At 47.2% G+C, this 72,089-nt stretch overlaps 2 protein-coding genes across 2 annotated transcripts in view; one reads left to right on the forward strand and one right to left on the reverse strand.

Moving 5' to 3' along the window:
- The window catches only part of frmpd1a (FERM and PDZ domain containing 1a), a gene marked incomplete at both ends in the record, with an annotated part of 154,508 nt that extends 141,883 nt beyond the window's left edge, over positions 1–12,625 (reverse strand). The window contains one exon of the mRNA XM_084318302.1: positions 12,507–12,625. Within this exon, the coding sequence (XP_084174428.1) occupies positions 12,507–12,625 (119 nt within the window). The remainder of the gene's footprint in view (positions 1–12,506) is intronic.
- Positions 12,626–41,874: 29,249 nt separating this feature from the next.
- On the forward strand, positions 41,875–42,480 carry LOC311231387 (ras-related protein Rab-1B-like; the record flags this gene model as incomplete). The annotated part of the gene is made up of 1 exon (XM_084317956.1): positions 41,875–42,480. The coding sequence occupies one exon, from the start codon at positions 41,875–41,877 to the stop codon at positions 42,478–42,480; it is 606 nt and encodes a 201-aa protein (XP_084174082.1).
- Positions 42,481–72,089: the final 29,609 nt, after the last annotated feature.

Here is a 72,089-nt window from a genome sequence, read left to right on the forward strand (position 1 = left end):
CATACTACCAGGTCATGGTCTGGATGGGAACAGATGATGGTATAGATGCTCTAGACTGGGGCTGGAACCTGCAGGACAATAGATTTGTCCCACTCATGTCAACAATGAATGCTGCTCCAGACAGTCTCTTGAAGGTCATTCATTGTAACTGTACCACTGCCTGCAAGACACTTCGCTGCTCATGCAGAAAATATGGACTACCTTGTACTACCGTCTGTGGACCATGTCAACTTCATGAATGTGACAATCCACATAACAAGTTTCTCCCAGAGGATCCTGAAGATGATGATGAGTAGGCCTAAAGACCACAATAAGTGGGTCATTTATTTTGTGTTCAACACCAAAGCCAGCTTTCTACTGTAGGTTGAATATAATAACCAATTTTAATTTTAGCCAAAATAAGCTACAGGCAGCCATTTTGATGATGCAAATGATGCATTCCTAGCAGATATATTTAGCTAGATATTTTGCTCGTTATTAATGTATAGAGGTGCCAGAATCAGTTTATAAATCCTTTAGAAATGTTTTCCCATTTGAGATACAGGCATTCTAAGCTCCCAGTCGTCATTTTGGACACCATTTTGAAAATTAAGCCTCTTCGGAAGGTGTATTTCCCTAAAACTTTAGTATGTTCCTAAGTATGTCTAGGGGTACTTGGGGTACCAGAATCAAATGACAAAATCATTTATATAATTTTTATATTGACATATATATAGCCATTTTAAGCTTGGCCAGCCGCAATTTTGGACGCCATCTTGAAAATGAAGCCTTTCTGGAAGGTGTATTTTCCTAGACTTTTAGTATGTTAGTGAGCATACCCAGATGTACCAGAATCAGTTGAGAAATCCTTTGCACCATTTTCTTAATTTGAGATATAGCCATTTTAATCGCCCCGGCGCCAGCTGGGACGCCATCTTGGAAATGACGGCTTTCGGAGGGGTCGATTTTGGTCGACTTTTAGTATGTTATTTAGCACGCCCAATACTACCAGAATCCATTGAAAAACCTTTTGTATCAATTTTTTTGGGGTTAAACCATATATTGACTTGCCTATAGGGCATACTGGGACCCAGAGGGTGCAGTACCGGCCAGATCAGGCTAGGTGGCAGTATCGAGAGTGCAGTAAACCCTGTTCCAGACCGTGTGTTACATTTAAATCCCTCCGGGCGCAAAATTTAGACAGAGCCGAGTAAATCGCTTCATCCGACCAGTTCGAAACGCATCTGGCACACTCTATCCAAGTTGTACCAAATTATGTCCGGGACCAGATGGACACCAATACTGGAAATCGCGATCAGACAATTGGAATATTATTTTTGGAATACCCCCGACCAAAGGTAAGGACTATCTGACATCAATTTCAGCTTGATCCAACAATGTTTTCATATCGATCCAGCTGATCAGCGTCTGTAGTGTTCAACACGAATGCAGTTACTGGCCATCAGAGCATAAAAAAACAACCCTCCCCCTTTCATGCATTCATGATGAAACATAATACCTATTACCGTATATACATTTGATTTGGAAATAGTAGCATGTCCAGGCAAGAAACGCCAACACTTATAGTAGAATACACGTAGCGCCCTATAACTCAGCTTTTCAGGAATGATCCCGGATCACTCCTAAACTATACTTATATTCACCACGGGATAACGTGCAAACGTATGCATGAAGAATTATCTCATATTTGCATGTTCGACGGAAGAAAGTCACTGTCAAATGACTATAGTATTGTCTCCATAGCTATAATATAGAATAATAGATATAGCTCTACAAACAAGGTGACGCACCTCTATCTTTAAAGAGTGGCATAGCTAGAATGGGACATGGCTAATCCCTGTCGCTGAATGAGTTAAAGACAGAAGTGAATAAAAAGAAGAAAGTCTAATATGCAAAATATGTCTATAAAAGTATAAACATTATCCCATGAAATATCATCAATCAACATCCTAAAGCGCTCAGTATTTATTTTGTTGAATATTCTGCATTTAAAATATTTGCCCTTCTTGGTAATTCACAGTAGACAATGTTAGCTGAAATATTTGGAAAGTGGTCAGAAATATCTGTTAGAAGCAATCCAATATTTGCCACATTTCCACAGGATATACATATATGGAGTATAGGGTGTAACTGAGGGGTACAATTCCCTGACTGTATTGATAAGTATGGTATCATTAAACCACTACCGCTTTATGTACTTTAATTACTGGCCATACAGTACATGATATCTAAATATAATGAACACTTCCCACAATGAACCGGTTCTACACAAAGTTGTCTTTAAGTATTTATTGCAGCAAAAGGTACATAATACTTCTCTATTATACTTTGAATGCACTTGTAAGGCAAAGGAATGTGCGTAGGCAAATCAACAATGAATGTCCATTCTCTGGTTACGCAGGAGGTAATTATACAACCTGAATCTTAGGGAATTATATCTATGGTACACTAGTAATATATAGCGGGAGATACTGGAAGGGTCCCCCTGGTTGTAAGCCAGCAGGGGTAGAGGATCTGTCGGTAGTAGAGAGTCTGGTCAACGATGACTAAGGAGACTCCAAGTACAGGAGACGGTGCAATAGCCTCTTGATCCACAGACGAATACAGCTGTTCTCCGTAGACTGTAGCTCCACAGTGAAGAAAGCTAGCCGGCCTCAGGCTCTCTGAGGCGCCGACTCGACTTGGCTCCTCGCGGGGTAAATCCAACACGTGTAAGCGTCGGCGATTCTCCGCTCCATAAATCACAGGACCAAAGCAAATATAATCCAGCCGCAAAGGGCTATGTAGTCGTCGGGTAGATTAATCCAGTGTACATGTCCACACGGTTCTCGTCTAGGTCTCCTCGGGTGAAAGCGCCATGAAAGCAGCCCAGCCTGGATAAGAACTCTAGCTAATACGAGGAAGCGTTGGTGATGCTGGTCACTGTAGAACTTTAGCCGCACGATACACTATACACAAATAGACTATTACTGACTTAATAGAAATATGTCGCACTCAACGGTATAGCGCCAAACTCTGACAATTCAGTTATTAATTCGCACGCGGTCTCAATGCTCTATTCTGGGGCCAAACAGGCCATACTTCACCGCACGTTGTATCGTGGGTGAGGCTTCAACTTATTGGGTAACTCTTGACTTCTGACTAAGTAAGACTAAGTGCTTCTGTATTCACCTGCGCCATATTTATATGCACGGTGAACAAACTAGTGCCAGCCTCATTTCTGTCTCGTAGCCCTGGGCAAGGCCGGGCATGTTCAGACATGTCTTGACGGTGACTTTGAACCTGACTCCGGAGGCACGGCTCTGGCGCCTGTGGACCGCTGTCCAATAGGAGAATGAAATATTATGGTCTGGGCTAAAGGGATATTCCGTGTATATGTACAAGGAATATACAAGGGATATCAAACGATATACAAATACTATGCAATATATATCAATAAATAAATATATATATTCGGTTTAATCTGATCCTTTGTAACAGCCGCACCCTAATTAGTCCCACCTAATTAGCTAAGCAGAGACAGATTAACCGCACTGTCCACTACTCAATGTCTGTTGTGAGGGGTCGGTCAGTTCACAAAGTCATGGGGTCATGGTCGTCATCGATAGTATCGGGGAGCCTTGGCAGTTCTATTAGCCTCGCCACGGGTCGGGTGTAGATCCGCCCTTGGACGAGCACTTCGGCTGCTCGGACCTTTCCGTCGGCACCGGTGATCACTTTGCTTACGCGGCCAGCCGGCCACATAGCTCGGGGTAGTGACTGGTCGATAATCATGACGACTGTTCCTTCTGTCAAATTGTCTCTCTCTTTCACCCATTTCTGGCGGGTCTGTAGAGACGGTAGATAGTGGAGTAGGAAGCTGTTCCAAAACTTGTCAGCCAATACTTGACTGTACCTCCACATTCTTCGGCCGTTCGCTTCTTCAGGCCTGTACATTGTCTGTGGTAGCGCGGGGTCCAGCCGCACCATCAAGAGTGTGTTGGGGGTGACTGGGTCGACATCTGCTACATCACTTGAGACGTAACCGAGGGGCTTTGAGTTCAATACTCCCTCGATCTCCGTGAGGACTGTCATTAGGACTTCTTCCGCCACGGTCTGGGCCCCAAGCACGGCGTACAGGGCTGTCTTTATTGAACGTACTTCTCGTTCCCAAGTTCCACCGAAGTGAGGTGCGTTCGGGGGATTAAACTGGAAGTCAATCTGGGATGGAGCGAGGTGGGTCTTAAGTTCTGGGCCCATAGCTTGGAAGCTCTCTCTCAGCTCTCTTTCTCCGCCTTTGAAGTTTGTCCCGTGATCAGACAATAATATAGACGGTTTGCCTTTCCGCGATGTGAATCTTCGGAAGGCCATAAGGAATGAGTCTGTGCTCATGGTTGGAAGGAGTTCTATATGCATCGCTCGGGTGGTCATGCATTTGAATACAATACCCCACCGCTTCTCGGTTCCTCTTCCTTTCTTTATATACAGCGGGCCGAAACAGTCCATACCGGTGGAGTGAAAAGGCTTGTCGCCGAGTCGGAGGCGACAGGGAGGTAGGTCAGCCATCCGGGGTATACTGGGCTGCGCTCGCCACTTACGACAGTCTAGACAGGTTCGCTGGAAGCGCCGCACTGCTTCTCTCCCTTGCAGTATCCAATAACGACGTCTGATCTCCGCGAAGACTCTCTCTGCCCCGGCGTGATGCACATCCTCGTCGTATTTCTTTATGATCAGCTCTGTGACCTTGTGTCGGCTGTTTAAGACAATCGGGTACTTGACGTCATCCGGTAAGTCTGGAGCTCTCCGCAGACGACCACCCACTCTGATGAGACCATGGGCGTCGCTCTCGGGGGCTAGGTGGAGCAGTCTGCTGTCTGATGGGACGGGCTTTGCTCCCTGTAGACAGTCTAGCTCATCGGGGAACGAGTCTCTCTGGGCTCGTTGTAGTAGAAGAAGTTCTGCTTCTTCGTAGTCAGCTGCAGTAATGTCAGTAGTGAGCTGAACCTCTGGGTGGTGCCACAGGAATGTCTTTAGCTGCGCACTCTCTAGGGTGAGGCAATCGTCTATGTCGGGGTCTGTGGAGACGAGTGTGTTCAATCCACAGAACATAGATTTCTTGTTTTCGGCCTCCTCTTTACTCGCTTCCCGTGGGGTGGGTGTAGGCCACTCTTCTTCCGGGAGCTTGAGGAACTCTGGCCCGTCACTGTATAGGTTGTGACGGGTGAGGTCATCCAGGGACATTCCCCGGGTGATGACGTCAGCTGGGTTGTGTTTTGTGTCCACATACCTCCAGCTTGCTACTTCTGTTAAATCTTGAATCTCTGTGACTCTGACTCCCACGAAGACCTTGTATCTGCACGAATCAGACCGGATCCATGTGAGTACTGTCGTGGAGTCTGACCACAAGATTGTTCTTTGCACCGGAATGGTGAGTTCACGTTGGATTAACGTGGCGAGTTGCGCTCCTGCTAGGGCTGCGCAGAGCTCTAGACGCGGGATAGATTGTTGCTTTCGTGGGGCTATTCTAGAGCGAGCCAGGATGAAAGCAGTATGTATTTCTCCTCCCTCCTCTCGGGCACGCAAGTAGGCCACCGAACCGTAGGCTACTTCGGAGGCGTCGCTGAAGACGTGCAGGTCCATCTGGCACGTCTCCGGCCTCACTGTGGGTGGGAAGTAGCTGCGGCGTATGTTGACACCTGGGAGTGAGCTGAGTTCCGTCTCCCACTCTCTCCATGTGGATGCAAGGTGTTCAGGTATGGGGTCGTCCCAGCCCTGGTCCTTGTCCCATAACGCTCTTACAATCATCTTTGCCCTGGTGGTGTAAGGTAGAATACATCCCAACGGGTCATATTGTCTGGCGAGTGTTCTGTATACACTCCGTCTGGTGGTCGGTAGTGCAGTCGACCTTCCCTGCTCCTTGGTCAGGGGTGTGTGTTTATAATGGAGCGAGTCTGTTTTGAAGCGCCAGACTAGTCCTAATGTCATTTCTTGGGCTTCTCCTGGGATGGTCGCCATCCAGGTCTCGCTGCTTGCTGCCTTGTCCTCGGGGGAGAGGCTGCGCAATACTTGCGGGTCGCTGCTGGCCCACTGCCTGAGATCAAAGCCGCCTTTGATCAGGGAGGCGCGGAGCTTGAGTAGAAGGGCCTCGGCTTCTTCTGGCGTCGAGACGCTTTGCAGACAGTTGTCCACGTAGAAACTATTTCCTACACTTTGTCGGACCTCTTCATCAGCTGCTGGGTCCTCTGCGACGTGTTTTTGCAGTGCAAACGTAGCACAGCATGGGCTGCATGTGGTTCCGAAAGGGAGGACTTCCCATTGATAGATGGCTGGTTGCTCATCCCCGATCCTCTCTCTCCATAGGAACCGCAGCAGGGGCTTGTCCTCCTCCACTAGTCTCACCTGCAGGAACATCCCTTTGATGTCGCCGCTGATGGCCACCTTGTCTTGGCGGAAACGTAGTAACACGCCTAGTAGAGAGGGGCCGAGTGTTGGGCCGGGCAAGAGCTCTTTATTCAGATTTTGTGATCCGATCTGGTAGCTGCAGTTGAACACAATACGATCCTTGCCGTTGTGGTGGACTTTGTGGTGCGGCACGTACCATGATTCGGTCGTCTGATCGGCCTCTTTAATGTCAATTTTCTTTATGTGTCCCGCTGTGATTAGCTTGTTAATCTCAGCGCGGTACACCGTCTCTTGAGCGGGGTCTCTGGCTAGGCGCCGCTCTGTGTTCAATAGATACCGCTCCGTCGCTTCTTTTGGGGCATGGAAGGTAGGCATACCCTCTCGCTTCAGGAGTGGAGTTGCGTATCTCATCACTCCGTTGACTTTGACTCTCTTTGTCCCTTGCTCGAGGAGGGCTATAGCGTAAATGTCTTCCTTGGAACGAATGTCTTTCTTTTCGTTCTTAAAGGGCATTGTCTCTAGTGTCCATAGCCTCTCGACATGCTGTAGGAGGGTGGTGTCTTCTTCTGTCACTCTGGAGTGGAGGCAGCTAGTGGCTGCTGTTCGGTTAAGAGACTTAGCGAGGGGGCCTTGTAATGTCCATCCTAGGCGGGTCTCGACTGCTGCAGGACAGCCTCTGGGCCCTGTGTGGACCCGGTCAATCGGGACTATGAGGTCTGCATGGTCGGAGCCTATCAGCAGGGTCGGGGTGGCACCGTCTATGAGCGGTATAGGTAGTTGACGCAGGTGCACATATTTATCCATCAGCTTGGCGATGGGGTAGGTGTACTGCGACAGGCCTATTTCTTGGCTGGTGAAAGCATTAGTAATCCTATACCGTCTCTCTGGCTGCCCGCTTGCTGCGATAGTGAAGGAGACATTCTCGCCCTTTATCGTCTTTAGATCTCTTCTTATTGTCCGAATCGTCATCTGGTTTTCGCTCCCCCGCAGCCCCAGCTGGGCCGCAGCGGACGCGAGGAGAAGGGTCTTCTCTGACCCGTCGTCAAGGACGGCGTAAGTGTCCATGACCTTGTCTTGGTAACTCAGTGTTACGCGGACCACCTTTAAGAGCACCCGGGCGCCCCCGCTGCTGGCGGGGTCAATGTACATAACACTTGCCTTTGTGCTGCTTGAGGGTGCAGGCTTTCTTCTGTTACTGTCGTGTAGGACATCTAGGTGGGCTCCGTCACACCGACTACACCTCTTCTTTAAGCGGCAATCGGCTGCCATGTGACTACGCGCACATCGGTAACAGCGTCGGTTGGACTTTATCCATTGACTCACCTCGTCGGCGGTCATCTTCTTGAACGTGTCACATTGTGACAACCAGTGTTCCTTTTCGCAGTACGGGCACACCATCTTCCACTTCTCTTTCATCGAGGGGGTACTGTGGTTCTTGCTGCTCGGTACTGATTCTGATTGGTGCATGACGGTCACCAATCTTCGGCCATCGTTTGCTCTCCTAGGTCCCTCTCTGGAGCTTGGGGTGCTCCGCATGAACGTATCCAAACGTAGGCTGTTGACTTCTCTCGCCAGGAAGTCGGCTAGGTCTAGGAGGGATGGCTCGGGACCGTTAGGATCACGGTGGTCTCTTTGCCGCCTGAAGCGCTCTTGTCGGGCGGGCGGAAGCTTCTCTAAAATCCTCTCGACATTAGAGTTCGCGTACAGTTCGTGCATACCCTTTTCTCTTTGCGCCCCCAGCATCCCTACCAGGGATTGTACCTTGATAGACAGGTCATCTAGTGAGCGATTGTCTGTGGCTGGGGGTAGGCGGTCAATATGCCTTATCTCTTGTATTACGTAGTCCCATATGCGTCCATATCTTTGGTCGAGTGCTGCTAGAGCCGCTGTGTATGGGGTAGTAGAGGTGGCATAGGCCAGCGCTATATTGTGCGCTCGGGGCACCTTGAGGTGCTTCAGTAGGATAGCATACTTGTACGGTTCATCAGCTACATCGGACATCATTGTCTCTAAGCACATTCGTAGCTCCGTGTACTGTGCTCTGTTCTCGTGGGTGAAGTCCGGAAACGTCGGTGTGCCAATGTATGATGCCATGGATGGCTGGCACATCGGTGAGCGTTGGAAGAGAGGCCTCCTAGGCGAGTCTCCTCTTACGCCTCTTGGTGGGCTGGTACCTGCTGGGTACCATGGCCCGCGTATCCAGGTGCTATTCCTCGGGGCTGGTCGTGCGTCAAGCTCACCCGTGAATTGAGTCGGGGGTCTGTAGCGCAGAGCCGCGGGGGTAGAGCCTGGGCTGTACTGGACCTCCTGGTCCTGTGGAGTACTGTGCTGCTGTCGGGCTTGACTCTCCTCCTCTCCCTCTTCTTCTTCCTCTGGCAGGTCCTCTAGATCCTGTAGTCGTCTATTTAGCCTCTCCGCGGTGTAGACCGTTTCTTCCTTGTAGCTGGGTCTCACTTGGACCGGTCGGGGAAGGGGTTCGGAGGGGTGTATAGGCTCTCTCTGGTGGTCGGGCTCAGGGTCGCTTGATCGGGTAGGGGAGGGTGCCCTTGACCCTTGTCTTGACGAGGCCCTGGAACCCCGTGCGGAGGGAGGGGGTGTTGCCCTGGTGATCAGCTGCTCCATTATCTGCGCTTGTAATCGGTCGCGCTCGGCTTCGCGCTTGGTGAGAGCGAGGTCGCGCTCTGCTTCTCTTTGGGCACCGGCAGCGGCGCGCTGGGCTTCGGCGGCGGCGCGCTGGGCTTCGGCCCGGTCCCTTACCATATTCTCTTCCGTCTGAAGGCGTCTAATCTCTAGACGTATACGATCTTCGTCGCTCCGTTGCTGCGCTTGAAGGCGTTCTCTTTCCATGGAAGAATGTTCGCGCTCACTAAGCGTCTGTGCTTGGAGTCGATCGCGCTCTGTTGAGGCTGCTAGGCTGGCGAGGAATGCCTGTGCCAGCATCTTGTCCGCCTCGCTGGGGGAAGACGCTGGTTGAGGTGATCCGCTCCTGGCAGTACTCGTTGGAGATCTGTTCTCCTGTGGCGAGTCCTGGAGATCCATCTCCGGGGTGCTCTCCTCTTCTTGTAGCGGGTAGAGTTCCATCCCTGGAGAGCTGTCTTTATCCTGGAGCTCTCCGGGGACTACTTCTTCGGTCTTGGCGGGGGGTAAAGTCATGTCGGGTCCCTCCTGGTCCCTACCGTGAGCTTGGTCAGTTACGTTAGAACCCACTAGGGCCTCTATTGGCGGGGTAGCCTGGTCGATAGGGTCGGACATAATTTTACTATCTACTTTTTCCGCGTTTACCGTCTGTAGAAGGCTAGGTAGTATATTGGCAACGTAATCCTCTAAGTACTGAGGTGTCTGCCGTCTACGCTGCGGGCGATCTACTTTAGGAGAACCGTTTTGTGGAGTGTTCATCATAGGCCATGTCAATATTAATACCACTATATTAATATTACACTAGTTACCCTCCGGCTCGAAGGACCAATTGTAACTGAGGGGTACAATTCCCTGACTGTATTGATAAGTATGGTATCATTAAACCACTACCGCTTTATGTACTTTAATTACTGGCCATACAGTACATGATATCTAAATATAATGAACACTTCCCACAATGAACCGGTTCTACACAAAGTTGTCTTTAAGTATTTATTGCAGCAAAAGGTACATAATACTTCTCTATTATACTTTGAATGCACTTGTAAGGCAAAGGAATGTGCGTAGGCAAATCAACAATGAATGTCCATTCTCTGGTTACGCAGGAGGTAATTATACAACCTGAATCTTAGGGAATTATATCTATGGTACACTAGTAATATATAGCGGGAGATACTGGAAGGGTCCCCCTGGTTGTAAGCCAGCAGGGGTAGAGGATCTGTCGGTAGTAGAGAGTCTGGTCAACGATGACTAAGGAGACTCCAAGTACAGGAGACGGTGCAATAGCCTCTTGATCCACAGACGAATACAGCTGTTCTCCGTAGACTGTAGCTCCACAGTGAAGAAAGCTAGCCGGCCTCAGGCTCTCTGAGGCGCCGACTCGACTTGGCTCCTCGCGGGGTAAATCCAACACGTGTAAGCGTCGGCGATTCTCCGCTCCATAAATCACAGGACCAAAGCAAATATAATCCAGCCGCAAAGGGCTATGTAGTCGTCGGGTAGATTAATCCAGTGTACATGTCCACACGGTTCTCGTCTAGGTCTCCTCGGGTGAAAGCGCCATGAAAGCAGCCCAGCCTGGATAAGAACTCTAGCTAATACGAGGAAGCGTTGGTGATGCTGGTCACTGTAGAACTTTAGCCGCACGATACACTATACACAAATAGACTATTACTGACTTAATAGAAATATGTCGCACTCGACGGTATAGCGCCAAACTCTGACAATTCAGTTATTAATTCGCACGCGGTCTCAATGCTCTATTCTGGGGCCAAACAGGCCATACTTCACCACACGTTGTATCGTGGGTGAGGCTTCAACTTATTGGGTAACTCTTGACTTCTGACTAAGTAAGACTAAGTGCTTCTGTATTCACCTGCGCCATATTTATATGCACGGTGAACAAACTAGTGCCAGCCTCATTTCTGTCTCGTAGCCCTGGGCAAGGCCGGGCATGTTCAGACATGTCTTGACGGTGACTTTGAACCTGACTCCGGAGGCACGGCTCTGGCGCCTGTGGACCGCTGTCCAATAGGAGAATGAAATATTATGGTCTGGGCTAAAGGGATATTCCGTGTATATGTACAAGGAATATACAAGGGATATCAAACGATATACAAATACTATGCAATATATATCAATAAATAAATATATATATTCGGTTTAATCTGATCCTTTGTAACATAGGGTATTTAGAAAATCAGCTGTCTGTGTGTATTTGTCCATTTGTGTGTGTGTGTGTGTGTGTGTGTGTGTGTGTGTGTGTGTGTGTGTGTGTGTGTGTGTGTGTGTGTGTGTGTGTGTGTGTGTGTGTGTGTGTGTGTGTGTGTGTGTGTATGTATGAGCGATACAGACAGAGAAATAGAAAAATGCAAAATACAAAACAAAAAAAAGATGCCGATTCAGACCTGGTGAGAGAGTGAGACAGATAGAGAAGGAGAGACAGACCTGGTGAGAGAGTGAGACAGATAGAGAAGGAGAGACAGACCTGGTGAGAGAGCGAGACAGATAGAGAAGGGGAGACAGACCTGGTGAGAGAGCGAGACAGATAGAGAAGGAGAGACAGACCTGGTGAGAGAGTGAGACAGATAGAGAAGGAGAGACAGACCTGGTGAGAGAGTGAGACGGATAGAGAAGGGGAGACAGACCTGGTGAGAGAGTGAGACGGATAGAGAAGGAGAGACAGACCTGGTGAGAGAGTGAGACGGATAGAGAAGTAGAGACAGACCTGGTGAGAGAGTGAGACAGATAGAGAAGGAGAGACAGACCTGGTGAGAGAGTGAGACGGATAGAGAAGGGGAGACATACCTGGTGAGAGAGTGAGCCAGATAGAGAAGGAGAGACAGACCTGGTGAGAGAGTGAGACAGATAGAGAAGGAGAGACAGACCTGGTGAGAGAGTGAGACAGATAGAGAAGGAGAGACAGACCTGGTGAGAGAGCGAGACAGATATAGAAGGGGAGACAGACCTGGTGAGAGAGCGAGACAGATAGAGAAGGAGAGACAGACCTGGTGAGAGAGTGAGACAGATAGAGAAGGAGAGACAGACCTGGTGAGAGAGTGAGACGGATAGAGAAGGGGAGACAGACCTGGTGAGAGAGTGAGACGGATAGAGAAGGAGAGACAGACCTGGTGAGAGAGTGAGACAGATAGAGAAGGAGAGACAGACCTGGTGAGAGAGTGAGACGGATAGAGAAGGGGAGACAGACCTGGTGAGAGAGTGAGACGGATAGAGAAGGAGAGACAGACCTGGTGAGAGAGTGAGACGGATAGAGAAGGGGAGACAGACCTGGTGAGAGAGTGAGACGGATAGAGAAGGAGAGACAGACCTGGTGAGAGAGTGAGACAGATAGAGAAGGGGAGACAGACCTGGTGAGAGAGCGAGACAGATAGAGAAGGAGAGACAGACCTGGTGAGAGAGTGAGACAGATAGAGAAGGAGAGACAGACCTGGTGAGAGAGCGAGACAGATAGAGAAGGGGAGACAGACCTGGTGAGAGAGTGAGACCTGCTGCCTAAGTCTCTAGACCGTCTCAGCCATCGCCCCACCACCTGCTCCACCCGGCTGGTCCTGCGGGACGGGGAGCGGCTTCTGTCCTGCTCCTCCATTTACCTGGCAGGGATCAAAGGTTAAAGGGTCACACAAAGGGCACTGCAGAAGAGGTTAGAAGCCAAGGACCACTGTGGCTACAGAATACAGACGGAAGGATGGAATCTAGTAGTGAGAGTAAGTAGTATATATGTTCTATTATATATGTAGTATATAGTAGAATATGGCACATTGCACGTTTATTTATTTATTTAAATAATTCACACATAGGCTACCATAAGTTCGGCTATAAACACACACAAGCATGAAAACAGGCATGTACACACAATATACCATACCAAATATACCAGTATAGTACCCCCCCCACACACACACACAAACCTTAGCAGTGGAGTTTCTGGATATAAAGGGTGGGCTGAGGTCACCAATGATGTCACTTGCGGCTGCAACCGGTAATGGGCTCTTAGCCAGACTCATGAGACAGTCGTCTGTCTGCATGTGAGGCCCACACTGGCTCCTGATGGCCATAACGTCAATAACAATAGTTCCTAATTTGTGAGTTTTTTTTTCTTTTTTTACATGGGTCCCCATTGGCTTGACTGTGAGGGAGGTGCTCATTATAAATGGGTTCCTGACATGCTATGTGACATGTGGTGGGTTTTTGGAGCTGGACTGTTTCAGCTGATGCCATCTAGCAAACGATACTGCAGCCTCCAGGCCTGGATCAGCAGCACCCTAAAGCAGGCAAGCTTATGAACAAAGAACACTAAAGGTCTGCTGCCTGTAAATATGCATACACAAACACGCAATCTATACGCACACATAATAATAATAATAATAATAATAATAATAATAATAATAATAATAATAATAATAATAATAATAATAATAATAATAATAATAATTCATTATGTAACTGAGGGGTTACAAAACCCTGACTGTATTAAAGATTGTGATAGATTAAACCACTGCTAGTTATGTACTTTAATTACTGGCCAGACAGTACATCAAATATAGATGGTGAACACCCACAAGAACACGGCATTGACACAGAAATAGTATTTGAGGGTAATTTATTATTATTAGGCAACGTTAGGTTACAGAATGAGAATTAGGGTCGCGCTTGTATGGCGAAGAATATACGTAAAGTCAGTCAAGAGCATAAGTCACTAAGAATAGCAGGAATCCTACGATGGGTCTAAGCTGACACCACCTGTTGTATAGTAGCAATTATATAGGGCAACACTGGTACCAACTGGAGACAATGGGTTCCCTCCGGGGTGTAAGGCCTGGAGGGTAGAGGAATGCTCGGATACTCAGTCTGATTCAATGAGGAATAAAGAGACTCCAGGTACAGGAGTCGGCCCTTGTAAACTCCTTTGATCAGCAGCAAAAGCAATAATTGTAATCCAAATGCCAGACAGCATTGATGACAGCTAGCCAGCCCCGTCCACGAGGCAGGCCCGAGTTGTAATCCTCACGAGGTTGAATCCCAAACGATAGTGGAAATCAACGATGCTCTTCTCCGGATACCACGTTCCAAATCAATACAATCCAACCAGTAATGGTTCTGCAATCTTGACGCCAGTGCTCCTGTGCACATACAATAAATGTACTACTATTTACTTCACATTAAACTAGGTCGAACTTGACGTTACTTCATTAAACTCTGACACTTTTACTATTCTATTCGCACATGTTCTAAACGCACGGTTGCTCACTTCAATGTTACTGAACTTGTCACACTGCTGCTTTAGATGAACTGAATGAACTACTGCTGGGCACACCTGCGCCAGCATATATACTTAAGTGGCAATCTAGTTCCAAACCTAACCACTTTGGTCCTGAATCAATACACTGCCAAGGGCATGTTCTGACATGCCTGAAACTCGCCCATTGCACCTGTCTGAGTGCGAGACTGCCTGGAGCCTAGGGCGCTATCCAATAAGGAGAGCGAATATTACTCTGGTGTGAACGCAGGCAAAGGGATATTCCGTGTACATATAAATAATATACAAAGTATATAAAACAATAAATGCAGATTCTCAACTTTAATCTGGCCCTTCACAACAGCCGCCTCCTAATTAGTCCGCACCTAATTAGTTAAGGGAGACAGATTAATAGTCCAGTCAACTGCTCAATGTCTGTTGTGGGGAGTAGGGCAATCTACAAAGTCAGTGGGTCATGATCATCATCAGGGGAGTCAGGGAGCCTCGGCAACTCTATCAGCCTCGCCACGGGTCGGGTGTAGGTCCGCCCCTGGACAATAACTTCTGCCGCTCTGACCTTTCCGTCGGCACCAGTGATCACTTTGCTTACGCGGCCGGCCGGCCACATAGCTCGGGGTAGTGACTGGTCTATGATCATAACGACTGTGTCCACTTTTAGGTGGTCCCTGTCCTTGACCCGCTTCTGACGGGCTGGAAGGGATGGTAGGGAGCTTAGGAGGAAGCGGGCCTGAGACTGGTTGATCTGTGCCTGGCTGTGTCTCCACATCCTCCGTCTGTTCCTCTTGTTCTTCCGGTGCCCCGTCTGAGGAGGGGCCGGGTCCGGCCGCTCCCTCAAGAGGTAGCTTGGGGTGCTGGGTTCGAAGTCAGCTACATCGCTTGGAGCGCAGCTGAGGGGGGTGGAGTTCGGAACTCCCTCTTCTTGGGCCCACGGTTCTCTCACAGGCCTCTCGTCTAATGTCAATAGCCTCTCAACTGGCTGTACGAGAGAGTGGCCTGTGTCGCTCACCTTTGTGTGCAGGCAGCGTGTAGATGTGGGTTGACTGTCAAGTCCGTAGAGGGGGCCCTGGAGCGTCCACCCCAGTCGGGTCTGAACCGCGACTGGGCATCCTTTGGGTCCGATGTGGGCCGCCTCAATTGGGAGAATGAGGTCCGCGTGGTCGGAGCCTATGAGCAGGGTCGGTGTGGCGCCGTCGAGAAGCGGTATAGGTAGTCTGCGTAGGTGCGCGTACTTCACCATCAGCTGTGGGATGGGGTAGTTGTAGCTTGACAGACCTATGTCATGGCCTGTAAATGCCTTAGTAATGCTGTACCGCTTCGTGGGCTGCCCGACCGCTGCTATCGTGAATGAGACGTTCTTGCCCTTTATGGTTTTCAGGTCTCGCTGAATAGTACGGATTGTCATTGTTTCTTTGTTACCCCGCAGGCCCAACTGGGCTGCGGCGGAAGCGAGGAGGAGAGTCTTTTCAGACCCATCATCTAGGACGGCGTAAGTGTCCATGACCTTGTCCTCGTAGCTCAGGAGCACTCTGACCACTTTGATGAGCACTCGGGGGGTCCCGCTATGCTTGGGGTCTATGTGGAGCACTCCTGTTGGTCGGTTGCCTTGTTTGGCTAATCTTCGCTGGTGGGCCCCGCACAGTGATGCGCGGTGAGCGGCGCCCGCCTGGTCCGCCTCATGCCACTGATCAATTTGGACGGGGTTCAGTGTCTTGTATTCGTCGCACTGTGCCAGCCAGTGTCCGCCGTCGCAGTAAGTACAGACGATCTCCCATGCCTCTCTGGCGGGGGAGTTGTAACTCTGCGGTGGTGGCGCCGACTCGGGGTAGTACGGGTGGCACTGTGGGTCCCCGTGTCTGCTGCGACAGTCGGGACACCAGGGGGTGGTTTCAGGACTGGTCTGTGGTGACACCGCCTCGGCCTGATACATCACTGTGACGGGCCTACTTGGTTGTCCTGGCGGACGCTTGTTGCTGTCGTGCAGGACCTCCAGGTGGGCGCCGTCGCACTTGCTGCATCTTTTCTTTAGGCGGCACTCAGCTGCCATATGGCTGCGCGCGCAGCGGAAGCAGCGGCGGTTTACTTTGATCCACTGACTCACCTCGTCAGCGGTCAGCCTCTTGAAGGTGTCACATTGAGACAGCCAATGTTCATTTTCACAGTACTGACAGACAGCCTTCCACTTCTCCTTGACGTGAGTGTTGTGGCTCGTCTGCCGTGGCTCAACCTCGGCTTGGTGCATAACTGTCACGGACCGGCGGTTGTCATTGAACCTCCGCGGTCCATCTCTAGGGCTAGAGTCACTCCACACGAATGTGTCCAGTCGTAGACTGCTGACCTCCCTGGCGAGGAAATCAGCTAGGTCTAGGAGAGATGCTTCTGGGCCGTTGGGGTCACGGTGGTCTCTCTGCCGCCGAAAACGCTCTTGACGGGCTGGAGGGAGCTTCTCCAGTATCCGCTCCACGTTAGAATTTGCATACAGTTCATGTCTCCCCTTCTCCTTTTGGGACCCCAGCATCCCCACGAGGGATTGTACCTTGATAGAGAGATCATCCAGTGCTCTATTGTCTTTGGCTGGGGGGAGGCGGTCGATCTCTCGTATTTCTTGGATCACGTAATCCCATATGCGTCCATAGCGCTGGTCGAGGGCCACCAGAGCCGCGGAGTATGGGGTGCTTGAGTTGGAATATGCCAGCGCTATGTTATGCGCTCTGGGCACCTTGAGATGCTTGAGGAGGATGGCATATTTGTACGACTCGTCGGGGACATCGGACATCATAGTCTCCAAACACATGCGTAATTCCGTGTACTGTGCTCTGTCCTCGCGCGTAAAGTCTGGGAACGTCGGTGTGCCAAGGTAAGATGCCATGGATGGCTGGGACACCGATGAGCGTAGGGGGAGAGGCCTCCTGGGCGAGTCTCCCCGTACGTGGGGTCGTGGGTTAGTACTTGGTGGGTACCAGAGGCCGGGTCCCCAGGTGCTGCTCCTCGGTGCTGACTGTGTATTAAACTCAACCTTGGTTTGGGTCGGGGGTTCGTAACGCAGTGGCTCGGGGCTGAGGTCGGGGCTGTACTGGGCCTCCTGGTCCAAAGTAGGTTGGTCCTGGTGGGCTTGATATCCCTCCTCTTCCTCCGCTAGGTCTTGGAGTCTTCTAGTTAGTCTCTCGGCGACGTAGGCGGGATCTTCCCGGTTGCTGGGTCCCGTATAGACTGGTCGGGGAAGGGGCTCGGCGACGTAGGCAGGTTCTTCCTGCTGGCTGGGTCCCGTGTAGTCTGGTCGGGGAGAGGGCTCGGCGACGTGAACAGGTTCTTCCTGCTGGCTGGGTCCTGTGTAGATGTGTCGGGGAGGGGAAGGTGCCCTCGACCCGTGTCGTGATGATCTCCGGGAGCTCCGCATGGAGGAGTGGGGGGTAGCCCTCTGGATCAATTGTTCTATCATCTGCGCCTGCAGGCGGTCCCGCTCCGCTTCGCGCTGTGCATTGGCGGCGGCGCGCTGTGCATTGGCGCGGTCTCGTTCCGCCTCGCGCTGTGCATTGGTACGGTCTCGCTGAATGGTTTCTTCAGCCTGGAGGCGCCTCTCTTCCAATCTGATGGTCATCGCCGCGTCAGCCTGGAGGCGACTCTCTTCCATTCGGAGGCGTTCTCTTTCTAGTGCAGAATGTTCACGCTCACTCTGTTGTTGCGCTTGGCGGCGCTCTCGTTCCGCTGCAGAGTGTTCGCGCTCACTAAGTGCTTGCGCCTGGAGGCGCTCTCGTTCCACTGCAGAGTGTTCGCGCTCACTAAGGGCTTGTGCTTGGAGTTGGTCGCGCTCACCCTGGAGTCGGTCTCTTTCGGTTGAAGCTGTCAGCGTGGCGATCAAGGCTTGCGCCAGTCTCTGGTCAGCCTCGCTGGGGGATGACACTGTCGGAGGTGATCGGGCGCAGACAGGGCTTGGTGGAGACCTGTTCTCCTGGCGCGCTCCGAGGTCTATCCCCTGAGCGCGGTACTCTTCTCTTGGTTGCGCGCCGAGGTCTGTCTCGGGTACGCGCTCTTGGGTTGGTTGGGCGCCGGGGTCTATCCCTGGAGCGCTTTCTTTATCCTGGAGCGCTCCGGGGTCTATCCCGGTGACGCTGTCGGGAGGTATAGTCACGTCATGTCCTGCTTGGTCCCCCCCGTGAGCTAAGTCAGTTTTGTTTGAACCCTCTGGGGTCTCTACTGGCGGGGCCGCCAAGTCGATAGGAGTGGGCATGCTTAAACTATCCGTTTTATTCGTATTTAACGTCCGTTTAGATAAGCTAGGGGGTAGAACGAAAGCGAATTCCTCCAGATATGGAGGTGGCTGACGTTTGCGCTGCGGGCGTTCTAGCTTGGGGGAGCCGCTTGGGAGTGTTCACCGCTGGCCATGTTAATATTAATATTATATTAAATATCACACTGATACCCTCCGGCTCGAAGGACCAATTGTAACTGAGGGGTTACAAAACCCTGACTGTATTAAAGATTGTGATAGATTAAACCACTGCTAGTTATGTACTTTAATTACTGGCCAGACAGTACATCAAATATAGATGGTGAACACCCACAAGAACACGGCATTGACACAGAAATAGTATTTGAGGGTAATTTATTATTATTAGGCAACGTTAGGTTACAGAATGAGAATTAGGGTCGCGCTTGTATGGCGAAGAATATACGTAAAGTCAGTCAAGAGCATAAGTCACTAAGAATAGCAGGAATCCTACGATGGGTCTAAGCTGACGCCACCTGTTGTATAGTAGCAATTATATAGGGCAACACTGGTACCAACTGGAGACAATGGGTTCCCTCCGGGGTGTAAGGCCTGGAGGGTAGAGGAATGCTCGGATACTCAGTCTGATTCAATGAGGAATAAAGAGACTCCAGGTACAGGAGTCGGTCCTTGTAAACTTCTTTGATCAGCAGCAAAAGCAATAATTGTAATCCAAATGCCAGACAGCATTGATGACAGCTAGCCAGCCCCGTCCACGAGGCAGGCCCGAGTTGTAATCCTCACGAGGTTGAATCCCAAACGATAGTGGAAATCAACGATGCTCTTCTCCGGATACCACGTTCCAAATCAATACAATCCAACCAGTAATGGTTCTGCAATCTTGACGCCGGTGCTCCTGTGCACATACAATAAATGAACTACTATTTACTTCACATTAAACTAGGTCGAACTTGACGTTACTTCATTAAACTCTGACACTTTTACTATTCTATTCGCACATGTTCTAAACGCACGGTTGCTCACTTCAATGTTACCGAACTTGTCACACTGCTGTTTTAGATGAACTGAATGAACTACTGCTGGGCACACCTGCGCCAGCATATATACTTAAGTGGCAATCTAGTTCCAAACCTAACCACTTTGGTCCTGAATCAATACACTGCCAAGGGCATGTTCTGACATGCCTGAAACTCGCCCATTGCACCTGTCTGAGTACGAGACTGCCTGGAGCCTAGGGCGTTATCCAATAAGGAGAGCGAATATTACTCTGGTGTGAACGCAGGCAAAGGGATATTCCGTGTACATATAAATAATATACAAAGTATATAAAACAATAAATGCAGATTCTCAACTTTAATCTGGCCCTTCACAACACATTACATTTATATACACTCAAAGCGCTCCCCACAATGTAGGGTGGAAATGGCCTGATTCACCACCACTGGTAGCACCCAACCTTGGGCTACACAGGCTCAATCATGGCTACCATAAACTGGCACCAGGCACACGTCACACTACACAATGGCTGAACGGCTCAGGAGACAGGGATTGATATTAGCCAATTAAGGGGAAGGGATGATTAGGTGGCCTTGATGTCAGAGACCTGATTGGGAACATACACACTTTACTGGTGCATGGTTCACACGCACAGCACTTTGCACTCACTACATCAATCTGTCTGTCTGTCTGAGTTTAGCACAGTGAAGCCTGTCCTGATCACAGTGTCTGTCTGAGTTTAGCACAGTGAAGCCTGTCCTGATCACAGTCTGTCCTGATCAGTCTGTCTGAGTTTAGCGCACGTGATCTAGCCTACTGCGTGCAAATTGTATGAAGTAGACAACATGGTGTAAAACTGGTGAAATGTTGCAGGCCAAGGTCAGAAGAATCAACAAGCTGCTGGCGACTATCAAAGGACTGGCTGGTCATGGATTATCAAAGGTCATACAATACTGCCCAAGAAAGACCCTGAGAATAACGTTATGAAGCAGAAAGAGGCTGATGGGCTGTTTCAGACAAATGAACAAATGGTATGCACACTTTTTATTGTCATTCTCTGAGTGTTGATGACCAATATGGATGATTGATGATGAGCTAATGGGCGCTTGTGCTGTGTGGTGAAATGAGTTTGGTCAATTATAAGTCCCATTGTTGTGGGCATATAGTGTTTACTATTCCATTGTCATCATGATGCAACAATATCTTCTGTTATCGCTGCACATGTTGTTCATTTTGGAAGCTAGAGTGATTGACCTCACAACCCTGGTCAAACAAATACGGGGTCAGCAGTGTCTTCCAAAGTCTTTGGAGCGTTGGAGCTCAAAGACACCAGAGAAGTGTGAATGCTAGGTGCAAATGTAGCAACACTTCTGCCTTTTATAACGAAAATGTATTAGTGTAAACAAGCCCTTAATCTTGTTAGTTACTATTATCATGGGGGCGGAGTAAGCAGACTTTGGTAACCAGGGTTATCAAGTGGGCACCTCCCTTCACTAGTGTTTTGTCAAGTTAGGCCCACAGCACCATTAATTCATTAACTCATTCTGCGCCACGGGTCGGGGCGCAAGAGGGCACTATTACGCCAGCGCTGTAAGTCAATGGGGCGCTTTGTTCACTTGCGAGTGCTTAAAATATATCTTATATTATATCTATGGGTCTAATACACCCGTCGACTGTCAGTGAGTTGCTTCCAGTCAACATCCACGAAACAGATTGTTTTTTCATCTGTACATTTCCGTTTTATACCGTTTTGAATATGAATATAGTTTGGGTGCTTCTGAGTAATTCCAGGAAAAGACGCGATAATAGCCCTTTAGTGGAATACACTAAACACGTTGTCATTTTTCGCCTGATTATCTAATCTTCCTGAAATCAACGCTAGATCATCATTATTATCCTTCCTCATGCAAGAATGAAAAGAGCCCTGGACCGCGGGGCTCCCCCGCCACCTCCTCCCACCCAACGGCACACAGCCACAGCCACACAGAGACAGCTTCGATCGGGGTAGAAAGAAATATCAGATCAACGCAAGATTGTATATATAGTGTTCTTACCTGGTATCTGATGTAATGCAAAAGAAATTATCCAATTATCTGATCGCCATTCCAAATACTGCTCGTGGAGGTCTGTCCCACATTACCGAGCGTTACACATGAACGGGCGGGTGGGGTTACTGTTCTATGCCATCGTTGCAAAGGCCGGATCGTCCCAGAAAAGAAACTACACCATTTCCAATGGAGTGTAGGCGGCGGTATTTGCCCTTTTACGAGCTCAGACCCATTCCCAATGATAACATCAGGCTGGATGGATGAAAATGAATGGATATAGCTAATAAAAGAAATAACGATTAAAACCAGAGTTTTCTCGTGATTGGCACTGAACGGTTGGCGAGTTAACCCGACTTTTCTCGTGGCTGGCGTAGAATGAGTTAAAAACCATGCATAATGCACCATGCGTTTCCAGCATATTACATCAAAGACATTGAATATAGGGAAGATGATGCATTAAAAACCGTGCCAATGGGATGGAAATGGAACCGTTCCGGTCTCCTAAGCAAGTGCTATCGAAAACACTGTGAGATCGCTAGACATGTCTCAAACAAAACTCTTTGCCTCTGGATCTACAGGTCAGAAAAATGTTCAGTTCAACTTCAGTCCAGAATGTTCAGAACACCTTCCACATGTCATAGAAGGTCCAACATAGAAAAGATTTGCCACATTCGATCAAAACCTCTACATTTCCACTAGTGCCTCCTCTAGTCTACTAAGGTGATGGTGGTGGGCGGGGGATCTTGTATAAACCACATGTAAAACAGAATGTTGGTTGGTCTCCAAGAAATACAATCCATATAGTCTGTTGAGGCTGGTTAATTTCACTTTTGCTTACTGAAAGGTGATTCCTGTTTTGTATGGATAAAACATATGGATAAAACAGGGCAGAAATAAAGATATATATTTTCCAACATGATCTCTCTCTCTCTCTCTCTCTCTCTCTCTCTCTCTCAGAGAGAGGGGCCACAGAGAGTTAGTGATTAGCTGTAACCTAATACCCCCCTCACATCAAAGGCTGAGTAACAAGCCTGGGACAGAGAATGGTAGACTCAATTTGTGGGCATTCATGTATAGCATGACCTAATAACTTAACTATGAATGATAAAGAATGGACGTGTAGCTGGATGGATGGATGAATAGATGTATCTATCCCGAACTATCTGGATATATGGGGGAACAGGTTAGATTGTGACTGTTGCTGGGGGAACAGGTTAGATTGTTACTGTTGTTGGGGGGACAGGTTCGATTGTTACTGTTGTTGGGGGACAGGTTAGATTGTTATTGTTGTTGGGGGACAGGTTAGATTGTTATTGTTGTTGGAGGACAGGTTAGATTGTGACTGTTGTTGGGGGACAGGTTAGATTGTTACTGTTGTTGGGGGACAGGTTAGATTGTTACTGTTGCTGGGGGGACAGGTTAGATTGTTACTGTTGCTGGGGGGACAGGTTAGATTGTTACTGTTGCTGGGGGGACAGGTTAGATTGTGACTGTTGTTGGGGGGACAGGTTATATTGTTACTGTTGTTGGGGGACAGGTTAGATTGTTATTGTTGTTGGGGGACAGGTTAGATTGTGACTGTTGTTGGGGGACAGGTTAGATTGTTATTGTTGTTGGGGGACAGGTTAGATTGTGACTGTTGTTGGGAAACAGGTTAGATTGTGACTGTTGTTGAGAAACAGGTTAGATTGTTATTGTTGTTGGGGGGACAGGTTAGATTGTTACTGTTGTTGGGGGGACAGGTTAGATTGTTACTGTTGTTGGGGGACAGGTTAGATTGTTATTGTTGTTGGGGGACAGGTTAGATTGTGACTGTTGTTGGGGGACAGGTTAGATTGTGACTGTTGTTGGGGGACAGGTTAGATTGTGACTGTTGTTGGGGGACAGGTTAGATTGTTATTGTTGTTGGGGGACAGGTTAGATTGTTACTGTTGTTGGGGGACAGGTTAGATTGTGACTGTTGTTGGGGGACAGGTTAGATTGTGACTGTTGTTGGGGGACAGGTTAGATTGTTACTGTTGTTGGGGGACAGGTTAGATTGTTACTGTTGTTGGGGGACAGGTTAGATTGTTATTGTTGTTGGGGGACAGGTTAGATTGTTACTGTTGTTGGGGGACAGGTTAGATTGTGACTGTTGTTGGGGGACAGGTTAGATTGTGACTGTTGCTGGGGGACAGGTTAGATTGTTACTGTTGCTGGGGGACAGGTTAGATTGTTACTGTTGCTGGGGGACAAGTTAGATTGTTACTGTTGCTGGGGGACAGGTTAGATTGTTACTGTTGTTGGGGGACAGGTTAGATTGTGACTGTTGTTGGGGGGACAGGTTAGATTGTGACTGTTGCTGGGGGGACAGATTAGATTAGACTGTGCCTCAGAGTTAGCCAGGACACTGTAAAAGTAGCTGTTAGTAGTTTAGCTGCTAACTTCTAAATGCTGCCATATGGGCAGCAGCTGTGAAAGATAAGAAGACTTAACCTAAAGAAGAGATGGAGAAAAAGAGGAGCCCTTGTTGAGTATGTCAGAATAAGGTTAATTATGAAATGTTAATACTATTGTTTTCCATTAGTTTGAGCTTCTTGTTATCCACTGACAGTGAATGGATGGTGATTGATGATGAAGGACGATGATGCCAATGATTGAGGTAGGATTAAGTGAAGGCTTGCATGCAGCAGGGTGATGTGGTGGAACCAGATCAATCAATTATGGGTGTGACGTACGTGGGTTGGTCATTATCATTTGTATTTTTATTTTTTTTAACTTACATTTTTATTTGCAGTTTTTAAACATCAAAGACAATACAGTTACAGACAAAATTATAAAGACATAATATCAAAAAAACAAATAAAAGGGGGACAAAAATAAATAAAAAAGAGTGACATGGGTTCATCGATCCATACATTGTTTATTTACATTTCAATTTATTTTCTTGTTTCCTTTTCATTCTTCTGTGATGTTGTTTCCTTTCTTCCTATATTCCTCCCACTTTTCCCATTTTGACAAAAATTTCTCCTCTTGTAGCCTCGGGCATAAAAGAAAATATAGTTTGTTTCCTGTTGGTTGTCAGTTAAGGTAGGTAGGGAATTTATTTTATTAAATTTTTTATTTTATTCTTTCCCACGGCGACTATGGATAGGGAATTTCTTTATTTAATTAAAATGTTCACAACAACATGGATGCATGTACTCTGCCAGCATGTTTAATATCCATAATACTAAAGGTTTGACTAAGATTTCTATGAAACTTTATTGTAAAAAATTCAAATAAAAAAGAGAATTTTTTAAAACTCATAAAATAAATTGGGTCGCACCTAAATCGGCAGGGTCGGTCGGCAACCGGAAACAAATTTTTTTTCTTTTAGGCCTCAACATATGTGTGATTCTCTCCATTTCCTGTATCCCCTCTATTATCTCTATCCATTTTTCCTTCGTCAGTGTTTCTACCCTGTACCACAGTTTAGTCAATACTTTCTTGGCTGCTACTAATAGTATCTTAATCATATATTTGTCTTCTCCCTGAATTTCTTTCTGTGTCAAGTTCCCTAGGTATAGTACTTGAGCTGTCTGGGGTATTTCATATCCTACTATTTCATGTATTATCCCTCCTATCTCCTCCCAGTAGTTTCTTATTTTCTGACATTCCCAGAATATGTGTGTGCAGTTCGCTACTTCTTGCCCACATTTTCTCCAACATGGCTTCTGTGTTGGCATGTAATTGCCCTGTATTTCTGGTGTTATAAAGAATCTAATTATGTTTTCCCACCCAAACTCCCTCCATATCCTTGATCCTGTGGTTGATTGTTGTATCAAGAGCGGGCCCTTTCCCCCCAATAGCACACCGCCTGGCACACTGACCCTGCAGAACAGGCAGTCAGCATGGCCGTAAGCACTCAAAAAGGTTAACCAACGGATGCAGGCAGCGCACCGGGGAAACCAGGCAGCAGGCTGTAACCTGAGCCTGGAGCACTGCGGACGAGACAGGTGCCAAAGGAGTCAGCTGAAAACAGCCCCCCCCGGCGGAAGGGGCGTATGCTGGCGTTGTTGATCACTATGACAAAGCCTCCATTAAAAAAAACCCACCCAGAGGGGTCGAGGCAGAGAAGGCTGACATGATTGGCAGACGTCATGAACGTGCAGGGGCACACTCAACCGGGCAACCCGGGAGTTGACACTGCCGCAACATACCAGGGAATCAACTACCCTCTCGGTACAGACGGTGGTTGTTCCTATAACCCCTCAAGAAAAAACTCCAAAACACACCTGCGGGTATACACTGGCTATACCGCAGTACAAGTGTTTCAGTTTTCAAAAAAGGGTTATTCCAGGCCTACGGGTCGACGAAACATTACTTCGGACCGGGCCCGGCGGCTCGGGAAGCACAGGGTTACCAGAGGAGGTCCAAAGACCACCCCAACAGCCCCCTCTTCGCCACGCGTGAGAGAGGAGCGAAAAGAATGGAGAACCAGCCCTAAGCACACCGCACTTGGTATTCCCAGGCGGTCTCCCAACCAAGTACTAACCAGGACCGAACCTGCTTAGCTTCCGAGATCGGACGAGATCGGGCGTGTACAGGTTGGTATGGCCGTAAGCCATTACGATAGTGCAGAGTACAACATGTACCCAACAAAGGGTCTCCCTGTGTGTGTCCTAACCCTGTGACACCCGGGCCGACCCGGCATTTTTCCCCCCGAAAAAAGCACAAGTCCCTCAGGGTACCAGAACAGCAGATCTGCATCCCCGGCGGACAACGGGTTAACTGACCTGGACCAGCGCGATCAGACCAGTCCCGTGCCCTAACCACGCCGACATGCCCACTCCAGAAGAGGGGGTAGGTATGCGTGTCGATCTAAAACATGAAAAGAGGGCGCCACCCAGACGGTCCCATTTGTACTGCGCTCAGTGGCCCACCCCAAGGGCGTAAGACCCCTCTACCTATGTTCTGATCTATTCCGTTAACATCCCCCAGATATGAACGAGAATTCATCGAGACAACCTAGTAAACTGGCGCTCGGAAGAGACAAAACTCCATCCCAGTTGCCCTATAAAAACGCTGTTTTAATAATAAGCAACCAAGGCGCACTTAGCCCCTGCGTGATTCTTATCAGAAACACCCCGAGCCACCACTATGTATGCGTCGAGACCCAAACACATCAATGGATAGTCTAGCAAGACACCAAACATTGTTCCTCCAAGTCGCCTGGGAGAACGACACAGAGCCGTCGTGCTTCATGTTCCTTCCTCTTTTTATTTAAAAAAGAAAGAAACACAGACTGACATGAATCCCACGTGACGCAGCTGAGGGTAATCTTTTTTTAGATTTTTACATCCCACCACCCTCGCCACAGGGAGGAGACAGAAATCCCCAGAGAGACTTCCCACGCGAGCTGTATAGATTGAAAAGAATATATTGCAACATTGAGCTATGTAACACTTGGGTTAGGGCTCCCCGAGGAGGAGGCACTGAACCAATACACACTCAATAATCGAATTGAATCGAATATACACACAATAGAGCAGAACTCCTTTTTGAAGTTCTACTCACCTTGACAATCTGAGGAGGAGGCTCTGAAACTCTGAGGAGGCTCCCTCACAGGGAAGGAGAGTCCGAACTCACAGAAGGCACTTCTCCCCGAGGAGGAGCTTCGTGAGGAGGAGCTCTGACAACTCCCTGAAACAGATCCATAACATGGACCTGAACAACCCACGGAAGTCTTACCAACAGAGACGCGCTCAGTGACGTACTCTATGGCGGGGGAATTTCCGCGGTGCACACGCCCAATCTTCCAGGGCGTGGGACCAGGAAACCCCCCCCCTCTTACCCTGTAACGTGCCGAACAGCAACGTGACAGGAACCTTGAAGGACAGGAGGTTTTAACCCCTGACCAATCAGAAAAGGGGAGGAAAGGATTACCAGTTCACCCCTTTACGACCCCACACCCATGATACGATGTAATGACAAGTAGAGCATGACACAGTCATAGCCTGCTACATGAAGCATCGAACAGCCTCACATAGCTCATGTGCTAACCTGCTATCTAATTTTACTAAGGAAAAAACACAGAACAGAGAGGGCCCCCTTTAAGAGCCCCGGTACCAGACTTACATATGTGCTTCTGTGGGCCAAACCTAACCCAGTTGTAGATCACAAGACACACACAACCCTTCATCACAACAAAAAATGGCAAAAGTACACTCTTGCTACAGAGGAACGCCGTTTTTCATAACGAGAGAATACAGAATCCTCGATTATGTATTGGCCACAGGCCTTGCTAAGCACACATGATAAGTGACCAAACAATCTTTTCTTTAGGAAAAAATTGTTTCTCAAGCGGAAAGCACAACCCCAGCAATTAAGCAGAGGGTTACATCGTATCCCCACAAACACAGTGACACAATATATTGTAAACAACATGTCTGAGAGGAGGGTGGGGAAGCCCCAGGGAAACTGGGGGGACCACCCCTCCTTCCTTACCCTTGATACGACCAAGTTGAACAGGTAACCCTGTTAATATGTGAACACACTGTTCATTGTCATTACAGGCTGAGAAAAGAATTCATTCCTCAATCACATGTCACTAAGCATAGCTTCATAGGTTAATTAACCCCCTTAGTTGTGAGTTCACGTTACATGAACACACATGTTCTCATCACAACTAACCAGATCATTTTTACACATGTAAATAACAACCCAATTTCTATGGAGAGAGAAGCTATACCAGTGACAAGACAATTCACACACAACGTTTTGGAAAACATTACATTATTACAAAACATTTAGAAGGGAAGGAAAGAAGAAGTGTTTAAAGTCCGGTCGGGACTCCTACCCTGAGCGCAGGCCAAGAGAACTGCTATCTGGCTAACGGGACACCGAAGTTGAACACAGCATCTCCTGTATTGGCGACGAGGGTAACGTCGCTGCGCCACCCAGCCGCTACGTTTCTCCATGTTGACGCAGTCCTCGCTGGCAGGGCTCCCGGTGTAGGTTCGACTAACATCCTCTGTCAAAGATGACGTCGTAGTCAGAGTGTTTTAAGGCATGTTATAGTCACAGTATCGTTTCAACAGTGTAGCTTTAAGCTAACAGCCGTCCGACTGATAGCAACAAGCTAACGTTTACTAGCCTGGTAACACAGCGAGCTAGCGCCGCAGCTAACAGCTGACTGGCTAACACAGTAGGCCACAACTAGCACGCCAGCTAAGCAGCTATCCGACTGATAGCAACAAGCTAACGTTTACTAGCCTGGTAAACACAGCGAGCTAGCGCCGCAGCTAACAGCTGACTGGCTAACACAGTAGGCCACAAACTAGCACGCCAGCTAAGCAGCTATCACCTGAACTGTACACAACGACATAACAAGCCACACTTCAGACAGGCCGCTGTCCAAGTCCCTCCCCTAAGAGGGAAAAGAAAAAGAATGTCAAACACAGTTTTCAACGGTGATCCAGACATACAGCGGGGCCAGCACAATTCCCATTTCGGGCTGCAGCCGACTTTGAGCATGGAACTCCCGATAAAGAAGACCCTATGCCCACATTTCCTCGTTAGGGTGTACTTTCATTTTTATGTGAAAGGTGGGGCCTGCACGGGACAGAGAAGCATCAGCTCGAGAATCCTGGGTTCACCAGGACCTGGTCGCGGCCCACTAGATTGACCATCATGGGCGTCAGACCAAGATCCTCCGACCGCCGTTTAAGCCGAGCAGAGGACCCCAGTCTGGAGTCGGCGTTTCGTAAAAATTGTCAGCTAACCCCCACAGCATCAACAACAACCAGAGCTCGCAAGAAAAACAGTACGTACCCCATCCTGGAAACAACCGCTTCTCATAACAGTCGGTGCTTCCCACAGTCCAGCTGTGTGGCCGGAGGGCAACCCCATCCAGCCGCAGCAAGGAGGACTGTAGCTGGGGAGCATGTCAGCGGCGTGAGCTCCTAATACGAAAAAGCCGTTGAAGGTCAGAATGATCATCATCTTCCAGACACTCCAGTAACGAAGACAATATCGCCGTATTTTCTCGAAATAGTGAGAGAGAAAATAAAGATATGATGTCAACGTATCTTCCCGTTCTTTTGTTTTCCAACTTTCTTCTACTAACAACCTCGTCAAGTGGGGATCTACCGAAGGCACTTCCTTGTGGTGAAAGTGAAGAAGGAGGCGAGTAGGTGACCACACACCTGCTTATGAAGGTAAGCGGATGGGGGTGTGGCCAGACGAATGTTGGGATGTAAAGGTACATGGTGGAATTTTTTATTCAGTGCACGTGCACGAAGTTAAGTACAGTGCAGTATGATGCTGAGCGAAAGCCATAACGAAATAGAACTGAACGAGGTCAGTGGCAGTTTTTTAAGTTTGGTCATTATTATCATGGTGTTATTCACTGTCAAAGATGCAAAGAAAAATCATAATTCATATTCTCCTTTGTTTCATCACAATTTAAGCAAGCCTAGTAATATACACAATATTTCTGACACTGTGAGTACATTCACTGAGGTCCATAAATGTACCTAGATACCAAGAATATGCAAATAGCCCTTGTAGAAGTGGAGCAATATTCCATTTACCTAGGTATATATTTTATGCGGATTTTCACATTGTGTGGAACAGGTTAAACAGATATTTTTCAAGTTCCAAGTTTTAATACTCTTATCAACATGAGAGTCAACAAATGCTTGCTTTATGCAGCCATTTAACACAAAAGGATGACCCTCAAATTCAAAACAGAGTGATGCACAAAATAACTTAAAAGAAAATAATAATTTAAAACAATGAATAAAGTGTGCATAAAATAATAGGGGAAAGAAAACGTTAGGAACTTGTTACATTCACCCACACAAGGGCTGAGTAATCACACCCCCCCCCTCTCTCTCTCACACACACACTCTCCCAGCTCTCTTTCTCTCTTGCCCCTTCCTCATCTCTCTAACCCCCCTCTCTCTATATATATATCTCACACACACACACACACACACACACTAGAGCTGCCGCGATTACCGCATTACCGCGGTATCGCTGTTACATCACGGCCACCGCAGAGTAGGCTGAATACCGCGTCACCGCTGTTTTTTATAATAATAATAATAAATTACCCTCCTCTCGTTGGGCTTGCAGCTCTGCAGATATACCCTACTCCTCTATCTAGGTTCCAAGCGACCCTATTGGGTACCAGAAAAGTCACGTGAAACATTGCAGACCACTGATTGGTCAGAAGAGAGACGCGTCACACGTTGTAGCGTCATGCAGTGTGTTACCACCAATCGGCAAGCGCGTATTAGGTTTTTACTTCCTGAATGTCAGCTCATCACAACACGGCTAATAACGTTAGCTTTAACTCTCCGCCGGAGTGGACTACCATCGCTCCTAAGGAGTACTAAACGAGACATAATGATTTTACTGTGAGGTTTTGTCCGCTGCTCACCAACTTTCTCTGTTTTCTTTAAGCCTACTGTTAGGAATTCCCTACTCACTCTCTCTAGCCCCCACCCTCTCGTTCTTTACTCTCGTTTACTCTCAGTGGCCACACCTGGACTATTTATCAATTACCTCTCGCACCTGTGGTGGCAGGTTAATTAGTTCCCCTGTGGGCTTTAAATACCAGGGCTCTTCCCCTCGTTTCGGCGTGGGGTCGTGTTGTATACTTGCCGAGTCATATTCTCTAAACATCTAGACTCTTTCGGGAGATCCTCTGTCTGCCTATGCTGTTCCATTCTCCGGCGTCGAGATGTTTGCTCCAGCCTTCGCCAGCTGTCGCCGTTGCCTGTGGGGGAGACTGGTCTGCGCTCCCTGTACTTCCACGGGAGGCACCCCAGCGTTCCACTGCAGACCCCCGCGCAGCTGTTCGTCCTGACGCACATCCAGACCAGCGCAGACGCTCTCCAGTCCTCAGCGCGCAACGCGCATCTTCCAAGGACGCTCGAGCTTGGCACGCTCTCCAGACCAGCGCGCAACGCGCATCTTCCAGACCCTCGAGCTTGGCACGCTCTCCAGACCTCAGCGCGCAGACGCGCATCTCCTAGACCTTCGAGCTTGGCACGCTCTCCCGACCAGCGCGCAGACGCGCATCTCCTAGACCTTCGAGCTTGGCACGCTCTCCCGACCAGCGCGCAGACGCGCATCTCCTAGACCTTCGAGCTTGGCACGCTCTCCCGACCAGCGCGCAGACGCGCATCTCCTAGACCTTCGAGCTTGGCACGCTCTCCCGACCAGCGCGCAGACGCGCATCTCCTAGACCTTCGAGCTTGGCACGCTCTCCCGACCAGCGCGCAGACGCGCATCTCCTAGACCTTCGAGCTTGGCACGCTCTCCAGACCAGCGCGCAGGAGCGCATCTTCCAGACCTTCGTGCTTGGCACACCCCTCCACGCAGACGCACCCCGATGCGTCTCTCGGTTCCGGTGCGCACTCCAAGTTGTAGCGCACCACTCTGTCCTCGGCTCGGACAGCCGGCTTCCCGGTGGCGACACCCTCGCCACCGCCGCCTGTTCCAGCACCACTCTGTCCTCGGCTCGGACAGTCGGCTACCCGGTGGCGACACCCTCGCCACCGCCGCCTGTTCCAGCACCACTCTGTTCTCGGCTCGGACAGCCAGCTACCCGGTGGCGACACCCTCGCCGCCGCTGCTGTTCCTGTACCATTACGCATACGCCTGGGTGAGTTTTGATTGTGATGTCACTCACCCAGCGTAATGCCTCTTGCCCTCGTCCCGCTGCGTTTCCTGTACCATTACGCATACGCCTGGGTGAGTTTTGATTGTGATGTCACTCACCCAGCGTAATGCCTCTTGCCCTCGTCCCGCTGCTGTTCCTGTACCATTACGCCTGGGTGAGTTTTGATTGTGATGTCACTCACCCAGCGTAATGCCTCCTTTTTTGTTCTCACTTAGTTAGTAGTTTGGACATTTCATCTCCCACTCTGTTTTTGTTCTCACTTAGATAGTATTTTTGGACATTACATCTCCCCCTGTGTGTTTGTCACACGAAGATATTATTACTTTGTTACTTTGTTTATTTGGACTGTTCTGCATCTGCTCTGTTTGTTCCCTTTTGAATATTAACCCTCTCCTCTGTTCTGCAGAGCGGTCCAGATGTTTCCCACCAGTCCTCCCAGTCCTCCCTGTCCCCAGCCCGCCTCCGCGGGCCTCTGTCCCTAGTCCTCTGTCCCTAGTTCTCCCCTTTCTAGTTCCACCTAGTTCCTTGTCCCTAGTTCTCCTAGTCCCTAGTCCTCTGTCCCTTTTGTCCCTAGTTCTCTCTGTCCCTAGTTCTCCTTGTCCCTAGTTCTCCTAGTCTCTAGTTCCTCTGTCCCTAGGCGTTCCCTTATACCTTCCCTTAGTGTTCCCTTTTCCTGCCCGCCTCTTAAAGGCACCTTACCTTCCCCTCTTGTGTTATTCCAGTGTTTTGTGTTTTCTCCCTTAAAGGGACAGTGCCCTTTTTCCCTGTTCTCAATAAATATCTGTTTCTTGGCAAACCATCATACCTGTCTTGTGTTGTGCGATTGGGGTCGGTTACAAACCATAACATTTACTGTCTGCAACGAATGTTATAATAAAAGCCCTTCGTTCTATACACTTGTCTGATTGAAAACTTTATTAACAGACCGCAGAATGGGACAACTCAGCACGCTCTGAGCAAAGAAAGGAACTGAGATATGAATAGAGTATTGCTTGCCTTGCTATGGCCCGGTAACTACGCTGATGTTATTGAACGTATAACTATATAACATTAATGCCACAAAACGTATGCCTTTATTATAAAGTAGTAACTTTATAATAATAAGAAGAAGAAAGGGTCGGGGGGGTAACCACCCCTGCCCGCGACACCGAGTGAACGGCGCACGACCAGAGGGGAAACTTCGAATCCGTGTTTCACTTTCAATAACTAATGCGTGCTTGCCGAATCCCAAACAATATTCATGCTGCAAAGTCATCCTCTAAAGATAGACATTTAGACTAGAGGCAGGCTATATGCTATAAAGAGTAGACTACTACTAAAAAAAAAAATGCATTCAAACGTTTTTTTTTTATTTTTTGTGTGCGTGCGGTAATAACCGCGGCGGTAGGAAATATTTTGCAAATCTGTGCGGTAAGGAGAACATCAATACCGCGGCAGCTCTAACACACACACACACACACACACACACACACACACACACACACACTTCAGAAACAAACATAGTATCAATGAGAGCATCAATAATACACCTGAGTGAAGTCTAGAAAAAAAAAAGATTTTAAAGTAAAAAAAAAAAAAAAAAATCTTAAAAGTTAATCGTGAGTTAAAAAAAATTGTGGTGTTAATAGAATCGGGCGATAACGCGTTAATACCGCGTTAACTTTGACAGCCTTAATATATATATATATATATATTGTGGCCTCTGTGCCACTTGCCACTCATGTGGAATTTGTTAACACTTTCAGAGCCCAAGCTTAATCTTGATTTACCGCTTGAATGCCCACCATCCACTTCAATGTTAGCGTTAATAACGCCTAATCTATGTTTTAAATTATGGCTATGTGTCTAATCTGCCCGTCGCTTATCAATGACTCGTTTTCCAGTCAACATTGTCGAAGCGGATTGTTTTTTTATCGGTTCATTTTCGTTTTATAGCATTTTGAAAAGCTCTTGTTTTCAAGGAAAATATAAGTATTCCATGATAATCGCCCTTTACTGGAATATTCTAGAATACACAAAAACGTTGTCATTTTTCGGCCTATTTATGAATCGTTTTCAAATAAACGCTAGATTATCGATAGTATATGTGTACGTATGCACGCTATATAGGCGTTCTGAAAAATAGATTCTCTGATTTCCTCAAAGCGATCGCCCACACACACACACATAGGGCGAATGCTGAGATCTCAGCGAATACTTGTAAAATAGATTCCTTACCTCAAATCAGGTGTGTGTGTGTGTGTGTGTGAGAGTGTGAGAGAGAGAGAGAGAGAGAGAGAGAGAGAGAGAGAGAGAGAGAGAGAGAGAGAGAGAGAGAGAGAGAGAGAGAGAGAGAGAGAGAGAGAGAGAGAGAGAGAGAGAATGAATGAAGGACAATTGCTTGCTGTGTGTGTGAGAGAGAGAGAGAATTAAGTACATTTGCTGAAATACAGTTGTTCTTAATTTTCTCACTTGCTATGTGAGAATGTTAGTTATTATGTTCTCAATGCCCCTTGCATTGTATGAGATGTGTGGAAGAGTTTGCTAGTTCTAGTGCTACCCCTTTGTACATTGTGGCTGTGTCTGACAAAAGTTAACAATAAATAATGGTATTAGGAATACATTTGCCTCCTGCGTGAACTGTGCATAGCTGAATAGACTGTATTTTAACGTCGGCCATATGGTGGTACTTGGAGAGCCAGCTACGTTCTCAGGTGGTACTTGGTGTAAAAAGTTTGAGAACCACTGATCTATATGTATTGGGCCTTCTGCTTTTTTGCCACCCCTGTGTGGAACTATATTGTGTTGTGCACGTTGTGTACATTTATTGGGTGATTCCCAGACTGCCAACCACATGCCCTGTGGATGTGTCTTGTGACCCTAGGTCACTAGGGCTTGTGCTTAGCTTATTGTATTTTCCTTGTTTGTTCTCCCCTTACCTTTTTCCCTCTTTGTCTTAGTTATTATATATCCCTGTTTTGTTTCCCTTCCTTGTGGCATATTGCTGTGGGTTTCAATCCCCACTATAATAAATATAATTTTACTTTTGGAAAACGCATCTGTTTGTTTATTACCTGCCGGGACCTGTGCTTAACACTTTCCGTGCCACGGGTCCGATGCCCCGGAACCCCGTTGCGTGCCAACGCCCACTTCAATGATAGAGCTCTCATATTTGCGAACGCATAAACTATATCTTAAATTATGGCTATGTGTATAATATGGCCGTCGCTTATCAATGACTTGTTTGCAGTCAACATTGTCGAAAGTTAAACGGATTGTTTTATAATCGGTTCATTTCCGTTTTATACCATTTTGAAAAACGCTCGTTTTATGAAAGTTCCCGAAAATTTCTGAAAATTCTGTGATAATCGCCCTTTACTGGAATTCACACACACACACACACACACACACACACACACACACACACACACACACACACACACACACACACACACACACACACACACACACACACACACACACACACACACACACACACACACACACACACACACACACACACACACACACACACACACACACACACACACACACACACACACACACACACACACACACACACACACACACACACACACACACACACACACACACACACACACACACACACACACACACACACACACACACACACACACACACACAGGGCCCACGTTGATATATAGGTGAAAAAAGCTCTGATTATTCCAAGACTGGTCAAATAGATTCCTTACCTCAGATCAGATGTTCTCCAAAAAGATGATTCCAATTCCTGATCGCCATTCCAAATATCAATCGTGTTTATTGATCCAACGCTGGGTACTGTAAACACACATTCTCTGCTGTTCTGAGGCTCGGCAATGACTTTGATCGTCTCGGGTACTTGTCTGACAAGTAAAATGTGGAAGCAGGATTTCCCCCCCCCCCCATGCTTTTCATTCAATCCAATCCAAAGGGGTGCAGTACCACCAGGAGAGATGATATGGGGCGGTATTTTCCCAATGGAGCTCAGACAGAGTCCCAGTGGTAACGGGAGGCTAGATTGATGAAATATGAATGGAAATCGCTAATAAAAAAAATATATCAAAAACGAGATCTCTCGTCTCGTTGGCACTCAACGGTTGGCATGAACTAACGAGAAATCTCATCGTTGGCACTCAAAGTGTTAAGACCTGAGCTCCTATGTATTTGGATTGTGTTTACTAATACATGAACTGATTAAAAAACAATCCCTTTCGACAATGTTGACTGCAATCAAGTCATTGATAAGCGACGGCCACATTAGACACATAGCCATAATTTAAGATGTAGTTTATGCGTTCGCAAATATGAGAGCTCTATCATTGAAGTGGGTGGCGGCATTCAAGGGGGTAAATAGGAAAACACGGCTGGCTCTCAAAGTGTTAAGAGAGGTCAATGAGCTAAAGAGGAGTGTGGTGTCTGGCAACCGACAACAGGCTGAGAGGAAGGGGGCTGTAGGGCCCTTGAGATTAAGGCCATTGTCTTGAACAGACAAATAGGATGTTGGATTCTTCCAAAGTGGTATCAAGCCAATGTTGTAGAAACCAAGGTTGTGCTGACACACCCAGGAGGTGACATCAGCCCGGTGTCGTAAAGACCAAGGTTGTGCTGACACACCCAGGAAGTGACATCAGCCCGGTGTCGTAGAGACCAAGGTTGTGCTGACACACCCAGGAAGTGACATCAGCCCGGTGTCGTAGAGACCAAGGTTGTGCTGACACACCCAGGAAGTGACATCAGCCCGGTGTCGTAGAGACCAAGGTTGTGCTGACACACCCAGGAGGTGACATCAGCCCCGGTGTCGTAGAGACCAAGGTTGTGCTGACACACCCAGGAGGTGACATCAGCCCGGTGTCGTAGAGACCAAGGTTGTGCTGACACACCCAGGAGGTGACATCAGCCCCGGTGTCGTAGAGACCAAGGTTGTGCTGACACACCCAGGAGGTGACATCAGCCCCGGTGTCGTAGAGACCAAGGTTGTGCTGCTGATGCCCTCCTCTTCATTATTATTATTATAATTATTATTATCTTCATTCTGGTTGTTTACTGTATTTACAAGTAACGTAACACAAATCTAAAATCTAAGGAGGAGAATGGGGTGGTGGTGGGATGCGAGTTGTCAGATGTTGTCAATTCTGCGGGGAGAAAGAATACGATTGGAGGATGAGAGAAAGGTGATTGGTTGTAGTCTTTGAATAAACATAAGCTGATGGGAGGCTTGACAGCAGGAGGTGTCAGTTGAATCCTCAAGCTTTCCCCCCGAAAATGTATGTTGTTTTTGGAGAGCGAGTATTCAGATACTAGCTCGGAAACAGCAACAAGTATTTGAAGACTGTAAAATGACCAGCCCTAATGGATTTCCTCATAATCTTTGCTTCCTCAACATCATTATCCTTACAGGACAACTTTATCCTCATTGCTTTAGACAACAGCAATCAAAGGTAATCTTATTAACTGGAAATATAAGGAGCATAAAGTATCAGCTGAACAAAGCCTCAGACACAAGTCTCAAATCACTCACATTTAGAGGTTGACGGCAACATCAAATTCAAATTTAAAGGAACACGTCGACATTATGGGAATTGTCCTCTCTGGGCGTTCAGTAGAAAGCTATCTGGCTGCAAGCTAGCCTAGTTTAGCACAAATGAATGGAAGTGAACACAGACCACAAAAACACCTCTCCCAGAGTTTTATGTCATATCCGCGTCCATTCATTTGCTAAGCTAAGCTAGTTTGCAGATTAGCTTCCTACTGAATGCGCAGAGAGGACATTGGTATCGATTTTCTTGTCTGACTCTGGAGAAGACAGTAAGCGCATTTCCCATAATGTTGGTGTGGTATCTTCTGATGGTCGATGATGGTCAAGAATACTGTTGTAGGAAAAATAGTTCTGTACTACTTCTTAATATCAGAAGTTGCTTTATTACAAAATATGGTCAGTTGACAATAAGTTACGAAGCAAAACAAAGTTACGAAGGTGCGAAACCTACTGGTTCTGTTTGCGATGTATTTGAGCACAGTGGTGCTGTCGGACCAGAACACAGATTTGTTTAGGTGGAGCTCCAGCTCGCTCTACAATGGTCCAGCTGGATGGAGGACCTTCGTCTGTAGAGTACAGAAGAGTGATGACAACAAGCTTCATGTTGCCTTCGTCATAGCCCCTCACTATCCCACGCATGGAGCTAGCAGCCGCTACCATGGCAGCACGCATGGACAGGACCTTGAGATCCGAGCTGGAGCTCCACCTAAACAAAAATCTGTGTTCTGGTCCGACAGCACCACTGTGCTCAAATACATCGCAAACAGAACCAGTAGGTTTCGCACCTTCGTAGAGAATCGAGTGGAGACCATCTTGAAGCTGTCAGAAGTAGGACAGTGGCGGTATGTAAATACTGCAACAAATCCTGCTGACCACGCATCGAGAGGACTCAATGTGGAATCATTCCTGCGCAATGAGACTTGGATACAGGGGCCAGAATTCCTCACCAAGCCTGTAGAGGAATGGCCTCAGAACCCAGAACACCATGGGGACCTAACCACGGAGGACCCAGAGGTAAAGAACGCTGTGGTCAGCGCTTGTTATGTGTGGGTCTATGTTTGTGCCCTGATCAGGCGCTCCTAATGTGATTCGTCATGTCTAGTTGTAGTTCTCTGTCCTGGTGTTGTAGTCCCTATCGATAGGGTAAACGGTACCCTATCCCCCCCCCCTCACAGTGAGCTGTGGTGTTCCACAAGGAAGCATACTAGGACCGCTACTATTCCTAATTTATGCAAATGACATGTCGTCAGCTTGTGACTGCAACTTGTTCCTGTTTGCGGACGACTCAGCCCTGCTGGTCTCTGACAAGAACAAGTTACAGGTTGAAAAAGCCCTCAGCTCGGAACTAGGCAAAATCTGCATGTGGCTCGCCGACAACAAACTATCATTACACATGGGCAAAACAGAGTCCATTCTCTTCGGTTCAAATAACAAACTCAGCAAGACCGACGGCTTCTCGGTTACAGTGGGTGACAATATTATCACAAGGAAAGATGAAATTACCTACCTGGGTTCCATCCTAGAGGCTAATCTTTCCTGTGACAAAATGGCATCCAATGTAATAAAAAAATCAACCAACGAACGCGATTCTTGTACCGGATCTCCTCTCTGGTAAACAAGAATACCCCGAAGACTCTAGCAGGAGCACTCATTCAAGGGTACTACGACTATGCTTGCACCTCATGGTACCAAAGCACCTCAAAGGCACTAAAAAACAAATGACAAACATCTCAAAACAAGCTAGTCAGACTACTACTTGACCTGACTCCTAGAACCCACCTCACCCCTGCCCACTTTGACAACCTAGGATGGCTTAGAGTAGACGACAGAGTACAGCAACTTGCAATGGGCCTGGTCTACAAGATACACTACGCGACCAAGGTACCCATGTACATGTCAAAATACTTCCCAAAGGTCAGTGAATACCACGATCACAACACCAGAGGGAGCTCCACAAATCATGTAAAACCCAGATTCGGCTCAAACAAGGGACTAAACACGCTTCGCAATTATGCCACATCAATGTGGAACGCCCTACCTAAAGCTGTAAAGGAATGTGAATCACTACCCACTTTCAAAAACACTCTCAAAAAACACCTACGTGAGACTGCAATTCGAAACTGGCCCCTACAAATGTCCTAACCTAGTTGTACAGTAAATGACCAAGTAAGGCTTTGTCAGTATTCCAATGTACAGTGTAAAATGTGTGTGTGTCCCCTACCCAACCCCCCCCCCCCCCCCCCCCCCACCTCCAATGTACAGCCCTCACCCAACCCACCCAACCCCACCCCACCCATCCAACCTCCTCCAATGTACAGTTTCTACGCCAAATGTATATACACTCCTTTTCTGGACACTTTTGTATCACAAACAGTACTGTATTTGCAAATCTGATATGTCATAAATGTATAGATGTAGCAGTACTGTCTATCTGTATGTCATGTATGTCATATATGTTATGATGAATTGAAAATGGGGGACCCTGATGTAAACAAGACGGAAGTCTTTCTCTGGTCTGCATCCCCTTAACAATTGTATGTATTGAGCTGTACTGTACTGTACCCATTCTGCAATCTGTTAATAAACTTTTCAATCAATCAATCAATTCTTTCCCCAGCTGTACCCACTTACAATTAACCCAGGTGTGTCTTGTCTCGTCATTCCCTCATGTATAAGTATTCTGTCTTCCCCTTTGTCTGGTGCTGATCCTGTCTGTGTAGTATGTGTTCTTGTCTGTCGTTACTTTAGTTTATTCTTCATTTCATTCACGGTAATTATTAGTTTATTCTTCATTTCATTCACGGTAATTATTTCATTAAATATTTATTATAAAACTACTTTGACTGCCGTCTCCTTTGTTGTGTTGCATTGACTCGACATCGAGCTTAAAGAATGTCAATGGCAACGTAACAGTGCTACTGCAGCTGAAGAGCAGTTCGACACAGTTCAGCAGTTCCTGGAATATTACTCCAGTTGGAACCGTCTCAAGAAGGCAGCCGGTTGGATGCTGAAGCTTAGAAGCACTCTGCTGATGCTGTGTCGCCGGTTCTCACCATGGCGGAGTCTGGGAACGGAAGATTCTCAGCACCACCTTAAAGCTCCAGACTCTGGATGAAGAAGGCCTACACACCGTCTTGTGTGAGGCAGAAGCCATCATTAACAGTCGACCGATAACCAAGGCTTCTAGTGATTCGGACGACCTGGAAGCGCTTACCCCTAACCACCTCTTGCCCTTCCAGTCAAAGCCTTCCCTGCCTCCAGGCCTCTTCGTGAAAGAAGAGCTCTACTCCCGCAGGAGATGGAAACAAGTCCAGTATATGGCAGACATATTCTGGAAACGATGGACACAGGAATATCTACCTCAGCTCCAAGAGAGACAGAAGTGGACACGTGTGTCACGCAACTTTGCTAAGAGAGACGTCGTCCTGATCATCGACGACTCTGCACCCCGCAACTCCTGGGTCCTGGACAGGGTCATCAAGGCGGTTCCTGACCAGCACGGGCTTGTGCGCCGGGTCCGTGTCAAGACGACCACTTTAGATAGACCTATCACTAAGGTCTGTCTTCTCCAAGAAGCTGCATGAGGCGGTGGTAAAGACCGTCCTCCTACAGTGTGCCATGTACTAGTGACCTCTGGCACCAGGTATTGGTTATCCAGCAGCAGAGACACTTATCAGTGAAAATAGTGGTTGGTTTAGCTCCTTGTTTTTTAGTTGTTAGTAATTGTCTCTAGATTAGAAGTACAATTAGGGGCCGTCATTGAACCGTCTTTGTCATAATAGAACATTCTAGAACATTTGTGATGTCACAGTATGATGTCATAATCAAACATTCTAGAACATTTGTGATGTCACAGTATGATGTCAACCAAACATTCTATAACATTTGTGTATCTATATTCAACAATTCTCGTGCCTTGCCTACTGTTTTGCAACAACATTGTGCATCTTGAAACAGGACTGAAGGACAGTCCTGACTAATAGACTAAATAACACATAGACTGAAGCCTGCATTTCTCAAACAAGAAGCTTTGGTCTAGCTGTGGAAAGTGGAGTAGGAGGAAGGAGCAGTCGAATCGCCAACAAAAAAGACATCCAGAGCGTCTGTCAAATCATGAATCCTGAATATGACTACTTGTTCAAACTCCTTCTCATCGGAGACTCTGGTGTGGGGAAGTCCTGTCTACTGCTTCGATTCGCTGATGACACCTACACAGAGAGCTACATCAGCACCATTGGAGTGGACTTTAAGATCCGTACCATCGAGCTGGATGGCAAGACCATCAAACTGCAGATTTGGGACACCGCCGGTCAGGAGCGGTTCCGCACCATCACCTCCAGTTACTACCGCGGAGCCCACGGCATCATCGTGGTGTATGACGTCACAGATCAGGAGTCTTACAACAACGTGAAGAAGTGGCTTCAGGAAATCGACCGCTACGCCAGCGAGAATGTCAACAAACTGCTGGTTGGCAACAAGTGTGACCTCACTACCAAGAAAGTAGTGGACTATACAACAGCCAAGGAGTTTGCCGATTCCCTGGCCATCCCCTTCCTGGAGACCAGCGTCAAGAACGCCACCAACGTGGAGCAGGCCTTCATGACCATGGCTGCCGAGATCAAGAAGAGGATGGGCCCCGGGTCCACGGCCGGAGGGGATAAGCCCAACCTGAAGATCGACAGCACCCCGGTCCGGCTGTCCGGAAGGGGCTGCTGCTAGAACCTGCCTGCCCTGCCCCCGAATCCCCCTCCGCCCTGCACCGACTTCAGACGTCCTTCTAAGTTAAAACTCACACAGACATGTCAGGTCTTCCAAAGCAGGCATCAGGAGCAAAAAGCAAGGAGCACAGAGAGAGAGTTTTTCTCTCTGCAACAGTTTAAATACTAAAATATAACCACTCCTATTCCAAATTGATTGGCCTAATTAATTATTACTTCCCTATTATTCTGTCCACTCACAGCTCTGTTTAGCTTTTCCCTCATTTACATCTCATTACATTCTTAACCAACTAACTTACTGATTACCTCTTTGTCTCTAAACTTAGTTATATGGCTCTCTGATTGCCTTATATGGAATTTTGGTCAGGCCATGAGGCCCTTATAATAACAAGATGGCTCCTTGCAGCTGTCTCCTTTTGTTCAAAAAAATTGGCCTTCTCTCACAGACTCCTGAGCAGTGTTAATTTTGGCAGCTATTTTCATTTTAGTTTTAGTCTTAGTCATGTGTCAAGTGCTCCTTTTTAGTTTTTATCATATTTAGTCATCTTCATTTATTTTTCGTTTAGTCAGTTTTAGTCAACTAAATGTCTGAGCATTTTAGTCTTAGTCAGTTTTTATCTCAATTTTATCTTTTTTGTTTTAGTCTAGATTTAGTCAACGAAAACCGATGAAATTTTTGTCTATTTTTAGTTAATGTACTAAACTTTTTTTTAATATTATATACATTATAAAACTTTTTTTTCTTTTCTTTTTTACAGCTACTGTTTTATATATACTGTTTTTTAGTAATAACTAGAAAGTAATGGTATTTATTCAACAACAGGTGATTGTATAGATTAGTATTAGTATCATTAAATGACAACTATGCTCAACTATGCTTCACCCACGGAAAGGTTGTTGGCACATTAGTTCCACACGGACATTATACGTTGTTGCACGTGCTTCCAGAAGGCTCCGTTTAGGTTAGCTAGTAGCAGAGGCTCTGTTGTGATTTTAAATGCACAATAAATATTCAACATTCTCTTTGAGACTCCGCCTCAGACTTATCATTTGGCACTAAAAGCTAAACATTGTCACCGGTATGGCTGTCCGCAACATGTCATTAATTGTGTGTGAGAGGTCGATCAGTTAGCCACATTAGCGTGAGCTAGGTTAGCCACTAGTTAACGTGAACTAGATGGAAATACAAACAATGTAACGTTACTGGTGAAAAGGTTATTTACCTTGGAATACTCCTTTGCCAACTTGCTGTACTTTGCTTGCAGGTCTGCAGCTGGATTATGAATAGTCCCAACTTTAGCCAAGGTAACGTTAAGCTAAAACTAGCTTTTCAAATAGCTCTTCAGCTAATGCTAATAACAGAGCTCCCCGTCACACTGCTCTGTTGGGACGAGGGCATTAAGAAAAGTTATAATTATTTTGTCTCGTCTTGTTTTAGTCAACAATATCAACATACATGAAGAGAAATTTCGTCCTGGTCTTTGTAAATAACATTTTTGTGTCCTCAGTTGTGGTCAACGATTAAGCATTACATCACACGCAGGAGTGGTTTGTGACCAATAAACCATGCCTAGGGGTGGTTGTTAGGCCCGAGGCGCAGCCGAGGGTCGTTAGACCCCCCTAGGCATGGTTTATTGGTCACAAATCACGACTGCACGTGGTGTAAAGCTTTTATACAACTGCCAGATTCATCCAACCTTATTTCTATACAATAAACACACATTAATCGAAGATTTATTGAAAAAACCATCCGCCAGAAAAAGTAGTTCCCACAACTCCATGTGGAAGCAGCTTGAAGTGCATCCAACCAAACTAACACATCCAACTGTGTATTATTGGAATGATTGAGAGAAGTTGCCTCATGTGGAAGCAGCTTGAAGTGCATCCAACCAACTAACACATCCAACTGTGTATTATTGGAATGATTGATTGAAAATTTTATTACCAGATGCAGAATATAAAGTAGGTAAAACAAATTAAAACGTTTTCTTTGCCCTATAGGAAAAAAACGTTTTCTTCGCCCTATTTTTTTATTTATTTCTTTTAGCCTAAACTTAACCAGTTGGAAACCAGGGGTACAGTAATAAAATTAGCAATCAACCAATCAATCAATTCAATAGACCATGCTCACTTAAAACAGCGCTGCTTCTCTCTCAGTCTGACTCCCCCGCTGTTGCAGACAGGAGTGTGTGTGTGTGTGTGTGTGCGTGTGTGTGTGTGTGTGTCACAGTGTGTGTGTGCGTGTGTGTGTGTATGTGTGTGTGTGTGTGTGTGTGTGTGTGTGTGTGTGTGTGTGTGTGTGTGTATGTGTGTGTGTGTGTTTGTGGGTACGCCAGCGACAGTGTGAGAGAGAACGCTGCAGTCAGTAGAAAGTAGGAAGGAAGAAATTTAAATCAATCAATTAATCTATCAATCAATCCGCGATTTTTCTTTTGTTCTAGATTGAGTCAAGACCCATCAATTACATCATCCAACATTGTTTAAAGGACTAACACATTCCCCTTGACAGAATCGCTTCATATTTAGTCGTTATGGTGCTTTCAACATAACCATTTGTTGTCCGTGATCTTGTTTTCTCCCGGAGTGAGCCGGGGAGGATTATGTGATTCGGTTGTGGGCGGGTCCTGAGCCCAGGACCGTGGATTGTTGCCAATAAAGACGTGTGAATGGCCAATCAGAATCGAGAAATTTGCATGCCGTTGTATAATATATGATAAACTATATAGTCTCGTTAGCGTCACATGGTCTTCAATAACGTGACGTCACGTCTCGTCGTCATGAAAAAAAAGCAGCTGCAGGAAGGCATTTCTCCTAGACCAGGGGTCAGCAACCTTTACTATCAAAAGAGCCACTTTTCCCCCCTCCTGTTAGGATGGAGGTAGGTAGAATACAGTTTTGCAGAAAGGGAAAGGTATGGAGGAGGCAGAGACGAGGATTGAAGCTTGGAGAGGGAGTTTACTGTAGAATCCAGTGCAATACAAAGAACATACAGAAACTACTAAACAACCTACTCAACAAAACAACAAACACTAACACTTACTATAGGATGACAGCACAATACGGCGTGGACAGGAAACGGGGAAGGAGACAGGAGGAATGTTGCCACAAACAATAACGTGCATTATTTAGGACAAAGTGAATTTAGTATCAGCATTTTGGGTCTATTTTACATTTCAAAAGCCCCCTCTGGAAGAATGGAGCACAAAAACGTAATTCAGAATGGTATAATGCAGATCCTAGACTGTGATAATCATTTCAGGAAGCGAGCTGTCACTTCTTTGCGGGGGCGTGGCCATGGTTCATCCGGCTAACTGAACTTAACCCTGCTCCCGACCAGGCTCAAACTTTTTGATCTGTTGTCATGGTGATTTAGACAATCGAGCTTCGGGGAATGGGAAGGTCCGGCTTAAGTCAGGCTTGACCGAAAGTTATCCGGCTAACTCAGTTATCCAGGTACGGGGAACGGGGCCCTGTTAAGGATATTTATCATTACAGCGTGTATCGATTGTTTGTGACCACTAGAGGGTGGTAGACCAATGTTGGGTGGAGAGCCAATGTTGGGTGGAGGGCATTGCCCACTGTTAGGTGGAGGGCACTGCCCAATGTTACCATCCTGCCCAGTCCAGCCAGGACCAGGCCTAGGATCGTGACACCCTCCCACAAAATAAAATGCTCAGGGAGCCGCAAAACCTATTTACCCTTAAAATGAAGATAACACAGTGTATTTGTTTTATATATCCCCAAGCATACCCCACATTTAGCATAAAACGCCTGACAATTGCATACCCAAAGTAATTTGTGATTTATTATACTTTATACTTATAGCACACAGTTTGTTGCATTAATGGAATTATAAAGCAAAAAAAGACTGGCTGTGTAGACCTATTTTTAAATAAAACACAGAAGAGGAGACAAAACACTGGTGTCTGTAGACCGACTTTGAAATAAAACCCTGAACTATTCAGGTATATTTGAGTCCTTCCCTTATTTGTGGAACATTTATAAAATAAAAAGTAGTCCACTTTGAACAAAGACTACCATGTGTAGACCTACTTTGAAATAAAACACAGAAAAGGAGAAAAAACACTGGCATATGTAGACCTACTTTGAAATAAAACCCTGAACTATGCAGCTCTATTTGAGTCCTTCCCTTATTCCCCAAATTTCGCACCACATCAGGCATACAGGTAAGCCTGCATCGTTAGTCGTGAAAGCAAATTAATCTGTCCACGCTGAATTAAACCCTCTATTTTCCTCAGCCTTTCCTTTTTTGGATTTATCCATGGTTAGCTTACTGGGGGGTCGGAAACTCAAGATTAGCCACTTGCAGACGGCAGGGAGAGGCGCGGGGTGTGACGTACTGTATATTTTAGTTGACTAAATATTTGAGTTGATGAAATATTTTTTCATTTCAGTGTCACAGTATGACATCGATCTCCAAAATAAGAGAACAAAAAAGTTAAAAAGGATTAAAAAGGGAGCCGCAGCTGATTGGCTAAAGAGCCGCATGCGGCTCCGGAGCCGCCGACCTCTGCCCTAGACAGATATTACTGGCATTAACACCATCCATTAGATAGGGAAGAGGGAGAGGGGGTAAATGAAAAAGAGAGAGAGAGAGAGAGAGAGAGAGAGAGAGAGAGAGAGAGAGAGAGAGAGAGAGAGAGAGAGAGAGAGAGAGAGAGAGAGAGAGAGAGAGAGAGAGAGAGAGAGAGAGAGGTAGAGAGGGGGGAGAGAGAGAGGGTTTGGGTGAGGGAGTGGGGAGTGACACAGTCAGACAGTAATATCTCAAGGGGATCTTGAGTCACAAACACATTATCCCTCCATATGTCTGCACCCCCTCTCTCTCTCTTCCTCTGCCCATCTACTCATGTCCATCTCCATCACATCTCCCTCTCTCTTTCTCCCTCTCCCTCCATCTCTCTTTCTCTCTCTCTTCCTCTCTCTGTCTCTCTCTCTCTTCCTGCCCCCCCCCCCTCTCTCTATCCATTTGCCTCGCTCTCCCATCTGCCACGTCTCAGATTACACAGACAATATAATACCTGAGGGATTGTTGAGCTAGAATAGATATTTTAACCCTTTAAAGATAGCATGACGCTGGAGCACTCGTGAGCAGCAACATGTACGCACGCATTCGACTTGAGCTCTGCATGGAAATAACTATTTTGTTCAATTTCAGCCTTTAGACCAACTTTATGACTGGTTAATTAAAATACACCACCACTCGCCGTTTGATTTATATGACAATCGATTATTGTTTTTGTTATTTGAGACTTAAACAAGCAATACCTAAAAATAAGAATGTATGACGGCTGTTAGCTATCTCAGGTATTTAAGTCTATATGATTGATATATTCCTTCATTGTTCAATTCATGCACCGCTCTTATATGGAGCTAGTTTGGTACCAAGTGTTCTTGTTTGTAGGGCTGACCTTCGAATTTTTCTTTGGCATTCGAAGCTTCAGGGCCGAGATTCGATTTTAATTCGAAGCTTCGTGTTATGGTTTGTAAACAACCCCAACAGCACGACACAGACAGGTAGTTCAGAGTTAGCCAAAAACGATGGGTGTATTTATTTCACAACAGAAATGGGCAACATTAAAGAAAATCCATCCGAGGAGAATCCTTTAGCCGAGTAGGGCTCTGCGGCTCTGCAGCTTGATAATCCCTTTTAACCGAGTAGGGCTCTGCAGCTGGATAATAATCCACTCGTGGAGAAAAAGAAAACGGAAAATGTCAGTAATAAAAACGTAGAAATCTACGAGGCAGAGTCCAGTAACAAGACAGAGTCTGGTAACAAAACAAAGTGACAATTCTTCAGTGTTAAGGAACACACAACAATAGATGAAGGTATTGTCTCCAGTGTTAAGGAACACACAAAAACAGATGAAGGTATTGAGTCCAGGATAAAACGAGGATTTCAATTAATCAAAAAATAGATATCCAAAAACTCACCAAGGGCAAAGTGTAAATACGAGGCACGGTTCCACGGAGGCAGAGAGAGGAAACAGCAGCAATCTCCAAGGGCGTACTGGAGAAACACACAAGAGGAACAAGCAGTAGCTGGTGGTGACCAAAACGACCTGACACTGAACGTTCAGCAAACCGTGTATAAGAGGGCTCCCGTCGAGCTGATTGGAACTCCTCTCAGGTGCGTGATGGTAATTGGCACCTGGAAGTGCGCAGTACTGGGCCAGCCCTCACACTTCGAGATAAAAGAAAAAAAAATATATATATATATTTTTTTTTTATGTTGTGGGACTTGTACATCACTTTGTTCAACTTTTTCAGTGCTGTAAAGTTTAAACCTTTTTAAATCTTAGACAAACGAAACACTTTGCTTTCATGAAATATTGTAAGGCGTCATTTGAGGCTTTATAAAAGCAGCACAATGAACACAAATCTGTCAGTGCCGAGTCCGACCTCATCTTAAATAACAAACAGCATGGCCACTTAACACTTTGATTGCACAATGGCTGGGTAAGCCCAAAGGAGATTAAGATACTCTCCAGTTCATGCTCCCCGGACCTGGAACATCTGGCCATTCAATGTCGACCATTTCATCTCCCCCGAGAATTCACCGCCATCATCATGACTGCGGTGTACATCCCTCCCCAAGCGAACACCGTCAGGGCCCTGGCGGAGCTACATGGGCAGCTCAACATCCACCAGATCAAGCACCCGGACGCAGCAATGATCGTAGCCGGCGATTTCAACCAGGCGAATCTGAAGAAAGTGATGCCATCCTTTTTTCAGCACATCGCCTGCTCCACCAGGGGAGGAAACACGCTGGATCATTGCTACACCCCATTCAGAGCCGGCTATAAAGCGGTACCGGCTCCGCCATTAGCGGGGGCTACAAGCACGTCCGATCATGACTCCATTTTCCTACTTCCGGCTTACAGGCAGAGATCACGTGACGCCGTCATGTCACGTGAGGTAAAGAGATGGTCCGACCAATCGGCCACGCTTCAGGACGCTCTAGAGGACGTAGACTGGGAAATGTTCCAGGGAAGCGCCAGTGACGTCAGCGAGTTCGCAGATACTGTTGTTAACTTCATAGCAACCTTAGCTGATAGTATCGTCCCCACAAAAAACGCGAGGGTGTTCCTGAACCAGAAACCGTGGGTGGACAGTACTATCAGAGCAGCTCTGAAAACTCGCACCACTGCTTACAACCTGGGCAGAGAGACAGGAAATATGGAGGAGTACAAGGCAACAGTCTATACCAGGGGTGGGCAATTATTTTTCCCAGGGGGCCAAATGAGCAACTGACCGGGCCAAAATTCCGAACTCAATTATGCATAATATACATTTTATGTCTATATAAAAAGCAGTAAATGGCATTGTTTTGACCGCTGGTAAGAGTGTATGTTATTATTTGGCAATTAAAAGGTGAGGTTAGCTTTCAAAAATATAATTTATTCAAATAGAATTTCCAAAATGATAAACAAAATGTGAAACATTTAACTCATTTTCAGTCACATTAATAACAAAGGGCATTTTGAGTTTCATATACTATTGAAACAAGGATCTTCTTAGCTTTCTAAAGACATCACATCATCTTTGTAGCCAAAATAAACAAGACATGTCACTGAACTGTGTAACTGTGTAAAGAAAAGTCTCCCAGTTTTGTAGCCTTTTTGACTTTACATGCCTATATTAAACATTGAATGTTTTCAGAACTGTGCAAAAAAAAGAATGTGTCCCATTTCACTTGTTATATTTCCACATTTTAGTGTTCTTCAGTTCTTTTTTTTACTGTGCAGAAAAAAAGAAAAGGATCAAGTGTCCCATTTCACTTGTTATATTTCCACATTTTAGTGTTCTTCAGTTCTTTTTTTTTCATTCAGTGTGAGAAATCCAGTCTCTTTTGAGCTTTAACAAGTCCATCAAAGTCAGGTTGAATGTCTGAGGTGGAGATGCGAAGCACAGCTGACAGATGTTCATCAGTGAGATAGGATCTGTACCTGGATTTGGTAAACTTCATGACTGAGAATGTCTGTTCACATATGTATGTGGATCCAAAGAGAACCAACATCTTCTGAGCATGTCTCCTCATGTTTGGAAAGTTATCCTCCTTGAGAGCAGAGTAGAACTCTAGCAGTGATGCTGACTTAAAGTGCTCTTTCAGTAGTGAATCAGACTGCAGGTCAATGAGTTCAAGCTGAACATCAGTGGGTGCACTATCAACACTGCAGGTAAAGGGAGAGGAAACCAGCTGCATTTCATCCTCAACCTTTTTGAAATCTTGAAAACGCCTTGAAAATTCATCATGCAGTGCTCCTAACATGGATGAGTACCTGTGCCGGTGATCAGCTGATGGTTTGACTTCTTTCAGGGTTCGAGATTGTTGCTGCCTAGTTGCCTTGAAATTAATTGCAAAAAAAAAAAATGTAATCTACCTACCTCAGTTGTGAAAAAAAATATCAAAACTTCAAATAACCACACTTTCGACAGTTTTCGGCTTGCCATTGCCCCGACTGCTTTGTTGTTGAATCAAGTCAAATCCTAGGTAAGCGTATATTGTGCGTGTGAACGTTGACATGGGAAAAAAAATTTAAAGAAAAAACATTATAAAAAAGAAATATATATATATATATATTTTTTCTAATTATCATGTAATCTTTTGCGGGCCGGTCAGAATCATCCCGCGGGCCGTATTTGGCCCGCCGGCCGTACAATGCCCAGGTCTGGTCTATACTCTGCGCAAGGCTGTTAAACTTGCTAAGAGGACGTATGCTGACAAGATGGAGGCACAAATGGCACAGAATGACACAAGAGGCTTATGGCGGGGACAGCGGACGATAACTGACTACAAAGTCAGCGCCCCCTCAATGGGGAGCGACGACGCCTCTCTCGCGGACAAACTCAACTCCTTCTACGCACGGTTTGGTGCTGACAGTGGCGACGCTAGCTCACCAGCTAGTGACGTCACCGACGCGCCGGCTGTCGTGGAGGGGGGGGGGGCATCCGCGGGGGGGCGGGGACGCTCTCTCATTGAAGGAACACAGTGTGAGAAGACCATTTATGCAGGTGAACACCAGGAAGGCTGCTGGCCCAGATGGAATAACAGGACGCATACTTAAGTCCTGTGCTAACCAGCTAGCCCCTGTGTTCACCACCATATTTAATCTATCCCTGGCGGAATCCGTGGTACCTGCCTGCTTCAAGGTGTCTACTATTATCCCGGTACCAAAGAAATCCTCCCCAACAGGTCTCAATGACTACAGACCGGTGGCACTCACCTCTGTGACCATGAAATGTTTTGAGAGGCTGGTTAAGGATCACATTTGTGCCTCCCTCCCCAGTGATATGGACCCTATGCAATTTGCATACAGGCCAAACAGGTCCACTGATGATGTGGTCTCCCAAGTACTGCACAGCACCCTCTCTCACCTAGACCGCCAGAAGGGGGGCTATGTGAGACTGTTGTTCATTGACTACAGCTCAGCGTTCAACACCATAGTCCCCACCACACTGGTGGACAAGCTGATCGAGCTGGGTCTGAGCTCCGCTCTGAGCGCCTGGATACTGGACTTTCTGAGTGAAAGGCCCCAGGCGATCAGGGTGGGGGGTCAGACCTCCAACACCATCACCCTGAGCATCGGGTCCCCCCAGGGTTCTGAGCCCGCTGCTGTATTCACTATACACACATGACTGTGTGGCCAAGTTCAGCTCCAACTCCATAGTGAAGTTTGCGGACGACACAGTGGTGGTGGGGCTGATCTCGGACAACGACGAGAAGGCCTACCGGGAGGAGGTTGAGGTACTGGAACGCTGGTGCCAGGACAACAGCCTGCTCCTGAACATTGGTAAAACCAAGGAGCTGATCGTGGATTTTAGGAGAAAACAGCAGGGGACACACACCACTGAGGATAAACGGGGCTACCGTGGACAGGGTGAGCAGCTTCAAGTACCTGGGGGTCCACATCTCAGAGGATCTGACATGGACAACACACATAGACTCAGTCGTAAAAAAGGCGAAGCAGCGCCTCTACCACCTGAGACAGTTTAGGAAGTTCAGAGTATCGGGGAAGATTGCTAAATTGCCATTATTATGGCCCATTCAATGTCCTATATGTATTGTTCAGGGTGTAGCAACGTTAAACTTTTTCATTCACATATTCATACTAAAATATGGTCTAAAGTATAAGTATGTTTTTATCGTTTTCTGCAGCTTTCTTCAGAACGTGATTTATAGCCCTAAATGCATTATATTGATGATCAAATACAGTTTGGTAGGAATCTGTGCGAGATAAAAAATTTCAACTGGACGTGGTTCTAGAAGTTTCTACGCATCATCTGATGATGACCGAATGGGCGGGGGATCGTTTATAATTCCGTGGGCAGCGTTAGATGATTCATCCAGAGTGGGTCATATGTTCATCATAGCAGTTTATATGGAATACGTTAGAATATAACGCTGAATCTTACCGTGGCTTCCTCGCGCCGCTGGCAGATGAGCGTGGAACAGAATTTTTTCTATTATGGGATGGAGAAATGCCCGATCCATTTCCAGGTTGTATAATAGTATATACGTCCAAATCATGTTGTTTTTTCGAGTTATTTGCACCGATCGATGTTCACTGTGTCAATACGGAGTCTCTCTAACGATAGCGAGTGCCCGAACCACATATGGATGAGCACTACCGGTTCAAAGGTTAATTTCCGGTTGGCGATCTGCCGATCGGCCACCAGATGGCGCTCTTGAACCGCTAGAGAGTTGAGTGGAGCTTTGCAGTGTGTCTCAGGGCTCCGGAAAGGAAATATGATTTCGATGACAGATTTTTGAAATATTGACATCAAAGACGAGTTACGGCGTCTTCGGCAGAATGAGCATGGCTAGGAATGACGTGTAAACTCGTCCACGGCGATCATAGTGTTAACATGAGCACACACACACTCATGCTGCACACGCTCATACTTATGGTCACTTTACAAAAGGAAAGGTCACTTTAAAAATAGTAGAGTATAACTTGAGATTGTATAATATAGCATTGTATAGCAGTGTACATAAAGACCCAGTGCCTCATCCATAGCTTAACAGTGTATTGCACTAGCACTGGACCTAGCATGTCTTACGATGCTCTGTAAAAACTCATGTACATATACCGATATGCCCTACTTTGATTACTTGTATTATTGCACAATGTCGTTCTATTGGATTATTATTATATTATTATTATTGTATTATGCATAATCGTTGCGGGCAAGACCCACCGCATTTCACTGTATACTTGTATGCCGTGACAAATAAAACTCTTGACTTGACTTGACTTGATTGCCAGCGTGGCGTGCACTATTTATCGTTGGATGCCACCGCCCACTTCAATGATAGCGCTCTAGACGCATAATCTCTGTCTTAAATTATGGCTATGTGTCTAATCTGCCCGTCGTTTATCAATGACTTGTTTGCAGTCAACATTGTCGAGACGGATTGTTTTTTAATCAGTTCATTTCCGTTTTATAGCATTTTGAAAAGCCCTCGTTTTTCAGGAAAATAATATAGACTCCGTGATAAACGCCCTTTACTGGAATATTCTGGCATACACAAAAAACGTTGAAATTTTTCGGCCTATTTATGAATCGTTTTCAAATAAACGCTAGATTATCGATAGTATATGTGTACTTATGCACGCTATAGAAGCGATCTGAAAAATATATTCTCTCATTTCCTGATCAGCACGCACACACACACACACACACATGGGGCACACGCTGATATATAGGTCAAAACAGATCCGTAAATGTATCTATGTTCCAGTTGTATGTACTGTAGAGCTTCAATACACTCTGTACCAATCACAAATACCACCAACCTGGTTGTGTGGCAATAAATTAATCTTGTATCATGTATCTTGTATCTTGTATTTGGAGAGTCCGAGCAGCCATTTTGGAATAAACGCATAGACATACCATTATATAAAGTTTAGTAAAACACTCATTTTCTGTGGTATTGTTATCAACTTTGGACCTGTACTAGATAAGGCTTTAGGCTATGGACCCATTGTGGTTTCCAGGTCATACCTATCAGCTGGAACCTGCAAGAGGCCTCTGTTTGCAAGATAATTCAAATGGAAGTAAATAAAAACGTAAAAACTTAAGTTAACTTAACTTAACTTCAAAGTTTAAAAAGCACTCAGAGTGATTCTTCCTGTTGTGAATAAAAATTCAGAATGTTTCCTTTCAAAAGAGACCAGAGTCGGTACCATATCCCCCCCTCCCAGTGAGCTGTGGTGTTCCACAAGGAAGCATACTAGGACTGCTACTGTTCCTAATTTATGCAAATGACATGTCGTCAGCTTGTGACTGCAACTTGTTCCTGTTTGCGGACGACTCAGCCCTGCTGGTCTCTGACAAGAACAAGTTACAGGTTGAAAAAACCCTCAGCTCAGAACTAGGCTAAATCTGCATATGGCTTGCTGATAACAAACTATCATTACACATGGGCAAAACAGAGTCCATTCTCTTCGGTTCAAATAACAAACTCAGCAAGACCCACGGCTTCTCAGTTACAGTGGGTGACAATATTGTCACAAGGAAAGATGAAATTACCTACCTGGGTTCCATCCTAGAGGCTAATCTTTCCTGTGACAAAATGGCATCCAATGTAATAAAAAAAAGTCAACCAACGAACTCGATTCTTGTACCGGATCTCTCTGGTAAACAAGAATACCCTGAAGACTCTGGCAGGAGCACTCATTCAAGGGTACTACGACTATGCTTGCATCTCATGGTACCAAAGCACCTCAAAGGCGCTAAAAACAAAATTACAAACATCTCAAAACAAACTGGTCAGACTACTGCTTGACCTTACTCCTAGAACCCACCTCACCCCTGCCCACTTTGACAACCTAAGATGGCGATAGAGTACAGCAACTTGCAATGGGCCTGGTCTACAAGATACACTACACGACCAAGGGCTGTACAGTGCGACGAGATGGTCGCGAATTGCCCCTTTAATTGGCCGTTGCGATTGGTAAATATTATCTGGGGGCGGGCTTGCGAGTAGTGCTTTCAAGCTTGCATTCGCATTTCACTCCTAAATTATCCAAGGCGTGTGATGACACCACTCACGCGAGCTGAGCAGTGAGCACTCAGCAGGTATGATCAGCGGGAACAATCGACTGAGCACTCACTCTGATAGACTGGCTGACTTAGCTATGAAGAAAAGTAAAGTTAGTATTGCTTCATATTTTCGACGCGTTCGACCTCCTATAGTGAGCCGAACTGAACTGAACTCAGACACACGGAGAGAGCTGCGGCGTCTGCTGCTCCTCCCGCACCCGTGGCTGTTGTAAACACTAGTCTCTAGTGGGACACTGGGACCTCGGTGAGCCTGCCAGCCGGCTAGCTACTGATATCAACAAATGCTGTCCAGCAAGTCTAGTAGTGCATGATAGCTCGCGTTAGCTTACTGTTCAAAACTAAACGTCCCATTAAACTAAATAGTTCAGATAGCTCCTGATATCAATGTCTTATAACACTGAGTCGATGCGTATTCGAGCTGAGGGCACGCTGAATATAGTCAATAGGGTCCAGCTGCAGCGCCGGAGAATCCTGGCCGTAGCTGGAGGCTACAGTATAGGGTCCAGCTGCAGCTCCGGAGAATCCTGGCCGTAGCTGGAGGCTACTCGAGTACACACAGACAGTGGAGCTGGTTGCATATAGCAAGCATTTTGACTTGTTGCGTGGTGGTGATGTCTCGCAGATAATACAACTACAAGTATGATTATATAATATATATATTTTATTTAAAAAAATATTATATAAAATAATTTATTTTCTTTTTTTTTAAATCAAAAACAATCGATATAAATAATGGTAAAATTGTTATTTAAACATTTTCCCCTAAAAAATATTTGCCCCTAGTGAAAAAGCTTAGCGTACAGCCCTGTACATGTCAAAATACTTCCCAAAGGTCAGTGAATACCACGATCACAACACCAGAGGGAGCTCCACAAATCATGTTAAACCCAGATTCAGCTCAAACAAGGGACTAAACACGTTTCGCAAATATGCCACATCCATGTGGAACGCCCTACCCAAAGCTGTAAAGGAATGTGAATCACTACCCACTTTCAAAACCACTCTCAAAGAACACCTACGGGAGACGGCAATTCGAAACTGGCCCCTGTAAATGTCGTAACCCAACCCACTCCAATGTACAGTAAATTACAAGTATGGTTTTGTCAATATTCCAATGTACAGTTTTACTTGTACAGTTGTACAGTGTTCCCCACCCACCCCTCCTACCGAACCCCCCCCCCCCCCCAACCCCCCCCCACCTAACCACCTCCAATGTACAGTCCCCCCCCCACCCCCCCACCCACCCAACCCCACCCCACCTACCCAACCTCCTCCAATGTACAGTTTTTACGTCAAATGTATATACTCTCTTTTCTGGACTCTTTCTGTATCACAAACAGTACTGTATTTGCAAATCTGGTATGTCATAAATGTATAGATGTAGCAGTACTGTCTATCTGTATGTCATGTATGTCATTAGGTCCTGATGAATAAAAAATGGGGGACCCTGATGTAAACAAGACGAAAGTCTTTCTCTGGTCTGCATCCCCTTAACACTTTGAACGCCACGCCCGAGAATATTCGGGTTTACGCCCCGACCGTTGAATGCCACTTCCGAGAATATTCTGGTGATTATTATTATTTTTTTATTAGCGATCTGAAATCATATTGCATCACGCGAGCCTACCGTTGGAGATCCAGGGGCCGCCGGCGATCAGATGTGAAAAAAGCGCCCCCTATCGTCTCCCAGATGGTAAATCACCCTTTTGGAAAGGACTCAATGAAAGTGAATGGGAGAACGGATTTCTGACTCCACATTTTACTTCTCACTGATGCAGCCGGGGTTACCAGAGTTCATTCTGGAGCCTCTGAGCCGCGGGGAATCATGTGTTCTACTGTACACACGTTGGATCAATACACTTATTGATTTTTTCGAATGGTGATCAGGAATTGGAATATACCATTTGGATACCATCTGATGTCAGGTAAGGAATCTATGTTATCAGTGTTAGGATAATCAGACTCGTTTTCATGGAGATATAAGCGTTTCCACTATATGTGATATAGCTGTTTCACTGTAAAAGCCATGAGGAAATAATAGCAGCGATTATCAGCGCACGGCACGAGTGTGCGTGCGCACACATATACTATCGATCATCTAGCGTTTATTTGAAAATGATTCATAAATAGACCGACAAATGATAACATTCTGGAATATTCCAGTAAAAGGCGATTATCATAGAATGTGTTGTTTTTTCTTCGAAACAGAGTGGTTTTCAAAATGCTATAAAAAGGAAATGAAGCGATAAAAACACAATCTGCCTTTGCCAATGTTGACTGGAAAATGATTCTTTGATAAGCGATGGGCAGATTAGACACATGGCCATAATTTAAAACATAGATTAGGCGATATTAACGTTAACATTGGCCGTGGACCGTGGCATCAAGGGGGTAAAAAGGAAAACCCGGCGTGGCGCTCAAAGTGTTAACAATTGTGTGTATTGAGCTGTACTGTATTGTACCCATTCTGCAATCTGTTAATAAAGTTTTCAATCAATCAATCAATCAGTCATGCATGTGCTATAAGTATAAAGTATAATAAATTGCAGATTACTTTGGGTATGCAATTTTCAGGCGTTTTCTAAAAAATTTGCCCATCAATTAAGTGAGGCAGAGTTGATTAAAAAAAAATATATATATATATATATATTTCTTTTATATATTCGAATTGTATTTTCCCATTCGAATCCCATGCCCATCGAACAAAGCTTCGACGCTTCGAAGTATTTAAGACAGCCCTACTTGTTTGATGGAATGCTCATCTGGTGTTAGGCTAGCAACCTACGTTTAGGCAATCTCTGGGGAAGGGAACCAAGAGCCACTTTTCTACTTTTAATCTTATCTTTTTATCCAAGTGTCTTCTTCACAGTGAGCAATGGCTGAACTATCGGGATTCCCATTGCAGTTTCAGGATAACATGACATTGCAAAGACAGATACCCAAAGCTCCTGGTTCTGTAGGCCTACTTTCCTGGAATATCAGTGGTACTATATGGCTAACGCGGTTAACACAAAAATTATTTTCCCACCTATGAAAATTTAAACCAGACATCATATTTCTATGAATCACTCCAACCGTAACCATAATTCAAGTGATGTAGCAATTATTTTCAGAAAGGGAGTTCAGTTTGATAAAACCTAATCAATCCAAAATACCAATGGCACATATATCATATTAGTAGGCTAATTATATAAAACATATGGCCCTAATTGGGACAACCCACACGCTCACTAATAGCCTCTCTTCCTAATGTTGACAGATCATCATAGCAGGAGATATAAATTGTGTATTGAATCCACAACTAGATACATGTAGATCCAACCCCAAATCAAACAGCATTTATCTAAAGCAGGTACTGTTGTTAATTCTCTCATGCAATCGTATGGCCTCACAAACCCATGAAGGAAGTTGAATCCCACTGCAAAACAACTTTTTTCTCCAGTCCACAAAAGCTATTCCAGAATAGATCATTTCTTGATTAATAACAATCTTTTCCCATTATTCTCCAACTCAAAACATCAAAGCATCTTTATATCAGATCATTCTCCAGTGCAATTAGACCTACATTTTCCTGAAAACATACAACCCTGACAGTCATGGTAACTTAACTCTTCACTATTGTTTAGGGGTGTCATGGTACACAAAAGCCCGTGTTCCTCGGTTTTGAAGTCACGGTTAGGTACGGGTTTTGGGTACAATGGGGGAAGGTTTGGCTTTCAATGTGTAAGGGTTCAGCATTCCCTGGCCAGACTTCACCTGCTGCTCCCCCTCCCCTCCTTTCCATCCTCTTCAACCGCCCCCAGCTTTGCACAGACTTTTGCCAGCTCTGCACAGTACCTCCCCCTGCTGGACATTTAACTGCACTACTCCTCCTTCACTTGAACTTCATCATGTTATCTGTATTTATGTGTTTTCTTCCCTTAGTGTTAACCCTTCCGCTGTGTCTGTTACCCTGTGTGCTCCTGTGCTTTTGTTAGATGTTATCCTTGCCTTTAGTGTTGTCTCCATTGTGTTTTAGCCTTGTGTTATCTTTTGTCCTGTACCCCTGTGTGTTAGTTCTGTTTTCCTCCCAGGTGCGTCTCGTTCCCAATCACCCTCATGTGTCAATTAGTGTGTGTATATCTGTCTCGTCTGCCAGCCTCCCTGTGTCGGTTCATTGTTTGTGTTTGCTGTTTCGGTTCCATGTTCTCTGTGCTGTACCTTGTTCTCCCGTGAGCCTACTCCCTTGTCAGTAAGTGTAGTGTTTTTAGTTTGTTTCCACCATCTTTGTTTTTGTGTGAAGTTCGTCTAGTTTTGTTAGTGTTTATTTGTAGTCAGCTTGTTCCATGTTTTCCTTGCTTGCTTTGCAGTGTTTTTTGTTGTGCCTTTTTACATACTCTCATTATGAGTAGGGATGGGTACCTTTCACATTTGAACCGATACCGGTACCTGTGAATCGAAACCGGTACCCAACGGTACCTTTTTTCGGTACTTTAGTCTAAAACATTTTTATCCAACTACATCAGTTGTAAAAAAAATTATCCAAACTAAATATTTAGTAAATAAATAATGTATTATTATTACTTTATTATTATTTACATCTTACTGATGTAAAGTATTTTACGTAAAGTATTTTACAACTGATTAAACAAACAAACAATCTAGCAGCAATGAACTACGCTGCTGCTGATTGAGTATTCTAGCAGTTCTTTTTGCTCCACCCCCGCTTGGAGAAGACCCGCTCTGCGGTGTGTGTGTGGCTTGTTTACCGACGTCACATCCTCTACTCTTCTGTCCTGAGTTGTGCCGGCTTGCACTGTAGCCCTAGGAGCTAACGTTATGTCAGACGGTTAGCTTAGCTAACGTCAGCTTAAGAACGTTAAACGGGTTACAAATATGTGAAACTATGGAAGGAGTAAGCCGACCGCTAAAAATAAAACCCACCGTGGCAGCGAGAGCACATAGCAAAAGAACGTTTCGAGAGGAGTGGAAGTTTGGAGATAGTAGTGTTTCAAGAGTATGAAACTACAGTAATATGATGCTGGGCTGTAGTGATCAGTTGTTCCGTGTGGCGCAAGTATGTAAAAAAGAAAAACAGAAACAACCCGTTTGTCATCTGTAGTAAATAAATGAAGCTGGAATCCATTCGTGACCATGAACAGAGCCAGTGTCCCATTGTGTCCCGGATTCAATCTCCTCTCCTCTAAAGATGCTCCGTGGCTAGGCTAAGAGCCATGTCAGACAGAGCAGATGTGGAAACTGAGCTACACTTTCTAACAACCTGCCCACTACCAAGATAGATATCCCCAGTCCCCATGAATTGCAAACACCCAAAGAGAGTTTGAAAACATGTATTGTGCCTTAACGTGCGGTTTCGTTTTTGCGGTCAACAAAACGTGACGTCATCTGACTTTTTTTTGCGCATTGTACCGAAAGTTGGCACCGGCAGATCTCACGTGAATCGATACTCGGTAGTACCGACGTGTTTCGGTAGGTACCTTTAAAAGTACCGAATTCGGTACCCATCCCTAATTATGAGTTATTCTTTGTTTTGTAGTTTGCCCTCTGCCGGCCATTGCTGTGCCATCCTTATTGTGTGCTGAAGTAAAGCATTATACTGCCCCTACTGCTAGTACTGTTCCTACTGCTAGCATAGCCCCTGCGGCTAGCCAGGCTTCCACAGCTAGTCAGGTCTCCACTGCTAGCGTAGCTTCCACAGCTAGCAAGGCCCCCACGGCTAGGTCTGTGTTTCCCACAGCTAGGACTACCCCTTCAGCTAGCTCGTTCTCTACTGCTAGGACTGCCCCTTCAGCTAGCATGTTCTCGTCTCCTGGAGCCGCTCTGTCAGCTAGTTCTATGGTTCCCACAGCTAGGACTGCCCCTTCAACTAGCTTGTTCTCTGCAGCTAACCTAGCCTCTACTGCTAGCTTAGCTTCTACTGCTAGTTCAGTCCCAACTGCTAGCGTAGCTTCATCAGCTAGCCTGTGTCCCACAGTCAGGAGAGTCTGTGTGGGCTCCTTGGCCCCTACTGCTAGCCCCACTTTATGTGTAGCTCCCTCTGCTAGCATAGCTCCTGCAGCTAGCAGGACTCGGAAGACTAGCAGAGCCTTTTCAGCTAGCAAGGCTTCTGCAGATAGCAGAACCTCTCCAGCTAGCTTGTTCCCTGCAGCTAGCCAGGCCTCCACAGCTAGTACAGCCCTGTCTGTTAGTTTAACCCCTGCAGCTACCCAGGCCTCCACAGCTAGTACAGCCCTGTCTGCTAGCTTAGCCCCTGCAGCTAGCCAGGCCTTCACAGCTAACCCAGCCTCTACTGTCAGCCTAGCCCCTGCTAGTGTAGCCCCGGCTGCTCCTGTCCCTTCTCCGGCTCCCGGGGAGACCCCGACTTCTGGTCCGGGCCCTGCTACTGCTCCTGTCCCCGGGGAGTCACCTGCTCCCAGCTCTACACTCAAGTCCGGCTCCACGGTCGAGTCCGGCTCTACGCCCGGTCCGGCTTCTACGCCCGGCCTCCACGCCTGGTCCGGCTCCCACGCCTGGCCCAGCCGCTACGCCCGGCCTCCACGCCTGGTCCGGCTCCCACGCCTGGCCCAGCCGCTAGGCCCGGTCCGGCTTCTACGCCTGGCTTGGCCTCCACGCCTGGTCCGGCTTCTACACCCGGCCCTGCCTCCACGCCTGGCCCAGCCGCTATGCTCGGTCCGGCTTCTACGCCCGGCCCGGCCTCCACGCCTGGCCCAGCCGGTACACCCGGTCCGGCTTCTACGCCTGGCCCGGCCTCCACGCTTGGTCCGACTCCCACGCTTCGCCCAGCTGCTACGCCCGGTCCGGCTTCTACACCCAGCCCTGCCTCTTCGTCTGCTCCGGCTCCGACGCCTGGCCCAGCCGCTATGCCCGTTCCGGCTTCTACGCCCGGCCTTCACACCTGGTCCGGCTCCTACGCCTAGCCCAGCCTCGTCTGGTCCCGCCTCTACGTCCGGGTCTGCTTCCTCATCTGGTCCCGCCTCTACGTCCAGGCCTGCTTCATCGTCTGGTCCGGTTCTATGCCCATGCCTACGCCGGGTCCCGCTTCCGGGGGGACCCCAGCCCCAGGTCCTACTCCTGGGCTGTCACCTCGGCCCCCCTGCTCTCCCTCGACCCCCTCATTGGCCCGCTGTCCCCGCTTCCAGTCCCCCTCGACCCCCTCGTCGGCCCTCTGTCCCGGTTTCCAGTTCCCCTCGTGGACCCTCTGTCCCCGTTTCCAGTTCCCCTGATCCCGTGCCCCGTTCTCCCTTCTCCAGCCCCCTCTCCAGCCCCTTTCCTCAGCCCCCCTTCTTCTATGCCCCTCCTGGGTTTCTGTCGCCGCCCCCCTGCCCCAGTGCCCCTCATCCCAGCCCTATCCATCCTGACCTTTTCCCCCGGACTCTCCCAGTGTTCACCTTCCCTGGATCCCGGCCCCCCGTCTTACCCGTTCCCAGACGGTCTTTTTGGCCATCTGGAAGCCGTCCCTGGAGGGGGGAGTACTGTAAGGGTTCAGCATTCCCTTTTGTTAGATGTTATTCTTGCCTTTAGTGTTGTCTCCATTGTGTTTTAGCCTTGTGTTATCTTTTGTCCTGTACCCCTGTGTGTTAGTTCTGTTTTCCTCCCAGGTGCGTCTCGTTCCCAATCACCCTCATGTGTCAATTACTGTGTGTATATCTGTCTCGTCTGCCAGCCTCCCTGTGTTGGTACATTGTTTGTGTTAGCTGTTTGCTGTTTCGGTTCCATGTTCTCTGTGCTGTACCTTGTTCTCCCGTGAGCCTATTCCCTTGTCAGTAAGTGTAGTGTTTTTTGTTTGTTTCCACCATCTTTGTTTTCGTGTGAAGTTTGTCTCGTTTTGTTAGTGTTTATTTGTAGTCAGCTTGTTCCATGTTTTCCTTGCCTGCTTTGCAGTGTTTTTTGTTGTGCCTTTTTACATACTCTCATTATGAGTTATTCTTTGTTTTGTAGTTTGCCCTCTGCCGGCCATTGCTGTGCCATCCTTATTGTGTGCTGAAGTAAAGCATTATACTTTTGACTTCACCCCTGGCCCCCGTGGCCTGGCCCCCGAGCTGAAGACCATGCCAGTAGTAACAAATGAACAACAACCACGACCATCGGTCATGAAGACAGTGATTTGCACTCTGAGCAATGTCAAGCCCCGGTTGGAAATACTTTGGATTTTGATTAACTTGTGGAACATTGAGACAGTTTTATGCAAGCTATATAAACTACATAAACTCCAATCGAGTTCTAGTGTCAAGAAAGTAAGTAGCCTACTTTTCCGTTTTTAGCACTTTATTGTAAATCATCCCTCAGGGTAAAACTTTATTGAATAGAGAAAGAAGCGTCATGCAATTCATACTCTGGAAGACATGATAAAAAAGGCCTTTGAGCCTTTCAGGACCTAAAAGAGTTCTATTACATACCTGGCGAATCATTCTTCCTTTACCTACAACTAAGGTCTGCGCTCAGGGCCCACGGTGTACCGTGGGCCCAGGCATTGTACCCACACCCCTACTCTGTGGAACGCTCTACCCACAGCCGTAAAATAATGTGAATCCCTACCCTCCTTCAAAACCGCTCTCAAAGAGCACCTACGGGAGGCTGCAATTCGAAACTGGCCCGGTAAATGTCCAAACCCCCACCCACCCACCCACCCAACCCCCTCCAATATACAGTTTCTTCCCCCTCGAATGTATATATTTTCTTTTATGATCTCTGTCTCTTAACTGTCTCTTAAACAGTACTGTATATTTGTATATCTTGTATGTCATAAATGTCATGATGAATTGAAAATGGGGGACCCTGATGTAAACAAGACGAAAGTCTTTCTCTGGTCTGCACCCCCTTAACAATTGTGTGTATTGAGCCATACTGTATTGTACCCATTCTGCAATCTGTTAATAAAGTTTTCAATCAATCAATCAAACCCTTTTGTCGGCCTTATCGGTGACAGGACATCCACAAGAGGGTTCATCTCAGATTTCTATATACGGTTAATCAAATCCACATACAAAAAACTAAATTTAGATACAGTCTGGCGAGGGGACATCCCGGAGTTAGACCCTGAGTTTGACTGGGACGACGTTTGGACAAATGCTATATTAGCCTCCCGCAACCCTAATCATCAACAAATTCATTTAAAGGTCCCATGCATTATAAATGGCCTTTTCCAGTGTTTAGCATTGTTTCCTATAGCAATTGGGGATTATATCAATGTGGTCTGTGTCGTTAATTATCATATTGACTCATCAGTCTAGTCTTAGGTTCACAAGATCTTCCCTCACTCAACTAAGCTGTTCTGATTTGACGGTATTGCTGACGTGAATAAGGTACTGTGTGCGGTTCGCCTCTTCCCTGGACCTTTAATTCCTGTTCCCTGGACCTTTTATTCCCTGTCTCCTCACCTCACCAGCCCCCACCCTCGCGTTGTCGTTACTGTGAGGTTCGCCTCTTCCCTGGACCTTTAATTCCTGTTCCCTGGACCTTTAATTCCCTGTCTCCTCACCTCTCTAGCCCCCACCCTCGTGTTCGTTTACTCTCGTCTGCTCTTCAGCAGCCCACACCCTTGGACTATCTTTCATTATGTGTTTGATTGGTCCGTGCCGAACACACACTTCTAGTCAAGTATCAATTACTATCTCGCACCTGATGTGTGTTCTAATTAGCGCCCCAGTGGGCTTTAAATAGCTCGATCTCCCCCCCCAGTCCTGGTCGGGTCGTTCTCTATCTGCAAACTCCTACGGGAGATTCTCTATCTGTAAGCTCCTACGGGAGATTCCCTATCTGTCTGTATGCTGTTTCATCTCCGGCGTGAGACGAGGTGCAAGCCTTCGCCACCTGTCGCCGTTTGCCTGGAGTGGGACACAGTACTGCGCTCTCTAATTCTCTACGGGAGGTATTCCAGTGTTCCACTCCAGACCCCGCGCCAGACGCGCACCACTCCAGACTCCGCGCTGATGCGCTCCTACAGCAGACGCGCACCACTCCAGACTCCGCGCTGATGCGCTCCTACAGCAGACGTGCACCACTCCAGACTCCGCGCTGATGCACTCCTACAGCAGACGCGCTCCACTCCAGACGCGCATCGCTCTCTAATTCTCTACGGGAGGATGTGTCTCTCCGAGCCGGCGCGCTCTCCGAACCGGCGCGTTCTCCAAGCAGACGCGCACCACTCCAGACCCCGCGCCAGACGCGCACCACTCCAGACTCCGCGCTGATGCGCTCCTACAGCAGACGCGCACCACTCCAGACTCCGCGCTGATGCGCTCCTACAGCAGACGCGCACCACTCCAGACTCCGCGCTGATGCGCTCCTACAGCAGACGCGCACCACTCCAGACTCCGCGCTGATGCGCTCCTACAGCAGACGCGCTCCTTCAGCAGACACGCTCCACTCCAGACGCGCATCGCTCTCTAATTCTCTACGGGAGGATGTGTCTCTCCGAGCCGGCGCGCTCTCCGAACCGGCGCGTTCTCCAAGCAGACGCGCACCACTCCAGACTCCGCGCTGATGCGCTCCTACAGCAGACGCGCTCCTTCAGCAGACGCGCTCCACTCCAGACGCGCATCGCTCTCTAATTCTCTACGGGAGGATGTGTCTCTCCGAGCCGGCGCGCTCTCCGAACCGGTGCGTTCTCCAAGCAGACGCGCTCCACTCCAGACGCGCATCGCTCTCTAATTCTCTACGGGAGGATGCGTCTCTCCGAGCCGGCGCGCTCTCCTCCAGACGTCTAGCCTGCGCGCTCCTACTCCATCCCTGTAAGCAGCTCTGCCCCTCGCCCTGTCCAAGGCCTTAACCCTGTTCTCTCTGTCCCTGTCTCCAGCCCGCCTCCGCGGGCCTCTGTCCCTGTTCCCCTCTCCAGTGCCCCAGTCCCTCGCCCTGTCCAAGGCCTTAACCCTGTTCTCTCTGTCCCTGTCTCCAGCCCGCCTCCGCGGGCCTCTGTCCCTGTTCCCCTCTCCAGTGCCCCAGTCCCTCGCCCTGTCCAAGGCCTTAACCCTGTTTTCTCTGTCCCTGTCTCCAGCCCGCCTCCGCGGGCCTCTGTCCCTGTTCCCCTCTCCGTTGCCCCTGTTCCTGCCCTGTCCTTGCCCTGGCCCTGTCCTTTAGCCTTAGCCCCTTAGCCTGCTCGCCTCTTAAAGGCACAGTGCCTATTTTCCCTAGTTCTTGTTTTCCAGTATTTTGTGTTCCCCCTTAAAGGCACAGTGCCTATTTTCCCTAGTTCTTGTTTTCCAGTATTTTGTGTTCTCCCTTAGCCTTCCCCTTAGCCTGCTCGCCTCTTAAAGGCACATTGCCCTTTTTCCTTGTTCCAGTAATTTTGTGTTCTCCCTTAAAGGGACAGTGCCGCTTTTCTGTTGTTTTCAATAAATGCCCAGTTCTTGGCTTACTCTCATACCTGTCTTGTGTTGTGCGATTGGGGTCGGTTACAAACCATAACAGTACGACCCGACCAGTCGACGACCCCAGCCAGCCAGCGTTTCCGTTAGAACATATTCGTGCCGGTCTGGGTGTCCTGCAAGATTTCTATCACCGGACATATTCGAGATATTCCGGTCAGAGTTTTAAACAGCAGTCTATTATAATCACATTTTTATGAGCTAACGAATTCCGTTATAATTGGACATGTGTATTAATTACATCAAGCGAAGAATGAGAAATTGATTTGCAGAATCAAATTACTATCTCTCGCCTCTCAAGTTAGTGCGATACGCTACCAGCATCAAGCTCCCGCCCCGCAGGCTCCCGCTGCAGCAGCTCTGTCACACGCACCCCCAAATGAATCTCGAGTCGACATCGCTTCACCTCGTTGTATCAGACACGTCACACATATCATAATGTTCAACTTCACGTATACAGTCATTAATATATTCCAAATAAAATAAGTCCCTCGATACTCCGTGCTGCTGCTGACTTGAAATAAAATAGACCGCGTATGTGGGCAGTCGGTCCGACACTAAACAGCAGTCTGTTATAATCACATTTTTATGAGCTAACGAATTCCGTTATATTGGACATTTGTATTAATTATATCAAGCGAAGAACTGAGAAAGCAGAGAGACGGCAACATTATCGTGGTTTGCGTGACGACTCTCTCCACCTCGCAACGACTTATTTGCAAAGAGTATGGCGCTGCAGAGCAGCTGATTCAGTGTTATTGGCTCTTTTCTGGGAACCGCACAGCAGCGCCCCCCACCCAACATTGGCTGAAAATGGCTGAATTGGAGTACTGCTGGAATACTGCATTGTGCTGATAGTGCTCTGGCTCTGCAGCTTCACAAAAGTTCGCACACCCAGCACTAAGCTCTCGCTGACGACGTCGTTGTCATTATTAGAAGCAACGAGGAAACAAATGTAATGATCGTTTCGTTCATCGCATAGGCTATTTAATTTTAGCCTATTTTAATACAATTCAAATAATCAAATTGTGCTTAGACTCAGGGAATTATTTTCACCAGACATTAAGACCGGAGAGAGTAAATATGTCGGACTTCAACAGATTTTGCCGGTCAAATACCGGTAATTACCGGCTAACGGAAACGCTGCAGCCAGCACAGACGGTGTATGTTGAGTTAGCCTTTGTTAGTTCCCCTGTTGACTCCCCTGTTAGCTTCCCTGTTAGCCCTGTTAGCTCCCCTGTTAGCTTATTAGTCTCCCCTGTTAGCTCCCCTGTTAGCCTTGTTAGCTCCCCTGTTAGCTTCCCTGTTAGCTCCCCTGTTAGCCTGTTAGTCTCCCCTGTTAGCCTGTTAGTCTCCCCTGTTAGCTTCCCTGTTAGCCTCGTTAGCTCCCCTGCAGGTTGCCAGGCCTCTACTACCAGCTTGGCCCCAGTCTGCTAGCTTAGCCCCGGCTGCTAGCACAGCCTCTATGTTAATGCAGCCCTTGCAGCTAGCATAGGCCCTGTAGCTAGCCATGCCCAGGCAGCTAACCTGGTCCCTCTGCATGGCCTCCACTTTTTGTGTAGCCTTCCCCGCTGCTAGGACTGCCTCTTCAGCTAGCAAGGTCAGTTTTCTCCCACTGCTAGGACTGCCCCTTCAGCTAGCAAGGTCAGGTTTCTCCCACTGCTAGGACTGCCCCTTCAGCTAGCAAGGTCAGTTTCCCCACTGCTAGGACTGCCCCTTCAGCTAGCAAGGTCAGTTTTCCCCACTGCTAGGACTGCCCCTTCAGCTAGCAAGGTCAGTTTTCCCCACTGCTAGGACTGCCCCTTCAGCTAGCAAGGTCAGTTCTCCCCGCTGCTAGGAGTGCCCCTTCAGCTAGCATGGTCAGTTTCCCCGCTGCTAGGACTGCCCTTTCAGCTAGCAAAGTCAGTTTTCCCCACTGCTAGGACTGCCCCTTCAGCTAGCAAGGTCAGTTTTTCCCCACTGCTAGGACTGCCCTTTCAGCTAGCAAGGTCAGTTTCCCCACTGCTAGGACTGCCCCTTCAGCTAGCAAGGTCAGTTTTCTCCCACTGCTAGGACTGCCCCTTCAGCTAGCAAGGTCAGTTTTCCCCACTGCTAGGACTGCCCCTTCAGCTAGCAAGGTCAGTTTCCCCACAGCTAGGACTGTCCTTCCAGCTAGCTTGTTCTCTCATGCTGGTCCAGCCCTGTCTGCTAGCCTAGCTCCGGCAGCTAGCGCAGCCTCTATGTTAATGTAGCATTACAGCTAGCATAGGCCCTGTAGCTATCAGCTCCTCTAGTTACCCCTCAGCTCCTCTGGTTACCCCTCAGCTCCTCTAGTTACCCCTCAGCTCCTCTAGTTACCCCTCAGCTCCTCTGGTTACCCCTCAGCTCCTTTAGTTACCCCTCAGCTCCTCTAGTTACCCCTCAGCTCCTCTGGTTACCCCTCAGCTCCTCTAGTTACCCCTCAGCTACCATAGTTACCCCTCAGCTACCCTAGTTACCCCTCAGCTACCCTAGTTACCCCTCAGCTACCCTAGTTACCCCTCAGCTACCCTAGTTACCCCTCAGCTACCCTGTCCCTTTGCTAGCCCCACTTTTGGTGTAGCTTCCCCTGCTAGCATGGCCCAGTAATTTTTTTGTTTGTTGCCTTGGTTATGTCCCCTGCCCCTCTGTCTATGTTTTTGGGTCGCCCGGTGGCTCCCGTGGAGGGGGGAGTACTGTGAGGTTCGCCTCTTCCCTGGACCTTTAATTCCTGTTCCCTGGACCTTTTATTCCCTGTCTCCTCACCTCACCAGCCCCCACCCTCGCGTTGTCGTTACTGTGAGGTTCGCCTCTTCCCTGGACCTTTAATTCCTGTTCCCTGGACCTGATGCGCTCCTACAGCAGACGCGCTCCTTCAGCAGACGCGCTCCACTCCAGACGCGCATCGCTCTCTAATTCTCTACGGGAGGATGTGTCTCTCCGAGCCGGCGCGCTCTCCGAACCGGCGCGTTCTCCAAGCAGACGCGCTCCACTCCAGACGCGCATCGCTCTCTAATTCTCTACGGGAGGATGCGTCTCTCCGAGCCGGCGCGCTCTCCTCCAGACGTCTAGCCTGCGCGCTCCTACTCCATCCCTGTAAGCAGCTCTGCCCCTCGCCCTGTCCAAGGCCTTAACCCTGTTCTCTCTGTCCCTGTCTCCAGCCCGCCTCTGCGGGCCTCTGTCCCTGTTCCCCTCTCCAGTGCCCCAGTCCCTCGCCCTGTCCAAGGCCTTAACCCTGTTCTCTCTGTCCCTGTCTCCAGCCCGCCTCCGCGGGCCTCTGTCCCTGTTCCCCTCTCCAGTGCCCCAGTCCCTCGCCCTGTCCAAGGCCTTAACCCTGTTTTCTCTGTCCCTGTCTCCAGCCCGCCTCCGCGGGCCTCTGTCCCTGTTCCCCTCTCCGTTGCCCCTGTTCCTGCCCTGTCCTTGCCCTGGCCCTGTCCTTTAGCCTTAGCCCCTTAGCCTGCTCGCCTCTTAAAGGCACAGTGCCTATTTTCCCTAGTTCTTGTTTTCCAGTATTTTGTGTTCCCCCTTAAAGGCACAGTGCCTATTTTCCCTAGTTCTTGTTTTCCAGTATTTTGTGTTCTCCCTTAGCCTTCCCCTTAGCCTGCTCGCCTCTTAAAGGCACATTGCCCTTTTTCCTTGTTCCAGTAATTTTGTGTTCTCCCTTAAAGGGACAGTGCCGCTTTTCTGTTGTTTTCAATAAATGCCCAGTTCTTGGCTTACTCTCATACCTGTCTTGTGTTGTGCGATTGGGGTCGGTTACAAACCATAACAGTACTGATTTGCAGTAACGCCCCCTCTATGGTTGTAGCGCATAGTGTAACCCGACACTTTCTCAACCGGGTTTTGACAGAGAGGCAGAGAACGAGCGAGCGAGAGAGAGGGAGAGAGAGAGATAGAGAGGGAGAGAGAGAGGGACCGGCGGGACCGCGTGCAGAAGTGTGTGTAAAAATGTGTGTGCGCCATCTCTCTCCCTCATCGGAGCATTTTGACTGCGTGTGTGTCGGGGACGTATCTCTCCTCTCTCTCTCTCCCTCTCTCTCTCTCTCTCTTTCTCTCTCTCTCTCTCTCGCTTGCTCATTCTCTCTCTCGCTCTCTCTCGTATGTATCACGCTGTGTGGGTGACTGTCACTCAAAGCACTTATGGGCGGAGCCCATCCAATAACAGCCTGAAATCCTGAGGCTGAAAAATGATGCTTTTGAGTACTTGATTAGAAATATAAAACAATGAATAAAAAAAAATAAAAACTTACAGATGTCTTCCATAGACTCACAGGAATTGTGTAAAGTTGCCCAAATAGTGCAAGGTATAGCAATGCATGTCCCCTTTAAATTATATTCATAGGACTAGGGATGTCCGATATTATCGGCCTACCGATATTATCGGCCGATATCGGCATTAAAATGTGATATCGAAAAATATTGGTATAGTTTTTTTTTACATTTCTATAACCTTTATTTACCCAGGCAAGCAAGTAAGAACAAATTCTGATTTTATTTATTGTCAAAAGTATGCATAATGTTGTGTTAATTCCACAACAACAGATATGTAATGTTAACACTTTGGTTGCCTAAGGTTAAATTAATGATATACCATAGATTGCCAGCGCTATTTGTCTATGGAGAAAGTCCCCTTCTTTGCAGGGCTATAACTTTTTAAATTCTATTGCTACATTGCCATTATTAGGGCCCATTCAAAGTCCTATATGTATTGTTCATTGTGTAGCAACGTTAAACTTTTTCATTCACATATTCATAGTAAAGTATGGTCTAATGTATAAGTATGTTTTCATCTCTTTCTGCAGCTTTCTCCAGAATGTGATATATAGCCCCAAATGCATTATATTGATGATGAAATACAGTTTGATGGCAATCAGCGCGATATAAAAAATTCCAACTAGACGTACTTCTAGAAGTTACTACACGTCATCTGATGTTGACCGGATGGGCGAGGGGGCGTTTATAATTCCGTGGGCAGCGTTATACCAATCATCTAATGTGGGTCAAATGTTGATAATATCAGTTATTATCGAAGACGGTAACGTTACACGCTGAAACTCACCCCAGTCTCCGCGCGCCGTTGGGCGATCATCGTCGAGTAGAAATTTTATCATTATGGGATATATTATTACCCGGTCCATCTCCAGCTTGTATAATTGTATAT

This window comes from Notolepis coatsorum (genome assembly GCF_963971535.1).
Source record: "Notolepis coatsorum genome assembly, chromosome: 7".
Taxonomy (NCBI): Eukaryota; Metazoa; Chordata; class Actinopteri; order Aulopiformes; family Paralepididae; genus Notolepis; species Notolepis coatsorum.